This window comes from Lycium ferocissimum, chromosome 6 (assembly GCF_029784015.1).
Source record: "Lycium ferocissimum isolate CSIRO_LF1 chromosome 6, AGI_CSIRO_Lferr_CH_V1, whole genome shotgun sequence".
Taxonomy (NCBI): Eukaryota; Viridiplantae; Streptophyta; class Magnoliopsida; order Solanales; family Solanaceae; genus Lycium; species Lycium ferocissimum.
In genome coordinates this window covers 40413583-40485671 of record NC_081347.1, presented here as the reverse complement: position 1 = coordinate 40485671, position 72089 = coordinate 40413583, and the positions used below count along the sequence as shown (strand labels likewise).

The window sequence follows — 72089 nt, the reverse complement described above, 5'->3', positions numbered from 1 at the left end:
CCACGTCCGGGCCTCCCGCATCCGGGGTAATCATCTCATGTTGCCCACCAATGGTGCTGTCCATGCCATACAGACACGGTGTTACTATCGTTATCCATAGCTGAACACTACGCCCATCGTAGTGGTGCTACCCGGCCGTCTAGGCACGGTGTTATTATCCTTATTCATAGCCGCCCACTATGCCTACCGTAGTGGTGCCGCCCGACCGTATAGGCACGATGTAATCATACATATACATATACATAAAGCATGCATGAGAGTCCAATCAAAAGCTATAACTCTATTGGAGTGACGTAAGGTCTGTAACCTCCGATTGTATTATGGAACATCATGATCGTAATGTCTCATCTTGAAGGAACTACCATTATGAGGTGAGACTATCAATGAAGAATAACATCAAGGGAAAACATAGAATAAGATCATAAATCTCATAAAGCGTTAATTCATACACTTTGGAGCCTTTAGAAATAGGGTCAGCATCAATGAATAAAATGGAGAAAATCAAGAAATAGCTCAACATTCTCATATTCACATTGAACTCATAAGCTTGGGATTCTTAAACATGAAATCATCGTCATCATGATCATCATAGAAATATTCTCATCTTTGACATCATCGTTATCATTGTAAAAACATGTCCATCGTTATTGTCATAAGAGCTTACATAATCATAAATCTCTGGTTTGGAAAATACGGACATTTTGGAAAGCATTTATGGATTATCAAAAAAAAGGAGTCATGCCTAGAGGTGGCAAAATGGGTTAAAAATATGGTTATCCGCCCGATCCAACCCATTTTAAATGGGTTGGATACCCTATCCATTTAATATGGGTCCAATATGAGTCAACCCATATTATCCACTTAAAATATGGGTAAATTAATGGGTAAAATGGATAAAACCCACAACATATAGAGTGTGTTTGGTATGAAGGAAATGTTTCCAATTTTCTCATGTTTGGTTGGTCAAAATGTTTTGAAAAATATTTTCTCTAGAAAACAAATTCCTTAACCACCCCCTCCTACCCCCACCCCCACCACCCCGCACTACCTCCCTCCCCACCCCTATAACCACCCATCCCACCCCTACCCCCAACCCTTACCTCTCACCTCCCTTCCACCACCCCTATCTCTCAACTTTGCAAAACTAGACATTTTGTGAAAGTCGTAATTTTCAAAAATAGCAACTTTGCAAAAGTAATCACATTACAAAAGTAGCCGCTTTTTCAAAATATTACTTGCAAAAAGTAGCTACTTTTCAAAAATAGTCGTTTTGCAAAAGTATTCACTTAAGAAAATAGTCACTTCCGTAAAAGTAGTCACTTTTAGAAAATAGCCACTTTGTGAAAGTAGATACTTTTTAAAAAATAGTCACTTTTTGAAAGTAGTCAATTTTCATGAATATTCATTTTGTGAGAGTAGTTACTTTAAAACTAACTTGTTTTGCAAAAGTAGCCATTTTTTAAAATAGCTTCTTTGTGAAAGTATTAAAATAACCATTTTTGAAATGTGCCATTTCCAAGATAGTGGTAAATTTTGTAAAGTAGCTATTTTTTTAAAGTGACACAAAAATGGCTACTTTTGTAAAGTGGCCATTTTTTGAAAAATGACGAAAAAGTTGCTTATTTTTGCAAATTTGCATTTTTTGAAAAATGACTCATGCCCTTGAATCATGAACTTCTAACTTTTAGAAAAAATGAGGTTATGGAAACATTTATGAAATCGTAACATAGCAATCATGCCTTTGAAAGAAAGGGACGAGCCTTAACACACCTTTCGGTCTCCTTAGTCGTTCAACGTTTATTCTGCCAAGCACACAACTCTACACGTAAACCATCCATATTAACATTAGGCTCAATATCATACACTTGTCTCAAGCATTCAAATGAAATCTTTTTAGAATTTGCCGAAATTCGGGCAGCATCTCTCCTATATTCTTTACCTCCTCCAAATACCAAAACAACTCCCAAACAACAATACAACAACATCAACAACAATATCAATACCAATATATTCCATAAAACATCCCACACGATGTTTCTCCAATTTTCAAACCAATCATAACAACATCCATAATACCATAATCAAAGAATTATATTCAATTTAATCTCAAATTAATCCAAAATTCTCTTTCAAGCTCACCTCATGACCATCAACTTTAATTCAACTCTTTATGATTTTTCTCCCATGATTCTTTCCTTTCTAAGAATTGCTAAACCTTTACATCATCTCAATCCATGTAAATAATAATAGGAAGAACATACCTTATAGTGGAAGAACTTCAATTTATTCACCCCTTTCCAAGATTAAGTTCATCACCACCTTGAAGAGAAACAAGAACAATTGTCTTCCATAGATTTTCCTTGAGGTTTTGATGTCTCCTGATGATATGGAAAGGTTTTGGAAGATTATGAAAGGTTAGGAAGGATTATGGAGGATTATAGAGTGTTATAGAAGATGATGGAATGTTATGGAGAATTATAGAACTCTCAAGAAGTGTTGGGGATGACAAAATGACGAAAAATGGTGAAAATTAATGGGTTAGAGGGGTATTTATAGGGGTGTGTTTGTTACACCTGGGAAATTTCCCCTTAGCGTACAGTGAGTAGACTAACGAAGGACATGACGTATATGATGTTTTGATAAGTAAGAAATAGACTTTAATGGTCTTAATTAAGATTTCCAAAGACATTCGAGTTAAGGAAAGAAAGTTGTTAGGGAAGCGAATTATAAGTTGAGTGTGTCGGGCAAAATTACGAGCATCGAGTTAATGATGTTTTAATAGTGTTTTGGAGAAGACTTATAATGTCCCTTAGATTGCTAATGAAGTGATAAACAAGTGTTAAGAAGGTTCCATAAGGATTGGAGATTAAACGAGACGACGGCAACAACCTCAGTGGAACTGCGAGTTCCACGGACCATGGAATGTTCCACGGACCGTGGAAGGGTCCGTGGAATTGCCAGCAGAGATGATGGCTGGCTGGTCATGAACCACGACCAGTTCCACGACCAACATAAGGTTCCACGGACCGTGGAAGTCCCAACGGGCTGAACTTAGTTCAATTATATAATGATGTTCCCACTTCATTTATCTCATTTCCACACACTTCTTCAACCACTCAAGACCTCTAGAACCTTCCATATATTTCATCCAAAAGAAAACAAAGGAAATCAAAGATCAATAACAAGAATTGAAGTGAATCAAGTGTATGAAACCTCATTAAAGTCATCCAAACCAAGAAATCTCAAGAAAGGTGAAATAGGGTTTTGATGCAAGAAGTGTATTATCATTCAAGGCTTATTCCTCCATCATCTAAGGTGAGTTTCATGACCTTCCCATGTTGTTTGGAGTATTGATAAGATGAAACACTTGAATCGTAGAAGAGTATAGACAATGGGTCATAAATGGGTGAATAGTGTCATTATTGAGTAGTAGTTGGAATGAATCATGAAAATGGATATGTTGAGATTATAAAAACGTTATAAATGACATTTAGAACATGGAATAAGTATTGTATGAGAAAGAACGTGATAATGGACTTTGGTCATGATTATAGAGAATTTGGAGTGAAATTGTGAAATGCGAATAATGTAAATGAATGACGATTGTTGTTATGATATTGTGATTGATATTGTGAATGTTGGGAGTTGATATGGAGTATGGCGGAAGTTGTATAAACAAAGGAAATGCTGCCCAATTTTCTTTAGCTTTAGTAAGTACGTTCTTATGATTGTTTAGCTAATGTCGATACGAATTCCCTTGAAGGTATAACGAGTGCATTAAAGGAGAACGAGCAAGAAATAGAATAGTTAAACGACAAAGGTATGTCAGGCTAGTCCTTTCTTTCTAAGGCATGAATCTTATGACATGATTTCCACCTTTCTCATGAAATTCCTATCTTCAAGAAAGCCAAGAGCCTTGTTCATGAATAGCTATATGAGATAAGAGATACGTTATGAGTATGATAGGTTAAGTCTAAAGAAGCTATAGCCTATGATATGATGTTCTTATAAAGCTAATGATGTTATTATTGAGCTATTGATGTGGATCATTATATACACTCACCTTATGCTTATTCCTTCAAGGTGAGGCAGAATGCTTATGAATGCTCCATAATGAAATCGGGGGTCCACGACCTTATGTCACCCCGATAAAGTATGATTATCTATGAGTCTCTATGCATGCATTATGATGAGTTATGATAAGTATATTATGATGAGCATGTTATTATGGGCATATGATGATACTACACCGCGCGTATATGGCCGGGCAGTCAACGCCAAGGCGGGCAGCTATACACCATGGCCAAATGGCATGGGCAGCACCACTAGTGGGCGGCATGAGATGATACCTCGGACGCGGGAGGCCTGGACGCGGGCTAATGTTATTGATTATCACATCGTACCTATATGGTCGGGTAGCTGATACATTTATGCATACATGACATGATGATAATTATAATAGTAAGCCAGCATGCATTATTTCTTTTATGATTCAGTCAGTCACAGATTGCTCCTCATTTGATGCCTCCTCATTTTATTGATGTTTCATTATTGTTTATGCTTCACATACTCAGTACAATACTCGTACTGACGTACGTTTTCTTTGGACGCTGTGTTCATGCCCACAGGTAGACAGGGAGGTGATCCAGACTCATAGGAGCCATTAGCTGATTGAGAGCACTCCACTTTTCCGGAAGTGCCATTGATTATTCTTTTGGTATATATGTGTATATATTTTTGGGCACGACGGGGTCCTGTCCCGTCCATATGTCTAGTACTCTAGTAGAGGCTCGTAGATACGCAGTGTGGGTAATATGGTCTTACAGTCTTTATGTATATACATGTATAGATTATTTTGATAGCCGGAGGGCTTATGTTTATAAAAGTAAATATGTTTCAAATGTTAATAGTTTCTATGATTATGAGTATACATTATGAATGAGAGTAGACGAGTAACAGAATGAGCGGTGTTCGGTGGTTAGCCCCGGATACCCGTCATGGCCCGTAGCCCGGGTCGTGACAGAAGTGGTATCAGAGCAGTTCAGTCCTAGAAAGTGTCTACGAGCCGTGTCTAGTAGAGTCTTGTTTATGGTGTGTTGCGCGCCACGCTAATAAACAAGAGGCTACAGGGCATTTAGGAAAAATGACCATCTTTCTTCCTATGAGATCGTGCGATAGAGTTGTGCTATAAGCTTTTATCCTCCCTAATAGTGCGTTGTGGTTTCAGAAATGCCACAAAAGGAAAAGCTAAAGCCGCCCAGAAGGGCAAGACTACGATGAAAGGGCGGGCAGAAAGAGAGCCGCCAATGAATGTGGATGAGGGCGAATCACATAATGAGGCTCTATCTAATGCCTCCACTACTTCGCCTATTACGGAAGAGCAAGAAGGGGCTTGACTCCAGCTCCTATGCCTCGTTCTTCACCGGCTACTTCGGGTCAACAAGTGACCGAGGCCATTCATTTATTGACACAGTTGGTTGCCGCCCAAGCACAACGGCAAAATGTGGGCCCAAGTGATCGGTCAACCGATCTACTAGAGCCCGTGACTTCATGAGCTTAAATCCTCCAGAGTTCTTTGGGTCAAAGCCGGATAAAGGCCCGCAAGGCTTTATTGATGAAATGTTGAGAACATTGCGGATCATTCATGCTTCCGAGACCGAATTCGTGGAGTTGGCATCATATAGACTCCGTCATGTGGCGGTTTTATGGTACAATAATTGGATAGCGTCGAGAAAAGAGAATGCGCCTCCGCCCGTTCGGCAAGAATTTGTAGACGCTTTCCTCCGTCATTACTTGCCAACCGAGGTCCGCCGAGCTAGGGCGAATAGATTTCTAAGCTTGAAGCAAGGGAACATGAGTGCCCGGGAGTATAGCCTTCAATTTAATTCTTTGGCTAGATATGCCCCGACCATGGTGGACGATATGGGAGATCGGGTGCATAGATTTGTGAGTGGCTTAGGGCCACACTTGTTTAATGATTGCTTAACGGCTTCATTGCAAGATGGGATGGATATTTCCCGCATTCAAGCCCATGCCCAAAATCTTGAAGGACAACAACCCCGCAAAGGGGTGATCGTGATATTGATAGAGGGCAAAGCAAAAGGGCCAGATGTATGGGCACAGGCAGTGAGTATAGAGGGGGATCAAGGCAGACACATTCCAGGCACTCAGGCCAGTCGATGACGAGTTCACCTCCCCGATTTACAGGCAGGAGATTTGATCGCTCCTATCGTTCAGGACAGGGCCATAGTTCGAGGGCCTCAGGTTCGCAGTTTGGGAGAGATTATAGTCCGAGGAGACCTCCGGTACAGCGATGCAGTCAGTGCGGTAGATTACATTCTGGACAGTGCGGCCAGGGTTCAGATGCTAGTTACGCTTGTGGTCAGGTAGGGCATATGATGAGAGATTGCCCGTCGATGCGCGACAGAGTTGGGGTCCAACCCACAGGATCGGCCGGCGGTTCTTCGGTGCGCCCGGTCGCCCGGGCTCCCCCCCCGGGTTCCGCAGGGCCGAGGTAGAGGCCGAGGGGGAGCATCTACTTCAGGTGCTACTCAACCCCGCCTGTATGCTTTAGCCGGACGACAGGATCTCGAGTCCTCCCCAGATGTGGTTACAGGTACATTGTCTGTGTTTTCTCATGATGTGTATGCATTGGTAGATCCGGGATCTACGTTATCTTATATTACTCCATATGTTGCTAATCGTATTGGGGTAAAACCTGAGCCAATCAAACCTTTTGAGTTATCCACTCCGGTTGGTGATCCCGTGATAGCTAGACAAGTATACAAAGATTGTGTAATTGTGATATGTGATCGCCAAACTAAAGCTGATTTAGTTGAGCTGGAAATGTTAGACTTTGATATGATTATGGGTATGGATTGGTTGGCCTCATGCTATGCTAATATTGATTGCCGATTGAAATTAGTTCGATTTTAATTTCCGGGAGAGCCTGTGCTGGAATGGAAGGGTAACACAGCAACTCCAAGAGGTAGGTTTATTTCCTACCTTAAGGCGAGGAAGATGATAGCTAAGGGCTATATTTATCACGTATTCCGAGTTCATGATACGGAAGCAAGGCCACCAGTTTTCCAATCCGTTCCGGTAGTGAGTGAATTCCCAGATATATTCCCATATGAACTTCCAGGCCTTCCTCCGGAAAGAGAAATTGAGTTCGCTATTGATGTGTTGCCGGATACCAAGCCTATTTCTATTCCTCCTTACCGAATGGCTCGTAATTAAAAGAGTTAAAGGCATAGTTGAAGGATTTGCTTGAGAAGGGGTTTATAAGACCCAGTTCAACCCCGTGGGGAGCGCCAGTTCTATTTGTAAGAAAGAAAGATGGCTCCCTACGAATGTGCATTGATTATAGGCAGTTAAATAAGGTGACCATAAAGAACAGATATCCCCTTCCGAGGATTGATGATTTATTTGATCAGCTACAGGATGCCAAGTGGTTCTCTAAGATAGACTTGAGGTAGGGTTATCATCAAGTGAGAGTTAGAGAAGAAGACATTCCCAAGAGAGCTTTCAGAACGAGATATGGCCATTATGAATTTCGGGTGATGTCATTTGGGCTAACTAATACTCCGGCAGTATTCATGAATTTGATGAATAATGTATTCAGGCCTCTCTTGGATCTGTTCGTAATAGTATTTATTGATGATATTCTGGTATACTCTCACACAGAATCGGAACATGTCGATCATTTACGTATTGTTCTTGGAATTCTTTGAACTCGAGAATTGTATGGGAAATTTTCAAAGTACGAGTTCTGGCTAAATTCTGTGACATTTTTGGGTCATGTTATTTCAGGTGATGGCATTGGAGTTGACACTCGAAAATTGAAGCGCGAAGACTTTGGCCAAGGCCTACGACGCCTACGAAGTTCGTAGTTTTCTGGGATTGGCAGGTTATTATAGAAGATTTGTAGAGGGCTTTTCATTTATTTCAACCCCATTGACAAAGCTAACCCAGAAGTCAGCTAAATTTCAGTGGAATGGTGCTTGTGAGCGTAGCTTCCAAGAGTTGAAGGACAGATTAACCTCAGCTCCAATCTTAACACTCCCAGAAGGGCCAAATGGCTATGTTGTATATTGCGATGCTTCCGGTGTTAGGCTAGGATGTGTATTAATGCAGCATGGAAAAGTCATTGCTTATGCCTCGAGACAGCTACGGAAACATGAAAAGAACTACCCAACTCATGATCTTGAATTAGCTATAGTTATTCATGCATTAAAAATGTGGAGACATTATTTGTATGGTGTGCATGTTGATATCTATATAGATCACAAGAGTCTCCAATACATTTTCAAATAGAAGGAGTTGAATCTGCGGCAAAGGCGGTGGTTAGAATTATTGAAAGATTATGATGTGAATATCTTATACCAACCCGGAAAGGCAAATATAGTAGCTGATGCGCTTAGCCGCCGATCGATGGGTAGCTTATGTGAAGTTCCTTCGGAGAAGAAAGAAATCATTCATGAACTCCACCAATTAGCTAATCTTGGGGTACGCTTAATTGATTCAGGTGGTGCAGGGATTGGTATTCATGACCCTACAATTTCGTCCTTGGACATGGAAGTAAAAGAGAGGCAATATGAAGATCTTCAATTGAGCCATTATAGAGATACATGTCATGCAAAAGAGAAGTCTCCCTTTGAAATTTCCATAGAAGGAGTTCTCAAGTACCGAGGCAGGTTATGTGTTCTGAACGTTGCAGAATTACGCCGCCGAATCTTGGAAGAAGCTCATTACTCTCGGTATTCTATTCATCCAGGAACAACAAAGATGTATCATGATCTCAAGATGATATATTGGTGGGATGGAATGAAAAGAGACATAGCAGAATTTGTCGCACAATGCCCGAATTGCCAGCAAGTGAAGATAGAACATCAAAAGCCAGGGGGATTATTGCAAGCGATAGAAATTCCTACTTGGAAATGGGAAGTGATCACTATGGATTTTATTGTAGGATTTCCCCGTTCCCGAGGCAAGTATGATTCTATATGGGTATTGTGGATAGATTGACGAAGGCAGCTCATTTTCTCCCAATCAGAACCACCTACTTAGCAGAAGATTATGCAAGATTGTATATCAAGGAAATTGGAGACTTCATGGCATTCCGATATCCATTATTACATACAGAGGGGCACAGTTTACAGCCAAATTCTGGAAATCCTTCCAGGAAGGTCTAGGTACTCAAGTAAGGCTCAGCACAGCATTTCATTCGCAAACTGATGGACAAGCCGAGCGTACCATTCAGACTTTGGAGGATATGTTAAGGGCATGTGTGTTAGAACTTTGGTGGTAGTTGGGATGACCACTTGCCCCTAATCGAATTTGCCTATAATAATAGCTATCATTCCAGTATTCAAATGGCTCCGTATGAAGCTTTGTATGGAAGGAAGTAAAGATCTCCAATTGGATGGTTCGAAATCGGAAAAGTGCAATTAATAGGCCCTGAGTTGATTCAACAAGCAGTGAAAAAAGTCAAAGTGATACGAGATCGATTGCTGACAGCCCAAAGTCGCCAAAAGTCTTATGCGGACAACCGCCGGCGAGATCTAGAATTTCAAGTTGGTGATTGAGTGTTCTTGAAAGTATCCCCAATGAAAGGGGTGATGATATTTGGTAAGAAAGAAAAGTTAAGTCCCCGGTACATTGGACCCTATAAGATTATCCGCAAGGTGGGACAAGTGGCTTACGAATTGGACTTGCCTTCAGAGCTCGAATTAGTCCATCCAGTTTTTCATGTCTCAATGCTCCGTAAATGTGTTGGAGATCCCACAAGGATTGTGCCAATAGATGACGTTCAGATCGCAGAAAAGCTAGCCTATGAAGAGGTACCTATTGCCATATTAGACAGGCAAGTGCGAAAACTTCGGAATAAGGAAGTGGCTTCAGTTAAGGTCTTATGGCAAAATAATAACCGAGAAGAGATGGATTGGGAAGCAGAAGAGAAGATGAAATCCACATACCCGCATTTATTTCAGTCCCCGGAAGAGATCTATGATGAAACATCGAGATTATAAGGTATGTATGTTTTTCTTATGCATATGGGTCGTGTGTGGCCAATTTATATTGCTATTGTGTTGTGGCCTGTGAGGCAATGTTATTATGGGTTGTTGTGACAGGATAGTAGTGCCATATTACAGGGGAGACTTTGGCAAAATTTTTATAGAATCCCTCGTATTTAATTAACATTCGAGGATTTTAATGTTCCAAAAGGGGGGGAGAATGTTACACCTGGGAAATTTCCCCTTAGCGTACAGTGAGTAGACTAACGAAGGACATGACGTATATGATGTATTGATAAGTAAGAAATAGTCTTTAATGGTCTTAATTAAGATTTCCAAAGACATTCGAGTTAAAGAAAGAAAGTTATTAGGGAAGCGAGTTATAAGTTGAGTGTGTCAGGCAAAATTACGAGCATCGAGTTAATGATGTTTTAATAGTGTTTTGGAGAAGAGTTATAACGTCCCTTAGATTTCTAATGAAGTGATAAACAAGTAATAAGAAGGTTCCATAAGGATTGGAGATCAAACGAGACGACGGGAACAATCTTGGTGGAACTGCGAGTTCCACGACCATGTTCCACGGACCATGGAATGTTCCACGGACCGTGGAAGGGTCCGTGGAATTACCAGCAGAGATGATGGCTGGCTGTTCATGAACCACGACCAGTTCCACGGCCAACATAAGGTTCCACAGACCGTGGAAGAGTCCGTGGAAGTCCCGACGGGCTGAACTTAGTTCAATTATATAATGATGTTCCCACTTCATTTATCTTATTTCCACACACTTCTTCAACCTCTCAAGACCTCTAGAACCTTCCATATATTTCATCCATAAGAAGACAAAGGAAATCAAAGATCAATAACAAGAATTGAAGTGAATCAAGTGTATGAAACCTCATTAAAGTCATCCAAACCAAGAAATCTCAAGAAAGGTGAAATAGGGTTTTGGTGCAAGAAGTGTATTATCATTCAAGGCTTATTCCTCCATCATCTAAGGTGAGTTTCATGACCTTCCCATGTTGTTTGGAGTATTGATAAGATGAAACACTTGAATTGTAGAAGAGTATAGACAATGGGTCATAAATGGGTGAATAGTGTCATTATTGAATAGTAGTTGGAATGAATCATGAAAATGGATATGTTGAGATTATAAATATGTTATAAATGACATTTAGAACATGGAATAAGTATTGTATGAGAAAGAACGTGATAATGGACTTTGGTCATGATTATGAAGAATTTGGAGTGAAATTGTGAAATGCAAATAATGTAAATGAATGACGATTATTGATATGATATTGTGATTGATATTGTGAATGTTGGGAGTTCATATGGAGTATGGCGGAAGTTGTATAAACAAAGGAAATGCTGCCCAATTTTCTTTAGCTTTAGTAAGTACGTTCTTATGATTGTTTAGCTAATGTCGATACGAATTCCCTTGAAGGTATAACGAGTGCATTAAAGGAGAACGAGCAAGAAATAGAATAGTTAAACGACAAAGGTATGTGAGGCTAGTCCTTTATTTCTAAGGCATGAATCTTATGACATGATTTCCACCTTTCTCATGAAATTCCTATCTTCAAGAAAGCCAAGAGCCTTGTTCATGAATAGCTATATGAGATAAGAGATACGTTATGAGTATGATAGGTTAAGTCTAAAGAAGCTATAGCCCATGACATGATGTTCCTATAAAGCTAATGATGTTATTATTAAGCTATTGATGTGGATCATTATATACACCCACCTTATGCTTGTTCCTTCAAGTGAGGCAGAATGCTTATGAATGCTCCATAATGAAATCGGGGGTCCACGACCTTATGTCACCCCGATAAAGTATGATTATCTATGAGTCTCTATACATGCATTATGATGAGTTATGATAAGTATATTATGATGAGCATGTTATTATGGGCATATGATGATATTACACAGCGCCTATATGGCCGGGCAGTCACCGCCAAGGCGGGCAGCTATACACCATGGCCAAATGGCATGGGCAGTACCACTAGTGGGTGGCACCACTAGTGGGCGGCATGAGATGATACCCCGGACGCGGGCTAATGTTATTGATTATCACACCGTACCTATATGGTCGGGCAGCTTATACATTTTATGCATACATGACATGATGATGATTATAATAGTAAGCTAGCATGCATTATTTCTTTTATGATTCAGTCAGTCACAGATTGCTCCTCATTTGATGCCTCCTCATTTCATTGATGTTTCATTATTGTTTATGCTTCACATACTCAGTACAATATTCGTACTGACGTCCGTTTTCTTTGGATGCTGTGTTCATGCCCATAGGTAGACAGGGAGGTGATCCAGACTCATAGGAGCCATTAGCTGATTGAGAGCACTCCACTTTTCCGGAAGTGCCATTGATTATTCTTTTGGTATATATGTGTGTATATTTTTAGGCACGACGGGATCCTGTCCCGTCCATATGTCTAGTACTCTAGTAGAGGCTCGTAGATACGCAGTGTGGGTAATATGGTCTCACAGTCTTTATGTATATGCATGTATATATTATTTTGATAGCCGGAGGGCTTATGTTTATAAGAGTAAATATGTTTCAAATGTTAATAGTTTCTATGATTATGAGTATACATTATGAATGAGAGTAGACGAGTAACAGAATGAGCAGTGTTCGGTGGGTAGCCCCGGATACCCGTCATGGCCCGTAACCCGGGTCGTGACAGTGTTGGGTCGGGTTACTATAGCACCCGGGTACTGTAGCACCAGGTTACTGTAGCAGCATTTTTCTACTCCGTCCGCCTTACTTGTAACGTTCATAACTTCCTGCTCCGATGTCGCATTGACAAATGGTTTGTTGCGTTAGAAACTAGACTCGAAGAACTTCATTTTAGGCTTTTGAAACACCTTAAAACTCCTCACATACTCGGAGATATACCCCTCCAAAATTGACCCAAAATTCTTTTCAAAATTCTGCCAACTTTTTTTTAAATTTTCGACAAACTTATTTTCTTGGCTTTGCTTGGTCCCGGAATCTTGCGAAACACTCCATACATGATATTTATCATTGATCATACTTGATAATGCTTCGTTTCTCATAATCCAAAGTTTTTTTACCTAGCCATAGCTCGACGTACTTACTTTCAAATTTAATAAGTGCTTCTCCGAAAGTACGGGGTGTAACATTTTAAATGTAGATTTCTCAAACCTTGGCAGTGAACGTTAGATAGTTGAGAAGACAAAGAGGTATGTAAGGCTAACCCTTCTTTCTTAAGGTATGATCCCATCGTTGTATACCTTCATGTGAACTCCATAATGTCTTCCAAGATGACTTCATTCTTAGAATCACTAAGGCTCATGATTCTTGATATTCTCATGATACCATTGGTCTCATCCTATAATAGTTGATCCTCTAAAGAAGGGTATAATAAATTAATGGTGATGATGATGATATTGAGGATACGTATGTACCTATATATATATATATATATATATATATATATATATATATATATATATACAAGTATGATTATTAAGAACACCGAGCTTATATGGCCGGGTATGACACCTATCGCGCGCGCACACAGCTGCCGATTAGGTACGGATAACAACGAGCTTTGGTAGGGCCGAGGTACGTATAACCGAACCTTGTTATGGTCGAGTACGTAAGACACCGAACCTCTATGGTCGGGTATGATACTATTATATGTATAAATGTATGAAATGGAAGTTTTCCATTAGAAAAAGGGTGAGTAAATATGATGAACGCCACTAGAGGTATAAATGGCTCTTTTATCCCATGAATTTTCTATCTTATGTTATTTCTCTCATGCTTCCATTATTGTATTGATTATGCTTTACATACTCAGTACATTATCCGTACTGACGTCCTTTTGTTTGTGGATGTTGCGTCATGCCCGCAGGTGGACAGGGAGATAGACTTGACCCTTAGACTACTTGTTCAGAGACTGCATAGAGGAGCTCCATTGATTCGGAACTGCAGCTGTTGGTACTATTCTTTTGTGTATATACATATGGGTATGGCGGGGCCCTGTCCCGTCCTTATAATGATGTTTCATACTCTTCTTAGAGGCTCGTAGACAGTCATATATAATAGATGTCTTTTGACTTGTCGGCTCATATTTTGGTATATTCTTTTGTTAGCTTCGTTGGCTTATGTATATGTATATGGGAGTAGTTGTTGATGTTGATATAAAAAGTGTTTCAGTCATTGGAAATGGTATTATTGAGGTATAGAGTTGTTGATAAGCCATGTGGCTCGCCTAGATATGAATGTGAATGTCCGATGAGAGGTGCCCAAGTGGGTTAGCTCCGGGTGCCCATCATGGCCTTCCGGTTGGTTCGTGACAAAAGTGGTATCAGAGCAGTTCCGTCTTAGGGTATGTCGAGCGTGTCCGATGAGTCTTGTTTATGGGTGTGTTGCACGCCACGCTTATAAACAGGAGGCTGCGGGCATTTTAGGAATGAATGCTCTTCTTTCTTCATAAGATCGTGCAATAAATCCAAGATATAAGGATTTCTTTTCTTTCGCTGTATGTTATGTATTTCGAAATGCACTGCAAAAAAGAAAAGCTACGGCAGCCCAAAAAGGCAAGAAAGTGGCAGAAAAGCGGGCTGAAAGAGTACCTCCAATGGTTATAGAGGAAGGTGAGTCCCATAATGAGGTTCAATCTCAGTCCTCTCACCCGTTACCTATTTCTGAGGAGCGTGAGGGAGCCTCGGCCCGGCTTGGCACCCGGCCCCTCCACTTTGGAGGTTTTCGGGCCAAAGAGATGAAAGAGGCCATTCAATTGTTGACTCAATTGGTTGCCGCTCAGGCCCAGCGGCAAGGTATGGATCATGGTGATAGGGCGGTTAGTGCAAGAGCCTGCGATTTTATTAGCTTGAACTGTGGCTGATACAAGACCAACTCCATCGAGCTTCATGAGGATGGAGTCTTTGAAGATCATGGGAGGTCCACATAGGACGACCTTCAAGATATGGGAGATAGCTTGGATGGAAGGCTTCAAGAGCGTCACATTCAAGATATGGAAGATAGCTTGGGAGACTATTTGGAGAAGGAGTCTATGCGACGAAAAAAGGGGTTAGTACTTAAAACGCAAGCCTTTTGTTTTCACTTCCATGGAAGACATCCAACAAGGCCCTTACTTCATTAAGTATAATTGTACTAATATAGTGTCTTCTTTATTTCATTAGTATAAATAGCTAGTATTTTATTTGATTAGGGAGATTTTGATGAATTGATAAATTTATGAGTGATTTTGAGAGTTGTCTCTAGAGAGAGAAACTTGTGAGAGAGGCCATGGATGGCTCTTGTTGAATCCTTAATTGCTGAGAGGTTGGTTGCTTGGGAATTCAATTCCCTTGAGGTCAACTTAAGAGTTAGGTGCTAATTAGTTGTGTAATTATGAGGTTTAGACTTTAATATAGTTTTGGTTGCTTAATTCTCTCTAATCTTGTGTCTATCTTTCTATCCCTTTTACTTTCCTTGTTAATTTATTGCTTCCGCGTATCCATTATTGCATCAGTGGCCTAGGGCCCAAGAAATACGTATGCATAAAGCGTGGCCTAGGGCCCCGAAAATACGATACGGGTGTTGACATTAAGCAATTTACAAGCTGGGGATCGAAACTATAGGCTGATAGCATGATAATTGTTTGTGATTATGGAAAGTAAGCCAATAACTGATTATACCTTTGATTGAGACTCATGTGATGTCAATACACAAGTCTATAATGATTACATACTGAGTTCATGCTATTCAAAATGATAACCATGAACGAATTGTGAAACTACAACCCTAGAAGATAGCAGTTCTATAACTATTCAAGAAATTAGCTAAGCGTATTGAGTCAAATACGATAAGCATGTAGAATGAGGCATAGGGAGAATCATGAACATTCCCTAACGTAGATAGTTAGCCTCACACACCTGAATATGCTCCAAAATTTGCAAGAAGGGTCTGAACTTTGAGAAGAACCCCAAAAGCCTAAGTCTTGAACCCTTTAGATGGGTTTTCTTGAAAAACCTAGGTCAAGAACAATAAATTCTTACTTAATGTTCATAGAGATATGTTAGAATCCATTTGGAATTGGTTAGAATTGCTTACCTTAGTGTTCTTGGTGATGGAGGAAGAGAGCAGGTCGTTTTAGGGTTCAAGAACTTGAAAATAAGAAAATAAAGCTGAGTGTGCGTATTTATACTGTTCACTGAAGCGGACGAAGTATGGGCACCAAGTACGTCTTGTACTTTGATGTACGGGCCGCACCTTGTGGCCCGTACCTGGAATGTAAAATTCCAGTGAGTAACAAATTTTCCGAGCGAAGTACGGGACAGAAGTACGTCCCGTCCTTCCAAGTGCGTCCCGCATTTGGATCCCGTACTTTGAAGTATAGCCCGTACTTTGAAGTACAGCCCGCACTTTACCTGAAATTTCTAATTTCGAGCTCTAACACATCTGTCTGATTTTTCTAAGTCTAGAATCATGGTCAAAGCTTAAGTTAAAGGTCTGAGGTGTAACATTATTGATCTTTCTATTTATTTTATTTTGGAAATTGAATAAGTAATTGATTAAGGGGATGGTTCGCCCACCAGGGGGGTTAGTGTGGGTGTCATCACGACGGTATTTGGGTCGTGACACAAGCAATCTAAGTATAGGTTTCTCCCTTCCCTTTAAAATTTGTTTTGGCCCATTGAATGACTCACAAAGATTATTCAAAAGTATATCACACTTTGTTGTTCTAAAATGTGACCTGCTCTAGAATTTAGGTGGTTTGTTGAACCAGTTTCTTGCTTCTTTGTCCTCCTTTTCCAACATATCCATCTCATAGCTATACTTACATGAGTTGTCTTGGCAGCTTTCCGAACCCTTGTCTGCAATGATAAACCTTTATGCACTTTCTTGAAATTATTGTATAAATGTCTTACACAATGCCCGTGCTCAACTTAAGGAAAAATCTCATAAATAGCTCCCTCCAAACCCTACAAAAGAGAGGAATAGTAAGATATAATTAATTTTTGATAATTGAAGGCAATTAAAATTTGATAATTTAAGTGAAGAAGAATCTCGCCTTTTGCTTGTCTGTAATGAGACATAAGTTATCATGATTTCTAATTCGCAAGTCATCCACCAACAAATTCAAAAACCACTTCCAGGTATGCTTGTCTTCAACATCAACTACATCATAGGCTATAGGGAACATACCATTATCAGCATCTATCCCAATTGCTGTCAAAAGTTGACCACTATATGGTCCTTTAAGAAAGAAACCATCTATCCATCTATCCCATATGTAAATTCTTTCAAAAATAGGTTTGTCATCCTACATTGGGTATTGTTTCTAACTATTTTGCGGATTCTTTTCTTGAGCTCAAGATCTTTGCATATGTAATTCGTCTCTTCCTCCGTGAAACATATGAACCCTTTGGACTCTTAAGGCGATATAAAGTAAAATACATAGCAATTTTTTCAAATATCTTTTCGTCATTTCTCAAGGTAAATACGGTTTGAAAACATGAGGGCTCCGTATAATAAGACGCATCAACCGGAGAACTCTTTTAAGGTCGACACCTTAGACCCACGACTGCGTACGCAAAGTCTCTAACTTTGAACAAGCGCATAGTACATGTAATCGACTCGGCACCCTCTAGAGCGAATGGAGATGCCAACTCCGCTGGAACATCGTCTATAATAGCGTCGATCATGCGGGTGTACACTGCGCGGCATGAAACGCGACCCCGAAGAAGAGGGGTCGGTACGAACAATGTGCGAGTATGTAAGGCATGAATAGTATCATAGTAAGAAATATGTACATGAACAATAACCGCGTAGAAACATAGAACATATCATGTCAAGCTGTGACCTGTACATAGGAATCATATAACCGCATAGAAACATAGAACGTATCATAGGATAACAGAGTAACCTGTGCATATGAGTGCCCCTGGGGGCGGATGCCATGCATGCTTACTTGGTCATATCAGGTCATAGTACCGCGCGAGGCGGCTCGCCCACATAGCGCCGAATACTCCGGCGGCTCGCCATAAATCCCCCGTCGGGGCATCCGCGTCCGGAAGGATGATAAGCCAGCTGACCAGGTGGCAATGAAACATAGTACCTTTCCCATTTTGCCCCATGTATACATAGTTCCCGTCCCCCCAACCCATGTTCATATTTAGCATGCAAGAGAGCCCAAGGAAATCATGTACTTATCGGAGTGACGTAAGGTCGGAAACCTCCGATCGCATTATGGAGTAACCATGGTCGCTTTGTCTCACCTTGAAGGAACGATAATCATAAGGCGAGACTATCAACATAGAACATGTCATAGCATATCGGGTCATAGACATAGCATAGCTGACATCATAGAATCATAGTCACCTTAGGATCATAGTCATCATAGAATCATGGCCATCATAGGATCATAGTTATCATAGAACCATAGTCACCATAGAGCCATAGTCATCATAGGAACATAGTCTTCATAGAACCATAGTCATCATAGAAACATAGCCCCCATAGAATCATAGGCATCATAGAATCATAGACATCATAGTCATCATAGGATCATAGTCATTGCTTTAATCATTAAGACTTTCAATATTGTAAAACTTGGTTTTTGAAGAAAAATGAATATTTTGAAAAACATTTGCAAACTTTTAGAAAAGAAAATCATGCATTGGGGTCAAGATTTTAGTTAAAACAATTCTTATTTAGTAGTCGGAATAATATCCACAAGTTTCCTTTAACCGCAATATTGAAACTAACCGAAGGGAGCCATAGGAGGAAATTAGGGAATAGTGGGCCCCCTCGAGTCAAGTGAGGTGGCGTATACAAATTTACGTATAATACATTTCATGACAAGACTTATGAGAGACTTAGGGCGTACGGATCTTATTCGTGCAAGTTCTAGGTGTTTAGACCTTTCTTTCAACTATTCATGAACATTTAATTCAATTTCTTGAATGAATAGTAACTAATTTCAATCTCGGATTTCTAGGAAGGGGATTGTCCCCGAGACACGTATTCAAGCCTATTACATCTAAGACATGCCATAGAAAGAAAGTGAAGCCTTACATACCTTTTTCTGCCTCTTACGCTCCTCCAAATTCACGTTCCAAATCCATCAAAATCTACAAATTGGTCATGTTTACCAAAACTTGATTAGTGCCTTTGGAAGTTGATTCTTTAAAGTAACACTTTGCCTGCCGAAATTTCGGCAGCATCTCCCCTGTAAATATACCGTCCCACCAAGTTCGACTTGGCCAATTTCAACAACAACAAACCCGGGAATACAACCCGGCCAAACTAACAACATTACCAACAATTATACTAACCATTTCAATCAACACTTCAATATTCAATTCAAGTAACCTTCATGCCTTCCAACTAACACCAATGATCATTCGTTTAAATATTATTCCGAGGCCATTCAAACATGATTTAAGAACATTTCAAGCATTCCATATAATATTTCAAACAACCCAAACCATAGACTAATTTTCCCGAAACCCTTCAACTACATTAGAACATCAACGATACACTTCTTTCTTTCAATTTCATAAACTATACCAACAATCTCATATGCTAGCAAGATCATTTCCATAACCTTCAAGAAAACATATTGAAATTACATTAGGTTCCGATTCAGCCCACATAATTTCAACTTCAACATAAATCATCAAACATTCATTTTCATCATATAATTCTCAACAACAATAACCAAGAACATTAAATAAATTTGATTCCTTTTTCCTTCACAAGGCAGCCTCCCCTTCGGCCAACATACTCACACACACAACTTTATGAATTTCATCCATTTCTACACATCATAACGCATACAAACCATCCATAACAACAACTAGAATACCAATTAGATTCAATTCACTCCTTGTACACAATCACTACCACACACGGCCACACACACAAACATGCTATCTTTCATGATTTCCACCCATTTCCATACATAATCACACGTCCAAAACATTTATAAACATGCAAGAAAGAATTGAACCATACCTTTCCATGCCTCTTCCTTATTCTCGGCTAACACAAGCTCCATAAAAACGGGTGGTTTTCTTCCTTCAACAACCACTCCACGTCGACGAGGGTCTTCTAATTAGTGGAGAGACAAGGAGAAAATAATTTCTCCATGATCAACTGCATAGAGCAGTTCGGCCAGCCCTTGTGGCCGTGCCTCTCTCTCTCTCTTGTTCTTTCTTCTTTTCTCTCCAAGTTTCTTGATTTTTCCTTGAATGAAAATGATGACTTAATATCTTACTTAGTCATCATATATAGATATATATATATATATTGTAGCACATGGCCGGTTGGCTTCTTTTTTTTTTTTCCAATTCCTTTCTTCAATTTTTCTTTAATTTTCTAGAAATTTCCAAGTCATGACAAAATACATAAGTCTTGCATGGTAAGCTTTGCACATATATACAATTCTCTCAAATATGTAATATACACATGTGCCATTCCTTGGCATGAAAATATTGACCAACATGTGGGTGGGACCCACTCATAGCCACACGGCCACATTGGCCATTTGGCTATTCCATGAAATTATTTCTTTCCAACTTTTGGCCTCCAATTCTTCCTTATTCCGAATTTATCCTTAACGCTCCATTCCAATACAAAGGATGAATAAACAACTTTACGCATTCTAAAAAAAAAATTTAATCTTGTCCTTAACTTCCCGACATTAACTCGGAATATTCAAATGTACGAAAATGCGAGGTGTAACATCCTTCCCCCCTTTTAGAACATTCGTCCTCGAATGTTCAGCTAGTCTTACAGGGTCGCATAAGCACCTCGGGGGAGCTCCCTTTTCAAAGCCGCTTCCATCCTTCCTATTAGCTCGTAAACTATCCAATACCGTTCTCTTTGTCATACTCTTTCTCTTCATATACGTCCATTTTCTGGCGTCGCACTACTCAAGGTTTGTGCGAACTTCTCATATTACCTTAAACATTATCCGGGCTTCTATCCACTTGGTGTCGGTTCTTCCGACCTTACTAATCCACTTCAGTAAGAGGTCTCCTCAGTAGCTCAAGTGTTCATATCAAACACACCACCGTATCAACTGTCTTTATCTTATCCTTACATTTCTCTCACCTGCTTCCCCCCTTTTGGGGCGCACCTATACCATTATCTATTTATACTGCGTCTCATATCCTCATTCCCAATCTCAATCTACAGTGGAATAATAACAGCTTACTTGGCAACACTCGTACCATTTACTCTTGCTGTCACTCGAGCTTTGGTACCCTTACTCGATTAATGCCTTTTGTACCGTAACTTCGGTTACTGGGACTCACATGTCCACCGATACAATCATATTTGAGATATTCCACACCTTCATATATACATATATACAATTACTATTAACTAGCCCACAAAATACGTCCAAACGCTGTTCAAGCCTATCCTAATTCCCAGGGCTGTAACACACTTTTTGTCTCTTTTCCGAGCTAATCCACCGCGTCTTACGCATCCTCTTAAGGTTTCCAGCCATCCCATATAGTCTAGTTTTCCTTAGGCTACGCTAACTTCCCATTTGTCTCTTATGCCCAAATATGTAGAATTTCTTGTAAACTTCCCAGGGGGGTCACCCATCCTCCCACCTGAGCACGCTTAACCTCGAAATCTTGCTGAAATCCAATGCCTTAATGCTGATGTTTTCACGTCCACTTCCTCACATGGCCTTTACTACTCAATCTGAAGCCAATCAAAACTTTACAACCTTCGAGATATTTTCGTAATACGTCCTTTCTTCTACAATGACCGTTTTGCCCTTTTTAATTCCTGATGTTCACCGTCCGCCCGCATGTATGACTATTCCCTGTCTGGCGCCCAGCTCCACGTAACAGAACAGATATATCCATCCAGTCTCACCTCGTTTGACTTCCATATCATCCTGCGTCTTTTCCCGCCGATACTGGGCGCCTGCGGAAATCAACGATTAGTATAATGAATCTTACTCCCTACGTCTTGGCTCTATCGCACGATCTAATGACAGAAAGAAGGTCAACATTTCCTAGATGCCCCGCAGCCTCCTGTCTATAGATGTGGCCGGCTTCACACCCATAAACAGGACTCTACCGGACACGACTTTGCAGACATCCCTCAGACCGACCTGCTCTGATACCACTTTGTCACACCCCGATCTCATTAGGGTGTGATGGGCACCCGACCCCGTAACTGGAGCCGAGCGAACCCGCTAACTCTTATTACACATATGAACCCTTTGGACTCTTAAGGCGATATAAAGTAAAATACATAGCAATTTTTTTCAAATATCTTTTCGTCATTTCTCAAGGTAAATACAGTTTGAAAACATGAGGGCTCCGTATAATAAGACGCATCAACCAGTAGAACTCTTTTAAGGCTGACACCTTAGACCCACGACTCTGTCTGCAAAGTCTCTAACTTTGAACAACTGCATAGTACATGTAATCTGACTCGGCACCCCTCTAGAGCAAATGGAGATGCCAACTCCGCTGGAACATCGTCTATAATAGCGTCGATCATCCGGGTGTACCTGCGCGGCATGAAACGCAGCCCCCGAAGAAGAGGGGTCAGTACGAACAATGTACTGAGTATGTAAGGCATGAATAGTATCATAGTAAGAAATATGTACATGAACAATAACCGCGTAGAAACATAGAACATATCATGTCAAGCTGTGACCTGTACATAGGAATCATATAACCGCATAGAAACATAGAACGTATCATAGGATAACAGAGTAACCTGTGCATATGAGTGCCCCTGGGGGCGGATGCCATGCATGCTTACTTGGTCATATCAGGTCATAGTACCGCACGAGGCGGCTCGCCCACATAGCGCCGGAATACTCCAGCTCTGCCATAAATCCCCCGTCGGGGCATCCCGCGTCCAGGATGATAAGCCAGCTGACCAGGTGGCAATGAAACATAGTACCTTTCCCATTTTGCCCCATGTATACATAGTTCCCGTCCCCCCAACCCATGTTCATATTTAGCATGCAAGAGAGCCCAAGGAAATCATGTACTTATCGGAGTGACGTAAGGTCGGAAACCTCCGATCGCATTATGGAGTAACCATGGTCGCTTTGTCTCACCTTGAAGGAACGATAATTATAAGGCGAGACTATCAACATAGAACATGTCATAGCATATCGGGTCATAGACATAGCATAGAATCGACATCATAGAATCATAGTCACCTTAGGATCATAGTCATCATAGAATCATGGCCATCATAGGATCATAGTTATCATAGAACCATAGTCACCATAGAGCCATAGTCATCATAGGAACATAGTCTTCATAGAACCATAGTCATCATAGAAACATAGCCCCCATAGAATCATAGGCATCATAGAATCATAGACATCATAGTCATCATAGGATCATTTTGCTTTAATCATTAAGACTTTCAATATTGTAAAACTTGGTTTTTGAAGAAAAATGAATATTTTGAAAAACATTTGCAAACTTTTAGAAAAGAAAATCATGCATTGGGGTCAAGATTTTAGTTAAAACAATTCTTATTTAGTAGTCGGAATAATATCCACAAGTTTCCTTTAACTGCAATATTGAAACTAACCGAAGGGAGCCATAGGAGGAAATTAGGGAATAGTGGGCCCACCTCGAGTCAAGTGAGGTGGCGTATACAGTTTACGTATAATACATTTCATGACAAGACTTATGAGAGACTTAGGGCGTACGAGATCTTATTCGTGCAAGTTCTAGGTGTTTAGACCTTTCTTTCAACTATTCATGAACATTTAATTCAATTTTACTGAATGAATAGTAACTAATTTCAATCTCGGATTTCTAGGAAGGGGATTGTCCCCGAGACACGTATTCAAGCCTATTACATCTAAGACATGCCATAGAAAGAAAGTGAAGCCTTACATACCTTTTTCTGCCTCTTACGCTCCTCCAAATTCACGTTCCAAATCCATCAAAATCTACAAATTGGTCATGTTTACCAAAACTTGATTAGTGCCTTTGGAAGTTGATTCTTTAAAGTAACACTTTGCTCGCCGAAATTTCGGCAAAGATCTCCCCGTAAATATACCGTCCCACCAAGTTCGACTTGGCCAATTTCAACAACAACAAACCCGGAATACAACCCGGCCAAACTAACAACATTACCAACAATTATACTAACCATTTCAATCAACACTTCAATATTCAATTCAAGTAACCTTCATGCCTTCCAACTAACACCAATGATCATTCGTTTAAATATTATTCCGAGGCCATTCAAACATGATTTAAGAACATTTCAAGCATTCCATATAATATTTCAAACAACCCAAACCATAGACTAATTTTCCCGAAACCCTTCAACTACATTAGAACATCAACGATACACTTCTTTCTTTCAATTTCATAAACTATACCAACAATCTCATATGCTAGCAAGATCATTTCCATAACCTTCAAGAAAACATATTGAAATTACATTAGGTTCCGATTCAGCCCACATAATTTCAACTTCAACATAAATCATCAAACATTCATTTTCATCATATAATTCTCAACAACAATAACCAAGAACATTAAATAAATTTGATTCCTTTTTCCTTCACAAGGCAGCCTCCCCTTCGGCCAACATACTCACACACACAACTTTATGAATTTCATCCATTTCTACACATCATAACGCATACAAACCATCCATAACAACAACTAGAATACCAATTAGATTCAATTCACTCCTTGTACACAATCACTACCACACACGGCCACACACACAAACATGCTATCTTTCATGATTTCCACCCATTTCCATACATAATCACACGTCCAAAACATTTATAAACATGCAAGAAAGAATTGAACCATACCTTTCCATGCCTCTTCCTTATTCTCGGCTAACACAAGCTCCATAAAAACGGGTGGTTTTCTTCCTTCAACAACCACTCCACGTCGACGAGGGTCTTCTAATTAGTGGAGAGACAAGGAGAAAATAATTTCTCCATGATCAGCGCATAGAGCAGTTCGGCCGCCCCTTGTGGCCGTGCCTCTCTCTCTCTTGTTCTTTCTTCTTTTCTCTCCAAGTTTCTTGATTTTTCCTTGAATGAAAATGATGACTTAATATCTTACTTAGTCATCATATATAGATATATATATATATTGTAGCACATGGCCGGTTGGCTTCTTTTTTTTTTTTTCCAATTCCTTTCTTCAATTTTTCTTTAATTTTCTAGAAATTTCCAAGTCATGACAAAATACATAAGTCTTGCATGGTAAGCTTTGCACATATATACAATTCTCTCAAATATGTAATATACACATGTGCCATTCCTTGGCATGAAAATATTGACCAACATGTGGGTGGGACCCACTCATAGCCACACGGCCACATTGGCCATTTGGCTATTCCATGAAATTATTTCTTTCCAACTTTTGGCCTCCAATTCTTCCTTATTCCGAATTTATCCTTAACGCTCCATTCCAATACAAAGGATGAATAAACAACTTTACGCATTCTAAAAAAAAATTTAATCTTGTCCTTAACTTCCCGACATTAACTCGGAATATTCAAATGTACGAAAATGCGAGGTTGATGAATGTCATTTCCAATAAAAATTCTGGATTAGCCATCTCTATATCTGCCCTAAATGCAACATTATTAACCTGATCATCATCATCATTAATATTTCTCATGTCATCCGATTCATCGTTTTTAGAAGAGATGTTATCATCCTCATCTTCTGAACTTGAGTCTTCCAATAGTAACCTTGCAAAATTGGTACTCTTAGTTTCTTCCATCAGTTTATCTTTCTTTTTTTTCCTTCCCCTTTCTCCTCTGTGTTGCACTAACTTCACCAGTCCCCGTTAGATTTTTTCTTTCATTCTCCTTTTGTTTAATTCTTTCTTTCCCTTTCAGTTGCACAGTTGCCTTGTCTTTCCAGTGCTATCCCATACTCCAAGCCATTCACTGTCTGAATCCATCTCCATACAATTCAACTCTTCTTCGCTTTCATTCATATGATATCATCACTTCCAAAATGCTTCAATTCTTGGTCAATATCATTATTCTTATCCCCGCTACATTCTGCTCTTTCCAATTCAAAGTCATCTAAGTTAATACTTATCTTTGCAGATCTGGAAATATGATTATCTCCACTAGCTTTAAATGCATCCAAATCTGTTTGCACTCAAGTATCCTCACAAACGTTATCAACATTGGAGCTTACTTGACTCTGTCATTTTAACACATTATTAGCCTGCGTAATGTATACTTCAACAACCCTGTTAGCTGGAAGAGTGTTTACCATTAAATCACAATCAACATTAGTTAAGCATTGAATATAACCAGCACCAGTGTCCGTCATAGGTAGTTTGAAGTGCCAACCAAGAATATTATTGTAGCCTAATTTTGTTCTTCCAATCAAGTTCAAGGTTTGCAATGACCATATATGTGGATCACACTTGTCAATATAAACAACCGAACCTCCCAAATAAATCCTTTTTGGTGCATCTAAAAATTTACCTCCATGTTGAATCTTCAGTGTAAAAAGTCCATTATCAAATAATTTCTAAATAAAATCAAAACAACCAAAAATTAAGAACTACATTTGATACCAGAATATTCCATAAAAAACTACAATAAGGATATAGGTAAGCTTACCCCTCACTCCTTTTTCTATTTTGGATATTAAGCAAATTCTGTTCTTTTTTTCAAAACGATTTGAGTTTTTTTTTCTTGTGTGTATTTCGATGCAGATTGAAGGAGGGAATGAAGAAGACGAGTATTCACAAGGGAGAAGAAGTTTTAAAGTAGAGACAACTCCAAGTGAAGTTGAATACAGGCACCATCCTACAACTTTGCACTCTAAAACAGAGAATAAAAGCAAAGGCTCTAACACAAAGAGGCAAGAGAATAGTGAAGTTACAACATGAGCTACTGACACCAGAGTTTTGTGCAACAAGTGTCAAGCAATAGAGAGAAAACCACTAGGTTGCATTAGACCAAGATTATTATGTTCATCATAAGTTGGGTCCTCATCTTTACGAGAGTGGTATGTTCAAATCAGTCCTCTCTACTTTGGATTAAAAAAAATTCAAGATTATTATCATCATCATAACTTGGGTCCTCTTCTGGTGGAGGGTCAAGAGAGGAACAATGAAAAATTCCGGTGGCTGAGCTTTCACATAAGCTAATTCCAGCCACAAGGAGAAGAGATAACACACTATTTTAGAAGCATCAAGATTGAGTTTTCTACTGTTGAGCTTGAGAAAAAGTAAACAAGCTTGAAATTTACTGTCAGAACTTGAAATTCAAGTATTACATCTCGACTCAATTTAAGGAATTTCATTTGGTATCATTACGTTTACGAAATTCACGTGCAACAGTGACATGTGATCTGTATTCTTCGCAAGGGAAATAAAAAGAAGAACACCAAAAGCAGATAGAAGATGTTACACAAAAACAAAAAAGATAAAGGATAGGATAAGAACATATCAATGAAGCTTGCAATTTAAGCACGTTTTCAACCAAGAAATTTTTGGCAAGTCAATACTTCATTAGCTAATTTAAAAGCATGTAAATGGAATATATTTTATCCTGAAGTTCTTACCTTTCAATTTGTCCTTCTTCAACCGATCTTTCTGTTTCTCCTTGTTTTTATCCATCAATGATTTACCAGTGTTGAAATTTGTTTTTAGCAAAATATTTAACTGCTCCTTTCTTTGATGAATGCTTGGAGGGCTTAACCTAATTTCAACGATGCCAGGGTAAATAGCGAGAAGAGTTTTAGTTCATCTAATCTCCTAATAAAATAAAAAAATTTAAGTAAAAAGAAGATATATTATTTATATTCCTATTTTGCCCTCATGGTACATTAGAGCCATCAAAGACATGTATAGTGGAGCCAAGACCAGGGTAAGGACAGTAGGAAGAGAATCGGAGCACTTCCTAGTTCTGATGGGTTTGCATTAGGGATCAGCTCTTAGCCCGTTTCTATTTGCCTTGGTGATCGATGGATTGACGTGACAAATTCAAGGTGAGGTGCCATGGTGTATTTTGTTCACGGATGACATAGTCTTGATTGCCGAGACTCGTAGCGGAGTTAACGCTAAGCTAGAGGGTTGGAGGCAGACGTTGGAGTCTAAAGGATTCAAGTTGAGTAGGACCAAGACAGAGTGGTGCAGGTTCAGTGGCGTAGCAAATGAGGCTGACGTGGAAGTGAGGCTTGGTACCCAGGTCGTCCAAAAGAAAGGAAGTTTCAAGTATCTTGGGTCTATTATACAAGGAAATGGGGATATCGATGATGATGTCACTCATCGTATTGGTGCGGTGGATGAAATGAAGGCTCGACACGGAGTGCTTTGTGTGACGAAAGTGCCACCGAAACTTAAGGGCAAGTTCTTAAAGTGGTAGTTAGGCAGAGCTTTGTTGTACGGGGCGCGGAATGTTGCCCAGTCATGAACTCTTATGTGCAGAAGATGAAAGTCGCGGAAATGAGAATATTGCGGTGGATGTGTGGGCACACTAGGAGAGATAGGACTAGGAATGGAGATATCCCGGATAAGGTGGGAGTGGTATCGGTGGAGGACAAGATGCGGGAAGCGAGGCTGAGATTGTTTGGGCATGTGAAGAGGAGAGACACAGATTCCCCAGTGCGGAGGTGTGAGAGGTTGGCCATGGACGGTTTCAGGAGAGGTAGAGGTAGGCCAAAGAAGTATTGGGGAGAGGTGATTAGACAGGACATGACGCAGTTTCAGCTTACCGAGGACATGACCTTAGATAGGAGGTTGTGGAGGACTCAGATTAGGATAGAAGACTAGTAAGGCTAGTAGGTAGTCTCACTTATTCTTTCGCAATAGTGGTCGTAGTTTTGCTCTATCGTTTATTGCCCTTTGATTTCTGCTTATATTTGTTGGGTCTTTTCTTTCCAGGTTGTTTTATCATGATTTCTTCTCTCTTGTTATTTCCCATTTTCGCATTACTCTGATATGCTCGTCCTTATCTGACTCTTTGTCTTGTTTTCTCTTGAGCTGAGGGTCTTTCGGAAACAACCTCCCTACTTCTCAAGGTGGGGGTAAGGTTTGCGTACACTTTACCCTCCCCAGACTCCACATTGTGAGATTTCACTGGGTATGTTGTTGTTGTTGGTAAATTTATAAAAAAGGTGTTTTTATTTGTTTTGCAAGGAAATAAAGAGATTGGGGTCTAAATCATAAAAAAATAGGATAGAATGCAAGTTGAAAAAAGAGCACACATTAGGACCCGTTTGGCCATAAGAATTATTCACTTTTTTTTGAACTTTTTTTTACTTTTTTCAAAAATTAGTGTTTGGTTATGAAAATTTCAAATACAACTTGAAGTTGTATTTAGAATTTAAAAAATAAGACCAAATTTTTCACAATCGAAACAAGTATATTTTAATAAAAAAATATAATTTTAAAAATTATGATCAAACACAACTCTAACTTCAAAATTCCCAAAAAAAGGAATTTTTTTTTTAATTTCTATGGCCAAACGGTAATTAAGGGTGCAAAATGCCACGGACTGGAAAATAAGAGAAGGAAAAAAGAAAGAGTTACGTACGGAGAAGAGGAGACGAGTTAGGTAAGGAGAAGAGAAGAGGAGAGGAAAATACAAAATGATTCATCGCTATCGCTGCTGTGGCGATTTGTTAAGTTTTTAGAAATTGATCTCCCTAAACCTGCCCCCCCTCTCTCTCTTCTCAAATCTCAATTGATCCGTTTCTGAGCTGAATTGACAAGAATTTCTAAAACCCCTTCAGGTATGTTTCGTTTTGTTGCTTATATTCATTTGGGTTTTCTCTTTCATTTCATTTTAAAAGCATCTTCCATGCTTTATTATTTCTAATTTTTCTCTTCTTACAAGTTGTAAAACATGGATGTTATAATTTTTGCTATCATTCTTTCCAACACGAGTTGGCTTTATGTTCTTGTATTTGTGTGTGTTTTACCTAAGCATTTACAAAAAATCTAACCTTTTGACTAATTCTATGTATCTGTTCAATCCAGCAATTTCTGTCACCTGTTATTCAGATAAAAAGGTTACATAGATATGAAGAATTCTAAGTTAAATAGAAAAACGCTAACTTGTTGATCAAATTTTGGTAATCAGGTGCAAGTTATTTAATTTACTGGAGTTGGGCTAATCAGAAAAAATGGGAGTACCAGCATTTTATAGGTGGTTGGCCGATCGATACCCGCTATCGATTGTGGATGTGGTAGAGGAAGAGCCTAAAGAGGGCATTGATGGGTTGGATGTTTCAAAGCCAAACCCTAATGGCATGGAGTTTGATAACTTGTACTTGGACATGAATGGCATCATTCATCCTTGTTTTCATCCCGAGGGAAAGGTGAACAAGTCTTTCTTTTTGAATGAATTTATTTGGTATTTGATATACCAAATTCATGCACCATGCACGTGAGAATTTGTTTTCTACAGTTGCTTGGCAAATAGTTTGTTATAGCTTTTCTATGTTAAAAGGATGTTATTCTGTTGTGACTATACACTGGAATATAGTTTATAGGGAAACATGCATGCTTCATGATATGCAGTTGAATAGGTAGTTTGTTTAATAATTATAGCTGCTAGTGAAGCATGCATTAGAGGAGACTGACCTCCTCTGAGTTGGTCCAGCTGGAAAACGGAGGGACCAGTGCTTATATGGCAAGAGACAATGGCTTCTGCACAATTCAATCGGTTGCTTCTTGCTTTAGAAAGATTCTCTTGATGCATGTACCTCCAAAAAAAAGCCCAATCCATTATTACGAGTGAATCCCAAGTGCATCCACAAACTATTATATTACTTGGATAACTACCATACTCATGTCCTATTTATTTGTATATGGTAGTGGTATATTACTTGGACAACTACCATACTCATGTCCTATTTGTATATGGTTGTAGATCCTTGTACAGTCTACTATCCCTGTCGTTACAAGAGTACTCTCCTTGTGCTGTACTTTTCCCAACTAATTAAGATCCTTTAATTGAGTAAACTTTGGACCAGTAAACTGTCATCAAGATTTAATATCTGTTTTTGCTCCTGCCTAATAGGGTTTAGGATAGGAGAAATATAAAAGGACCTTGTTTCCTCTTTCCTTTTAGAGGGATTTCATTTTTATTAGAAGATTATTGGCAAAAGTCCACACTTGTGGGATTACACTGGATATGTTGTTGTTGGCAAAAGTCGCTCAAATTCAAAGGACTGGCTCACTTTAATAATTTTCCTTATAGGTGTGGGCTATCATGATTCAGTACACTTTCATTCTTTAAGGTGGAGATTTTTCTAGTTGAAACTCTTTATATGTACTGTAAAGAGTATGAATTATGTGTTTGGGCCTTCCAGAACCTAACGTGTATTAATAACATTTATTGTGATTCTGTTGGCTTATAAATCATGTTGGGTAGAAAATTTGTCTTTCTATTGATTCTTGTTAGCAGTAATAGTTGAAAATGGTTAATTGGATGAAAGGGGTCAAATGAGCCAAATCGAGTGAAGCGCCTATTAGAGCTTAAGCTCGAATTTAGGGAATGAATGGAGGACTCAAGCTTGGCATGGCTAGATCAACTGTGAGGGAGAGATAGCAAGAAGGCAACTTTATTTGACAAATAAAATCAGTGAAGTAGGGGAAGAACACGAGAAACCAGGGTTCAAATCCCAACAGAAACTAAATTATGCTACGTGCTCTTTTACTATCTACCTAAGCTTGACAGGTAAAGTTACTTTGTTAACTGTGTTGGTGGGAAGCAACAAGTATGTAGTCGAGGTGCGTGCAAGCTGGCGCATATATAAATTGATTTGGCAATTCCATAACGGAAAATAATACGAGTAACTGGAAACAAGTTAAGTCAGAAAGTAATTCCTATTTGTCAAATCGACAATGAAACCCTACCTTTCTTACCCTAAGTCGCTACACAATTATACAAAAACATGCTAGAGGCAAGAAGATGAGTCTTCATGATTTGCTGTCACCATATGTCTACCAACTCCAAAGTTATAGTTATTTTTGCATTTGCCAAAAATAACTGTTGTCGAAGGAGGTTACAAGATGGTCTGGAATGAGAGAGAAAGAAGGGAAGATCAGAGACAAATGAAAATGGAGATAGAGAGAAAATTCATTATGGCGAAATCAAAGGTAACGTACAGATGGAATTATATAGGAACCTGGAAGGGAGAGATACGATGAGAGAAAAGTGAGGCACTGGATTGTGTTGATGGCCAATGCTGAATAGGGAAGGCGGGGAATGAGCAAAAAGCAGCGTTGGGTTGCTCAGGTCATATGTGCAAGTGGCAAACAATAGCATGTTAAAGGAAAAAAAATCATGGATAAGCCGGAACCTACTGATTTGGGCAACTCAGAGATCATGATCGGCTCAGGGAATGCTTGACTCTTGAGAACTTTAGTCATTTACACCTCTAATGTAAAGTGTGTAAAATGAAGCTAATAAAGGCTTATATCTTTTTTTAGAACATCTGATGGGAGGTTCATGCTTTTGCATTTATGTCTGGAAGTTTGGGTTTTGCTAAATTTTTGTGAGAACTTGAGGTATGCTGGCAAGTTCCTAGAAAGAGTGACTGTGGACCCTCAATGAGAAGGGATGTCTTGCAGTTACTTGTTTAGCCGTTTGAGGAGCAAAAACTGATACTACAAATTTCAGTAGGCAAGATCAGATTGGCTGGGTATTTTGCAAATATCTCTTTCTTTATTTCTTATGCAAATATAGTTTGCAATTAATTAAAGGTGTGTTGCAGAAATATTGCAGATAATTAATATAGAAAAAGTTGACAAAGAACGCCAACTTGTTTTATTGGTGGATGACATTTGACCTTTCCCAGGGACGTACAAGAAGGATTTTAGCTTAAGAAAGTTGTGGAATCTATGTCCTGTAAAAAGATGGTTTGAGAATCAGATATAATTCTGGTCAATTGTGCAAATTACTCAGATGGAAGATGAAAGGATTATATATAATATCACATGTTGTATAGATGGATGACTGGGGATGGTGAGGTACTGTCTCCCCTTTTTTTTGGATTAAAAGAATTATTAAGTTATCATCATTAATATGCTCTTGGCTTTAGATGTATTGAATCATTTCCATTTTGGTCAAATAGTTACATAAAACTTTACAACGATTGGTTCTAAGACATGCCTAAATAAAATTGTTACTATTATCATACAAATATTAAGTTTTAACAGTCACATGTGAGATGTGTATTTACATTTCGGACATAATGTAGTTTACAGTTACCTAATAACAACAAGAGCTGATTTTCTTAACGCAAAGGTCTATCGAGCGATTAGTGCCTTATATGACCCAACTATTGAAGCCATAGAGAACTTCAGCACTAGGAGTATTAAGAGATATTTCTTCCATCTTAGACATAAGATGCATCATTTGGAAGTCCCTTGATGCAACTGTGTGATGTCAGGACCTTTAACCGGTACTATGGGAGGCGGTGGTGTTTGATGAACTCAAACAATGAGATAGTAGTGCATTTGGATTCTGTGGAGATACCCAAAAACTGAGGTTAGTAAAATGGTTTAAATATGAAATGAACAATAAAATATAAGAGACTCGAGAGTTTGGTAATACAAGAAGTGATCGGAGCCTCCTTTCGTAGTAGTTAAATACAACAGAAGCAAGCTTCCCAAAATAAGACTCACTTAAGACACCAAGTATGGTAGGAAGGACTTATGAGCTCCTCGCGTAGTTCAGTCTTCTTCAAAGGGGGGGAGTGTGGAGCTCAATCAGTAAGTTATGGAGTGAGTGCAGTCAATTTGTGAAACTGAAATTGGGGAATGATAATAATATTTAATTTTGGTCAGATATATGGCTGGGAAGTGAAAGTCTTAGATCAAAATTTCATTCTTTGTGTAACTGCTCCACAAACAAGAGTGGAAGTGTATCGGAATTCTACTCAAGCACTGGTTGGCAGTTAAGTTTAAGGAGGGGTGTCAATGATTGGGGAGTTGATGATTTTGCTCAATTGATGCAATTGGTGGACACTGTTCATCTGGAAGAAGATAAGAGAGACTCTTTAATCTGGACAGCAAACAATGATGGTATCTTTACAGTTAATAGTTGTTACAAGCTGCTACAAAATCAACAGGGGTGCTATCAATCAGATTGGCCATGGAAAGCGATATGGAAATCAAGAGCACCTATTAGAGTAGCTTGTTTTGGTTGGATTGCAGCAAGGGAAGCTTGTTTAACTCAGGAGAACTTGCAGAAGAAAGGAATCACTCTTTGTAATAGGTGCTACATGTGTGAAGAAGAGGCAGAAATAGTCAATCATCTATTCATTCATTGCAAAGTGGCAAGACAGTGCTGGGAGCTCGTTTTAAATTTACATGGTGTCAAGTGGGCAATGCCTTCCACTGTGAAGAGCCTGTTGGATTCATGGCAACACCAAGGGATGGGTAAAGCTCAAAAGCTAGTTTGGAGAACAATTCCTGTGTATGTTCTGGACAATATGGCTGGAAAGGAACAGGATTTGCTTTCAAGGAAAAAAGCAGTACGTATCCAGGATTAAGAATTGATGCTTAGTAAATTTGTATTTTTGGTGTAAAAGACGAGTTATGGAAAATATGGAGCAATATATGAATTTCCTAGAGAAGATAGGGGGTTTGTAGCTTCCCTGGTATGGCAGGGGCTGTTTTTGTTGTAATTCTGTATCATCTTGGTACCTTTTAATAAAATTTACCTTATCAAAAAAAAAAAAAAAAAAAAAATTTCTTTTTGCATGAAACAGAATAATTCAGCTTCCAAATTCAAGACATTCTCAGAACTTGCTTATTTTTGAATATTAATCAGTTGCGTCAGTGAACTGGACTCAAGGAAATGCTGCACACTGTGTGTACCAGATAAGATATAACCAGTAATGTTTGCAGGGCAAAGTAAATGATTAATGTGAAAGCATACAGTGGGACAAAGAACTTGTTGGAATTGAAATAAGACAAAATGGGATCTTAGATGAGATTCAGCAGCGAAGTTATAGTGAAACTTATCCTGATTTACGTAAAGCCAGAAATAGGATGGAGGAATTTAAGGCATTTACTCGGTCATTTGTCCATGATAACTGTACACCAATAACTTTTTACATATAAGCTACCTATGAGGTACTTAACCTTGGGAAGTTCAGTTTCTGAAAAAGATTTGCTGAGTAGATGTGCAGTTGGTGTCACGCCCCAAACCTGGGGAGGCGTGGTCGGCACCCGGTGCCTCACTAGGCCCGAACGTACCAATCTGTAGCTCGTATAACCTGTGTCAATGAATAGCTTACGCCAATGAAGCCAATCTATAAGCATGGTATCGTAACTTAGGCTAACTTAGGCCGACAAGGCCAAACACTAAAATGTCTGTGAACAACAATCAACTTAACCAAAGCGGATCATCCCGTCATATATAACATAAGTATCGCTATGCGGGCCGACAAGGCCGCCATACTAACACTACTGGACATACATGATACGTCTACAAGCCTCTATAGAGTGACAACTGTACTATGGTCAGGACAGGGCCTCGGCCTACCCATCATCTGTGTATGCACAAAACTCTGGACGTGGTCACTCCGAATGACATGGAGCTTACCACACTAGCTGGTACTCGACAAATTTACTAATGTGGTCCCTCCGGCTGCCTATCTGAACCTGCGGGCATGAACACAGCGTCCCCGGCAAAGGGACGTCAGTACGAAATAATGTACCGAGTATGTAAGGCAATTGAAACTGATACTGAACTAAGGTACAAGATAAACTGAAGAGTCAATAAAGAATCTGGCTATACTTACCTGCTTGTGTCATTTAACAGCTACACAACATAATATCAAACTACTTAGCCTCATGTATGGTATCTAGACATGTGTAAATAGCCCCGAAGGCAAGTGCATAGCCCCGAAGGCAAGTGTATAGCCCCGAAGGCACTCTATATAGCCCCGAAGGCAATCTGTATATGTATAGCCCTGAAGGCAATCTGTATCTGTATAGCCCCAAAGGCAAGAGCGATCTGTATAGGCCCGAAGGCAAGCCCGCATCTGTATAGCCCTGAAGGCAACTGTATAGTCAATAGCCTCGAAGGCAACATGTGAATAGATAGCCCCGTAGGCAAGTGCTATGAACTCTACAATCATCTTTTCTATCTACTAACTATATAAGCAACCATGCTAGTCTGAAGGTAAACTCCCGACAAGGGAAACTACTACGAAGCTATCAAGAACAATATAGAGATGAGATCTTTATGGAGGCACTTCTTTGTGCTCGTATTGAGGACTCGCTCAATTGAGGATTCATGCCAAAACAAAGAAAGGGAATAGCCTTTACATACCTTTAACACCAACCTCTAACTCTTTGCGTGAACAATCTCCTCTATGCCTCAATATACAGGGAACATAACGATACTGGCGTCAAGCAACAAATGACACAAAAATCATACATTGAGCGAACCAAAGGGGGATGGATGATGAATGCCTACTAATGAGGGACTTAAAAAGTTATTAAAGAAAAACAAAGAAAATAAAAATCTTTTTGAAATTTTCGAACTTTTTCTATTTTTTTTTTTTTTGCAACACGAAGACTCAAGCTAATTGAAAAATCCTAAGGCATATACTAGTCATCATCCGCAACCTCAAAATGTTGTTACAAATCCAGGGACGTATTACCCACCCCACACTTAAAATCATGCAATGCCTTCAGTGCATATAGATGGAAAAATTAAAAACAAGTAAGGTATGAAATACTCCCTGGGGCCCACTAGGGCCTAGTCATCCTCATCAAAATCATCAGCCTCGCCATCCTCGGGTTGGGTTGCCATCTCAGCATTGCCATATGCGACTCCACCTCCTCAGCAACGGCGATGTCGGCCTCCATCAAGTCTAACGAGTTAACATCCTCATCAGCCGACAGCTTGGACTCCTCACCCATAAGAGCCCGAGAGTATGGAGTGTGAGGAACCTAAGCAAATGCATCAGAGAAGTCCACATCAAATTTCCCGCCCGCGCAAATTGCCATCTTGTATATTAGGTCCAACAAAGTAGATTGGCCCACTCTTTCTTCGGACGGGGTCAGCTGCTGTTTCTTGCTGAGCTCAGGTGCTTTGACATTCGAAATGTCAAGCACCTCATCCGGTGCTGCTAAGACCCTGTCATGTGTCCTCTGCAAGTTCTCATTAAGGCGAAGTATGTATGACGTGAGGGTATTTTCGAAACTTAGTCTTGGAGGTATACACTCATGAACTTTTTTCATCTCTTGCATCATCAAGTGCCCTATGTTAACGGGCTGTCCCGTCATCAAGAAGAAAACAATGCGCACACTCTTTTTTTGCACTTCAGAATAGTGTTTCAATGGCAAGATGCGGTAGTTCAAGAGACGCAGCCAAACTCTGGCTTCTTGGCAAAAATTGCTCATCCTTAAGAACTTGTGTTGCCAATACTTGCCCCCATAACGGGCCCAGGTAGCTTTTGAATCAGGGCCGTACAATGTCTCTCGGATGGCCTTGTAATCAGGCCGTTTGATGAACTCCTCCAATGGCTCGGTGGGATAACCAGGGACCCCAAGATTTGCACACAATGTGGTTCTTTGAGATCGGCACCCCCTCTCCCCTCAAGTAAACACTCCCCCGCCGTATGCGTCGAGTCTCGGGGAAGCCGGATGTTAGCATAAAATTCAAGTACCAGATCAATGTTGCACGACCTGGTGATTCAAAGACTTTCACCCACCTTATCTCCACCAGCTTATTGTAAACATTTCTGAACTTACGCTCCAGCGTGGATGTGTTTATGGCCCGCTTATGCATGTACCTGAATGCGGGTTTGAATTGTGCATACCAATCCTCTGCTATCGGTATTTATCCAGCGCAGGTCTCCCAGGTGGAGGTCGAGGAATAGGTGCACCCGGATGCTTATCCCCCGAAGTGGACTTTACTGATTTCTTTGCTATCGAGGGCTTAGCTCTAGCCCTTTTCGTGCCCTGAGAGGTGGAGGTGGCAATCGATTTTCCTTTTACCTTTGGTGTTAACCATTTTGCCTGCAAAAGAACACAATACCAAACAATGAATTCAATTTCAATCCCAACGGGGTCGTGAAAATTCTTTTTCATGTTTTCAAGTTTAGATTGTGTGGCCCTTTTTCACATTCCTACTTTTCGGGCCCTATCCATGGTTACTATCGTTAAAGTTCCATTGGGGTTGAACCGACCCCACACTTACTTCAAACTATATTACAAAAGAAAAAAAACAAAGAAGCTATCTAATCCTATACTGACAAGTAAACAAAATCACAAATATCACAAGTTCATGCTTATGCGGGTCTTCACTAGACTTACCCATATACTGGCACGTATTATCTTTTGCACCGTGTCCTTCTTCTTTCGATTTTAAAATTTCCAGTAGTGTCAGGCTTGACGATGGCCTTAGCAATAGTTGCCAGACTAGGAGCATAACTGGACAAAAGAATCCGTTGTTCTTGTGCCCTCGCAGCATCTCTCGCATCCTGTTAATCCCCGTTTCTGTTTCTTTCCCTTCGCTTCGCTTCAAGAAAGCAAGTCTTTCTCTCTCGACCATTTTTCTCTGTCTGTGTAAAGTTCTTTCGATTTCGGGATCAAGATCTACTAACGGTTTTCCTGAACTTCTAGTGCTTGGCATGAACCAGAGAAACACAGTGACACAAGTAGACCAACGAAAATAGTAAAGACTTGAAAAACAAACTCAAATTAGAAACACAGTGACACAAGATCTTTCTGTGGGGCAGATCTTGGGCTTCAATCCACATCCTCTCGGGCTTCAATTTGGGTCTCCTCAGCTTGAAAATTTGGGTCGTCACCATGGTAATTTGGACTGCATCAAGGGTCATGGCTTTCGATAATCCAGTTGATCTTCTGACAATTCTACCTATCTTATTTCCTGGGTTACTAGTTGACGGGTTAATTATAACTTTATGAGTATCTTCCGAGTTGCTCACAAGCCTGTAGATGCTACTATAACACCTATATCCCTATGGTCTTCAGAGGTAACAAAAACGCATTTAACTCTCCGTATTCAACTAAGCAAGGCTAAAAGGTATATTCCTATCCTCATTAGCGAAACGATTATATCGAACAAACCCTATTTATTCTTATTACGCATGCAAATTTCCTATCCCTAGTTCAATTCACACGCCACAGATAGTGTTCAACTATTGGCCAGATAATCAAACAATTAAGATTAAGAATAAATAAGCAACCCAAAATACGGAAATTTAATCGATAGAAATTGTCGTCAAACCAACTATCATGTCTTTTGCCACACCCAGAATTAAGAAGTTTAGCTACTCATGATTCTTGATGAACAACAAGAATTCATGAAGAAACTACGGTTGAAAAGATGAAAATAAAATAAAACTAGAGAGAAAGTTAAGATTACGGCTTACAAGTCTTAGAATAATCCCAGCACGTTATTAATAACAAATAAAACATCTATTTATAGTTTAGGGTTATTAACCAAATAAAAGGATCCTAATCCTAGTTAAAATAGGCTGAAACTGGGCCTTCCCGCGTTGGCCGCGCGTCGCGGGTCCAACACGGGGTCTTCAGTGGTTTTGGTTCCCAATTGTGCTGAGCCCGGGAACCGGGCTTGGTACGAAATCGTCCATATTTTGAAGCTGGTCTTTTCAGTCATGGCCCCGCAATGCGGGCTTGGTACGAAATCGTCCATATTTTGAAGCTGGTCTTTTTCGTCGTGGCCCTGCGACGCGGGGCTAACACGCGAATGGCACCCCGTGACTCGGGGATGGCACATTTGCTGTCTCTCGATGTCTTCATCAGTTCCAAACTTCAGGCCTCTTATCTTGTCACCTCGTGTAAGCTTCATTTGTCCCAAAGTCGACCAAAATTGCCCGGTTTTCCATCGTTTGTCCTCGTTATACCTGAATACACAAAACATACCAACATAAGCGCAAATACAACGATTTCAGCATATAATTAGCTATTAAAGTCTTAAGAACGAGAGGTAAAGTTACACTAAACATGATATTTGTGTCAAATATCATGTATCCTAACCTTTAGAAAACAACTAGATGAAATAAATTTCTTGGAGAGCAAACAATATACTTTATTTTTTTTAACGTTACTGTTTACTGCTACAGTACTTCTTAAAATATTTTTTACTAGGAAATGAATTGAAAAGATCTAACAAGAATTACAAGATAGGGGAAATTCAAGAAAATATTTCCATGAACTTCCAAGAACGCAAGTTCTAAAGATTTGACAAGATCCAATAACCAATTCGTTTTTACTTGGATCATGTCAAATCCGTAGAACTTGCTTGGAATTTCTTGGAACTATTTGCTTGAATTTCCCCCATCTTGTAATTCTTGTTCGGTCTTTTCAATTCATTTCCTAGTCTTGCTTCCGCGTTATTTTAGAGAAAAGACATCATTTCACCCCTAAACTTGGCAGCAAAACTCACTTTAGCAATTAAACTTTACTGATAATTATTTACCTTCCTATTCTTGTCGATAGTGTATTAAATATCCCCCTAAGTAGAGAGAGTGTACTCACCTTCCTGGAAGCAAGTGAGAAGGAAAAAAAATTTAAAAAATTGATAAAATAATACACATGTAATCTTTTTAATGGGCAATACATAATTAATACTCTTAATATTTTTTTCTTGATATATTAGTAGTTTTTTTAATTATATGAATTTTTTATTTTGAGACGTGGATCCCACTTTTCCTTTTAAGTTTTTTATTTCTCTTCTCTGTATTTATGGTCTACTCCATTGCCACTCGCTTTCTTCCTCACCCCCCAGTATGCCTCCCTTTCTTCCTCGCTCCAACCCCTCCCTTTCTTCTTCCAATTTTTCTATACTTATAACAATCTTTCTAGAATTGCAAGATTTTCATTGTTTTAGCTCAAAGAAACAGTCCAATTCTTGAAAACAAATTCCTCTTCGGCTATGATGACCTGAAAAATGTTGTCACCGGAAAAAGCTCCATTCGTCGGAAACAAGAATCTCGACACCGGAAAAGTCAGAATTTTCTCAAGTGATGTTGGTGGGTCTATTAATGGTGTACTCGCCGCAAAAATCTTTGACCCATTTTGAAATATTCTGTACATCTGTAGGATCTGAAGTGACATACTTAAAAAAAACTGCTACATTTTGAAATATTCGAACTGGGTTTTCATGATTTGGTCAGAAAATTTTTGGGTATTGAGAAAGATTGAATTTTTCAACTTGGGTATTGAAAAAGATAGTTTTTCCCACTTGGGTATTGAAAAAGATTGAATTTTTTATGATTGAGATGTGAAAATGACATTAAAAATGATAAAGGGGAAAAAATCAGCCATGAGTGGCAGCTACCATGGATGGAAAGAAAAAGAAAGTAACTAGGGAAGACGGAAGAAGAAGGGGAAAACTAAATAAATAAATAAAAATAAAAATGATTAAAAAATTGGTCAAAATTTTTTTTGGTGAACTTGAAAGTCGAAACAATGGGGATTGGGGAAGAACGAGAGGGATAGGAGTGTGAGGGGTGGGGGGTTTAGAAGGAGGAGAACAGCTGAAAGGGATAGGGGCTATGGGCCCATCTTTTATTTTTTATTTTTTTATTATTGTTTAATAAAATAATAAAATAGGGAAAGAATGAAGAAGAAAGAGAAAAGCTAAATAAATAAAAATAATTAAAAAAAATTTAATGACGTGGACCTATCACCAGGGGAGTGGTGAACAACACCCACCTCTCAACTGGTATGGGCCACGGAAGGTGCAAAATAATTCACGTATAAGTTGTTTAGGGGGGTAAATAATTATCAGTAAAGTTTAGTTGCTAAAGTGAGTTTTGCTGCCAAGTTTAGGGGTGAAATGATGTCTTTTCTCTTTATTTTAATTCATACTCTAGTTTTGGGACTCCCATCCTTTGTGTTATCACATTATCTGGTCCCAATTAGCATTTTGATAATTTGTTGCAATTTCTAAGTATATTTCCCCATTTATTTGCTGTTTTTTCCTTTAGTTGGGCACTACCTGTGTATCAAGTTTTTTCTCCGCCTTGCAGCCTGCACCAGCAACGTATGATGACGTATTCAAATCAATTTTTGACTACATTGACCATCTTTTCTCATTAGTCCGTCCAAGAAAACTCCTCTATATGGCTATTGGTAAGTTGTGACCATTGATGTTGCATATCTTTACAACTTCAATCTTTAAAGTTTTAATTTTATTATGTATTTCTTAGATGGAGTGGCTCCTAGAGCTAAGATGAATCAGCAGAGAACCAGGCGTTTCAGAGCTGCTAAAGATGCTGCTGAATCTGTATAATTTTTCCCTTTCTATGTGGTTTAACATTGTAATTGTATGCGTCTCATTCAATTTTTTTATGACAGGAAGCTGAAGAAAAAAGGCTGAGAGAAGACTTTGAGATGGAGGCTACTAGTTTAGTGCCTCCAGGAAAGCCTGAGACCTCTGATTCAAATGTTATTACTCCTGGTACTCCATTTATGGGAGTACTATCAGTAGCTCTTCAATATTATATACAATCGAGGTTGAATAAAAGTGCTGGCTGGCGGTTTACCAAGGTTGTTCCAGTATAATCTACTTAAATTATCTTGCTTTAGTATAGTCTTTTAGGATCGGAGGACTCCTCCTGTGGAGTAACTTTGTGGTTCTTTTCGAATACAATTCTAATTTTCAGGATACCCTGTCTCTCCTAACTTATTTATTGGGTTGCATTGGGTGATTATTTGAAGGTTATCCTCTCTGATGCTAATGTTCCTGGTGAGGGTGAACACAAAGTTATGTCCTACATCCGCTTGCAACGTAACCTTCCTGGCTTCAACCCGAATACCCGCCACTGTCTATATGGTCTAGTGAGTGAAAGAGTTGTACTATTGATAACATCTTATTATCTTAAATTCTGTTAATCCTTTCTATTTTTTTTTTTCGGTATAAGAAATATGTTTTTGACATATAGCCTGTTTGGCCAAGCTTATTTTTCTCCAAAAGTACTTATTTTTTTCAATAAGTGCTTATTTTAAAAAAAGTGAGGTGTTTGGCCAAGCTTTTGAGAGAAAATAAGTGCTTTTGGGGAGTAGCAGAAACAGTTTTTCAGAAGCTAAAAAAAAATAGCTTCTGCCCAAAAGCACTTTTGAGGGAAATACATTAGAAGCACTTTTTAAAAGCTTGGCCAAACATAAATTACTGCTCAAAAGTGCTTTTTAAATTAATTGGCCAAATACAAACTGCTTTTCGCCAAAAGTACTTTTTTTTATAAGCACTTTTGAAAAAAACACTTTTCAAAATAAGCTGATTTTAGAAGCTTGGCCAAACATGCTAATAATCTCGGTTAATCCTTGCTAGTTTGCTTTCAACCAGTGTTTCCTCATTTTCTTGAGTTTTTCTTGATCATGTCATGTCTTAATTTCTTCATAGTTATCCAATTTACTTTGTTTAGGATGCGGATCTTATTATGCTGTCTCTGGCTACTCATGAAGTCCATTTTTCAATATTGAGGGAGGTCAGTAGCTACTACTACCCAGCGGCCGTGCAATCAAATTAATTTGTTTCTTCAAAAACTGAAAGTCTGATCTTGCGTTTTTACCCTTTACCAATCAAAAAAAAAAAAAAAAAAAAACTGAAAGTCTGATCTTCTGTACAGGTGATTACTCTACCAGGTCAGCAGGAGAAGTGTTTTGCCTGTGGTCAGGTTGGACATCTTGCAGCTGTTTGTCGCGGTACAAATGGAAACCAAGGCGTAGATGGAAAGACTGTGAATGACACACCTATTCACAAGAAGAAATATCAGGTCCAGAAATTGCTGCCTCTTCTTTAATTTCCAATTTGAAGTATCGTTTATTGTCTAATACTTTGGTCCATCTTGTTGATACCTCTTTGTCCCATTCGCAGTTTCTCAACATCTGGGTGCTGCGAGAGTATTTGCAATATGATTTGGAGATTTACAATCCTCCATTTCAGATAGACTTTGAAAGGGTGGTGGATGATTTTGTTTTTTTGTGTTTTTTTGTTGGCAACGATTTTCTTCCTCATATGCCAACACTGGAGATTCGAGAGGTATGCAGTTATCCTGATATAAGCGTTTTCTTCTAGGTTAAATTTCTGGTAATAATGAGCTTTCTTTATATGGGTATTTATGCTCTGATTGTTAAATTTCTGGTGATAATGAGCTTTCTCTCTATGGATATTGTACTCTGATCGTTATAGAATCTCGGGCATGTTAAAGTTCTTTTTCTGTGTAATAACATTGCAACTGCTATTCCTTCCTTCTGTCCAATTGCTATGCAGCTGCTGGTCATTCTACTTACTCTGTTAATGTTTCCTTAATCCTGTATACTTTTCTAGGGTGCCATCAATCTGCTGATGTTCGTCTATAGAAGGGACTTTACAACAATGGGTGGTTATCTTACAGATGCGGGTGAGGTAATTTTTTTTAATTACAATGCAACACTTCAAATTTCTCATGAGGAATCAAGTTATATGTGATGCAGTGCAGCATGCTTGTATAATATTTGATGTTTTTATTGTTCAGTCAGATGAACTTTTATCTTGTTATAACTACTTTCTAGTGCAAGTACTGCTTGATAGTTCAATTATTTCAGATAATTTAGTTCATTTTATTTTCTGAAGGTCATGAAACGACACCCTTTGCATAACCTATATCTGCTTTGTAAAATGTCGGTAGTAAAATGTAGTATATCGGTAGTATGTTAAACATAACCAACCTATATCGGTAGTATGTTATTTCTCTGCTTTGTAAAATGTCCACGGTTAACTGGTTAAAGTAATGCCTGGGGAAAAAGAAATTTGGGTTGGTTTAGGGGCTATTAACACTTCTGAAGATCCATTAGACCTTTTTATTTGCAAGAGCAGGTGGTAATGGTCAAATGTTGGACCTTTGTCTTTCTTGCTCTCGATCTTCTTTCAACTGAGGTGGTAAAGTGGAAAATAGTGTGCTTTTCTATATGATCATATTATCCCCACCGAGTTCATTATGGTACTGGAAGATTGATCTAAGTGTGCTATTGCGTCCGTCAAAGTTGAACTTTAAGATTTGCATCCATAGAAGATATCGTTTGTTCTTAGTAAAAGTCAGTGACCTTTCTAGGTGGCATTATAGTAGTGTCTTGTCTTCTATTCTCATGGTCTACGCCTCTACCTGACTAGCCATTATAAACCACGTACTTTCCTCAAGCTTAATTTTACACACATTTGTTACCTTCTCAAAAAAAAAAAAAAAAAAAAATTTGTGTAATATTTTTTTTTTTTTTGGGATTAAGAATTGAATGTAAAACAACTAAAGACATTACAGGACAGCTCATCAGGTAATATATCTGATAGTTCTTATGTTTCATTTGCTTCTAGATATCACCAGTTTGATTCAAGGAATTTGCTTCATTTTATGAGACATGGTTGCTTGAATTTTAGAAGCTAATATATATATATATATATATATACACACACTAGTTGCGGGAGGCCCGTGCTAAGCCCGGGCCCAACCTCAAAAAAGTAAAATAACAATTTGAAATGTATAATAACAAAATATTTATATAATTTTAGTTTAGTGTCTTTACCCAAATCAACCTAATAATCTTATAAGAATATTATTAAATAATAATTCAAGCACATACATAAAGTAAAAGATTTTTAAATGTGGCTCCAAAGTTGTCTAAATTATATCAACCACAAAAAGTTACTGCTACATTATATCCGTCTCAAATTATATGTCGCGTTATTTTTACACACCCATTAAGAAAATATTAATTGGAGGAGTTTTACGCTTATTTATTTTTAAGATATAATATCTCTTCATTGAATATTTACTCTATTTACGTGTTATATCTCCATAATTGAGGTGTTTTGTAGTCTTCAAGAACAATTACTATTAAGCGTAAAATTAAAAAGAAGTTGTCATAACTTGAAAATGACAAGTAATTTAAAATAACTATTTTACCAATCACGACAAATAATTTGAGACAAAGAGAGTACCAATTACTACGATCAAAAATATTTTAAAGGGATTAAAATCTACGTCATTTTTTTAAATCCGAATTTTTCAATGACTTTGTCTCTCCATTCCCTAAAAAGTTGACTATCTATCAAATTGAAGAGTGCAATTCGCAGTAATGCCCTTATTTTGGGGGTGATTTTTTATTTTTGCCCATCAAATAAAAGTATTTAACTTTTGTCCTTCGCCTAAAATCTCAGGGTTCTGGGTTCGAATCCCTGCTCAGGCGAAAATTAAAAAAAAATTCGCTAAGCAGAGGTTGCCTACAAACTCTGCCCTATCGGGCATAGTTTTCCTGCAAAACTATACCTTCAAAACTCTGCCTTATAGCAAAATTTTACCTTCAGGTAGAAGAAGGCAGAGTTTTGAAGGTGATCGATTTCTAGGTTTCGTCGTAAACCTAATTGGTTATTTCCAACTACGTCAATCAATAGTTCAAACCACGCTCAAAGGTAGGGCATTTCCCATTTTTACAGGAACGTTTGTACCAGAAATAATGGTATCTCCAATTAGAGCCTCTCTGGGATGTAAAATATATCTCTTCTCACCATCCCCATAGTGTATGAGACAAATAGGCAGAGTTTCGCAGGCAAAACTCTATCTTGCGAATCTAAGTTCTACCTAGATTTTTTTTTTTTTTTTTTTTTTTTTAAAGTTACTGAGGGGGGATTCGAACTTGAAATCTAAAAGTTTTAGGCGAAAGGCAAAAATTAAAGACCAATAATTTGAGATTAAAGACCAGTGCATTTGAAGGGCACTCCACACAAAAAACAAATTGAAGACACAATAATCAATGAGCTTTTGGCCAGGTGGGAATGCCGATGAATTTGGGCCTTACAAAACGTCTCAAAATGTGCCTTTATTTACTAAATTAGATTGTGGCAACTGAAGCAATAAAGAACTAAACAAGAGGCAACTTAATAAAAGAGGGATTCAAAGGTGTAAAAGTTGAACAACACGTGTAACTCCTTCAGGGCTAGTAAATGACAAAAATAGCCCTGTGAGGACTACAAAAAACTATCATTCCCTCTTATTATGTAGTCATACAAGACACGACTAGCTTTGAGAGCTTGTTTCCTTTTCGCGATAGCTAGATAAGTTTGGTTTCTCTGGGTTGCCCGTTATATAATTGGACCTGATTATTGACATGCCCTGATGAGAAAGCTCTTAATTTAGTGAAGCTTATTTTGGAAGGTGAGAAAGCCTATGTTTTGGTTTAGTAATATGACCATCCATTCACAGGTTTTTTTGGATAGAGTAGAACATTTTATTCAGGCGGCAGCAGTTTATGAAGATCAAATCTTTCAAAAGAGAGCTCGGATACAGCAGGTGATCTCTTCAATTCCTTTTTGAAAATTGTGGCACAGACAATGACACAGCAAATTCAATGAAGAAGAGAAATTTAAGCCTGTTTCTGATTCCGGAACCATGTTTATAGTGCTATAAGATATTTATTTGTCAGGAATATCAAATATTGTTTTTCCTTTTTTAGTTATGCTCCTTTTTTTAGAAATCCAGATGGGTTTTTAATGTATCTGACTAGTCTATTTTTTTTTTTTTTTGTGAGCTCACGCCTCACAGTGTAACCAGCATTTGAGTTTTATCAATTTGCAGTTGAAATGATGTCTTAGCGATTTTTAGTTATTTATATGCTTTTTCTTTCTTGCTGCCTCTTTCAGAAAATTCATACTTAGGTTTTCCATCAATTTCACCAAACTTTTTGGCACTGAATTGCTTTACTGATTTTTTCCAAGTCACTGCACCTTTGTTATGCTGTATCTTGGAATGTACTTCCAATTGACACTAGTTACTTTACCAAGTTTCTGTGATGCAATAGTCTGTTTGTTTTTTATTGGCTCTAAAAGTTATATCTTTGGTAGCAAAGCATGGTTATTGTTGAACATGATGTACATCTGCTTTACTCAACATGTTCATTGTTATTGTTATCATTATCATTGTTATTGTTCGCATTCTTGTTGTTTCATTATTGTTATTATATATAATTTTATATTTTTCTGATTCTTTTTCTCATTGCAGTCGATAGAAAATAATGAAAGGACAAGAAATGAGGTTAATGCTCAGCTACAGCCTCCGGCGGAGGACAAGGTGCTTTGTTTCTCTTAAATGTTACACTTCTTCACACTAGAGAAGTTTATTGAAGTGATTAAGCGGAAGTCTGAGTCCGCTTGATTTTGGATATCAGTACTTTGTTCCAAAATGAATAACAGAGTCCGGCGATGAGCTCCAAACTGTCTAATTATGGGTTGCACATCAATTAGATTTTTCCAAAAGTGAAGAGTATACATGTTTATAGCTATATTAAACTACTGTAGATTAGATTTCTGAACAATTACCAATATTAATTACTTCTCCTGTCCATACCGTGCTGGCCCACAAAATTATAATTCCCTCATAGCTCCATTTATTCTAAACACCCATGTTCCACTTTTCTCTTAGGCCATAAGTTTTGTTTTGAGAGGGTGACAGTTAGTATATATTAGCAAAACAGTACATGGGTTGTACTGAAACCGTATTTACAAGTGAGCAAAAGGAAAAAGGGGAATATATCAGACCAATCCTCTATCCTAGCAAGAACCTAAAATGTTAAGGATAGAAATGGTATCTACTGTAACAGTCTGGGAGCACCAAAAACATAAAAGTAGCACACAGTTCAGTTTGATCTTCTGCACTGTGTTGCCAGTGTCCTCAAAATGATTAAGAAAAACTAACAGAATATTTTTTTCCAGCACTGGCCACCCACAAACACTTTACTCGAAAACTTCTTTTTTTAAGTCCAGCAAGGCGGTAAACATAAAATAAAAAATCAGAAAGAGAAATGAGACTCTTATTTTGATTGAATTTTCAGAAAAAATTGGAAAACTTAACCACCTTGATTCCCATACTTGAGAGCATTTTTTTTTACACTTGCATTTCCATCTAGTCCCATCAGTATAACTATTTAATCACAACTAATTGGTAATTTGCCTATATGGATCCTCTGTGTCTATTGTGTTTTGTTCTAACTTCTAAGTTAAATATCGAATGGTTTGAGAGATTTCAGGTCTTTAGTATGATTTTAACACCTGCACTTCTACGACATTAATATTGTTGAATGGTGTGTTTACCTTTACCTGATCAAAATAAAAAATATTATTGAATAGTGTGTTTATACTTGAGAAAAAAGGAAGAATAATATTTAAAATCTTAAATTTGATGTGGAACCCCTGAAGCAACAGAGTGTCCTAAAATAGAGGAGAAATAAATGAAGAAAGCAAAAATGTGCTCGGTAGAGTAACCCTATGGAGGTCAGAAATCTTACTGAAAAATACGCCCAATATATACCTTGGCCAATAAAAATTATGCGCAATATGATTTGAGTTTGCGTCCTACTTTTGTTGCTTCTAATGTTCAACTCGTTATGAGAGAGTAAGAGTTGTCTGTTACTGGATTTTGAAAGTAGAACTATATTTCTCAACATCATATCATATTATTGTCAGAAAGAAAGTTTGATTGCATGCATGCCTGCATATGTAGAATAAATGTAATTTCATTTCATAAATGCCATCAAATGTCTATTACCTTTTAGGTGAAGCTAGGAGAGCCTGGATACAAGGAAAGGTATTATTCCGAGAAATTTGGTGTATCAACTGCAGAGGGTATTCATGAAGTCAGACAAGATGTAGTAAGTTCCGTTATAGAATGTTGTTGAACTCTTATTATCCTCCTCTCATAATCTCTTCATATTATATTCAGGTGGATTACTTGTCTTTCTACGTCTGGGTAGTATTCCCTCTGTTTCATTTTATATGCCTGTGTTTGATTGCGCACGGAGTTTAAGAAACAAAGACTTTTGGCATATACCAAAAGTAAAATGTATGGTTTTTAACATGCCATGATATTTCCATGGCTATACCAAAAATATCCTTAAAAGTTAAACATGCGTTAAACATGCCATGATATGTCTATGGCTATATGAGCATATCATTATGGGTAAAGTAGGAAGTTTAAAGTTAAATAGTTTCCAAATATAGGAAGGTTCTATCTTTTCTGCAGGGGTGCCAACTGCCGTATAAAATGGAGCATTGCAAACAAACTAAAAGGGAAAGAGTGCCATGTAAAATGGAATAGAGAGTATGAGAAAAGAATTGCCAACTTTCACTCTGGCATATGATCAGTAGAGTGCTGTTGGCTCTAAACCTAATGCCTGTAATCACATACCATCACCTCTGGTCCTAGCTATAAAGTCAGGCGACAATCAGATGCCATTTCTAAATTCAAGTTGAAACTACTTTGTCAATATTCAGCTTCAGGAAAGTGACGTCTGGTTTAGCTTTCTTTCTGGAATTTTGTATTGCATGTGTATTATGTGCTAGCAGCTTGGTGGTAGACAAGTAAAAGCTATCAAGCTTAGGACAAGGTAAACAGGCTTTGTGATATCATCTTTAGTGTTTAATACTAATTTAGAAGCTGCAGTATATCTTGTGGCTCATTTTGTTCAAATTAGGAAACGTGGTAATAATGGTAATATGCTCTTATCTATACTTTGATAAGTTAGTCATTCTGTTCATTGTTTGTTTTAGTTATTCCTTCTAGAAGTAAAGAACTAGCTGCCTTTAGGTTGGAGTGTCTAGCTGCCTTTAGGTTGGAGTGTGATACAGTTTTACTTTTCCCATCCCAATTACTTTAACTGTGATGGGTTTGTAGTTTAAGACCAAAATGTTTGACAAATTATTAGATTGCATCGGTAGACAAGTGGAAAGAACTAGGTGACTTTTCAGGTTACTCCTTCCATCTCAAATGCTTGACCCAATGTTGAGGGAAAGGCCAATTCCCTTCTCCTGCCTTCCTTTTGCAGTAACATTATTTTGCATCCTGTAGCTAGTAAGATGATTGTGAAATTGAGCTTTGCTGTCAAAACTTTCAGATGATAAATGTCAAAATTTCAGGTTCAGAAGTACGTGGAAGGATTATGTTGGGTTTGCCGGTATTACTACCAAGGTGTTTGCTCGTGGCAATGGTTTGTTGTTTTCCTGGATTTCAATTATAGTATTTTCCACTTCATATTTATGCCTTTCCTGTGTAGTTACCTCTTTATTGAATACGTTGTGGTAGATATATGGAGCTGCTTTCTGCATGCAGCATGCCACATTTATAATGTTGATACTGTTTGACATTTTTACTTATCCTTGTAGGGATGTTCTGTACGGCTCCTTTTGTAGTATACTGGTCGATTTTTATTTTATTAATATATTCATTCTTTTCTATTTTAAATGGGGGATTGAGGGGTTCGTGTCGGAGCCGGGGGACTCTCTTCTTCCTGTCAGTTTTCTGCTGAATGCCTCTCAAATTGAGTCTTTCCATTAAATAGAAAGGATACAGATTTACATCCCTAAAGATCAGCTATTCTATCCCTAAAGATCAGCTACTCTATCCCTCCAAATCTGCTATTCTTAATTGTTATATTATCAATATTTATTCTCTTTGATTACTACATCAAATCTCTATAATTACAACACGATACAGTTACATAAATATATACAATTATTCTCTATTAATTCATGAGTTGTGAGCTGTCCATCATGCTAACACTTCCTACTTTTTTACCCCTCATTAATTTTGTGTCAGAAGTGTTTTTTTTTTTTTTTTTTTGGGGTTGTGATAATGGTAGTGTCCCACCAATGCTTGCATTACGGTAGGCTATCTACGTCACATCCCTTGGGGTATGGGCCTTCCCTGGACCCTGCTAACGCAGGATGCTTTGTGCACCGGGCTGCCCTTTTCTTTAGTAATGGTAGTGTCCTAGTCAAGTTGCGCGTTCTTGGACTAGTCCACCGAGTAGTTGCTACCTCCCACCAGCACAGGTTCCGTATAACTTTGCTCTCCAAGGCTTAGACAGATGAGAAGAAATCTCTTAACTTTTTTGGGATTTCAATCCTGGTCTCCAAGATTTGCATCCACTACATTGACCACTAGGCTACTCCATGCTTGAATCAGAAGTTATCGGCTAATTCCATTTTTTATGACAGCGTTAAATTGGACACAATTTGAAACGCTAATTTCACTTGATGAATTACACTAGTGGTAGTGGAAATAATATTAAATTAATATGTGAAAGTTAGTTTTGGTAGAGAAAACATCACATCAAAGTTCAAAGTTTGAATAATAAAATGAATTTGACTTTTTGAAAGTTGTGAAAGTAGGAAAGCATAATATTATTTGTGTCAAAAACATTTTTGGATGTCCCAAAATGGAAAGAGTTCATATTAGTTGGGACAGAAGGAGAATCTTATTTACTCTAACATCTCTTTGTCCTTTCTAATTTTCTGATGGTTCAAGTGGCAATGTGCACTTATGATTCACTTTTCTTTTTAGGTTTTACCCGTATCATTATGCTCCATTTGCTTCTGATCTCAAAGGTCTAGCAGACTTGGAAATTACGTTTTTCCCAGGGGAACCATTTAAGCCCTTTGATCAGCTAATGGGTGTTCTGCCAGCTGCAAGGTTATCATTAGGTTCTTTATACTACGTATTGAAGGATATGTCAAAGGAAACATCTTTTATACAGTTTTGACGATTTCTTACATGAGTGGTTATTTGAGGTTGTCTCTTCTTCTTCCCCTTTTCACCTTTCCTGCAGTGCAAATGCTCTTCCTGAAAAGTACAGGATGCTAATGATGGATCCATCATCACCAATTTCTGATTTTTACCCAACAGGTGTGATGTCAACATTTTACTGTTGTTCAGTTTACTATATTTCTCTTATGTTCTGAAGTCAATCATTCACCATAAATTCTTTTGTGCGTGCAGATTTTGAACTTGACATGAATGGGAAGCGTTTTGCATGGCAGGTAGTTTTACTGCAATGATTGAATGTCTAGTAGTTCTCGAGATGATTGTAGCTGTTTACTTATTTGAAAGTTTAAAATCTGTGTACTAATTGTTATTTCCCCTGTAAAATAGGCTGTCGTAAAATTGCCGTTCATCGACGAGAAGAAGTTACTTGCCGAAACAAAGAAGCTTGAAGACACGTTAACGGTATGAAAGAAAATATTATTTTTAGACCTTTCAAGGTCTTGGCTCTCGTTGTTAATAGCTATGTTGCTCGGACTCTTCAAATATGCCACCGGGTGCGGCAACATTTTAGGAGAGTCCAAGCAACATAGGTTAATAGTATCTACTGTTAAAATTGTTAAGATGGTGAACTTGATTGCCTTAAAAGGCCAAAAGAGAGCAGTTAAGTACAACTAGTTTTGCCATCTTCATTTAATGTTACCTCAAATTTTGTTTCTCTAATTATTCCATCCTTGCTGTAGGCATCTTTTCATGAAACACATGCAGTTCTAGTAGGTTTGATTGGCGAGTTGTTAAATTGGGACTTAGATTTTATTAGTTAGGAAAGTACGTCCCACCAAAGTAGTTGGCTGCTGAGGTCATAGAAATGCTCGACTTTCCTAGTTTGAGCGTGTCATTGAGTTTTCATAAATAGATGGTTTTTCCTCGAGTGTTTCTACTCTTGGTGGAAAGGCATGAGGAAAATAAATATTATCATTACTCTCTTCTGCTCAATTGTCCAATATTAGTTTAAATCAACTTGACCAATTTCAAGAGAGATCAGGCTAATTAAGCGTCAGTTTACCGTCAAATTGTAGAGGTCTGGTTTTTGCACTATTTAGAATTTTGATACTAAATATCTCAAAAATATAGGAGCAATGTCTAAGTAATCACCTGGGTCGGTGATGTATGACTGGGTTTTAAAGAAGGTAACATCAGCTGGCATAAGACTCCGCTGGAGATCAGGTGAATAACATCGATATCCCTTCTACACCCTCAAGTAACCTAGAAATACACATTTAAAATCATGTGGAGCTAACTTATCTTTTCCTGGAGTAAGGTTATGAACAAAACACGTGCTCCCAATTTGCACGGGTTGAAGAGAGAACAAAGGTGATTGGGGAAGTAAAACAGTGTATGAAACTTGATTATGGATACTTGAGGATGATATACGATTAATAAGATAGCAGGATGCGAGAACTACATCCCTCCAAAAACGCAACTGATACGAATCGATTTGGGAATGAAGCCAAGTCAATTCAAACGCGGAAAAATTAAAGGATACGAAGAAAAGGGGATGAGAAAAGAGGATAAATACTTGACCCGAATGGGGGGAATCCTATAGACAAATCTAGGTATATGAAACCTAAACCCTTCTAATTTGAATTCAACAACCCAAAAGAACCAAAGCAATATGAATTCAAGGCAAGATATTCGGATGAAATCCACAAACGAACAATCTTCATGAAATCATTGGAAATAAACGGTTCAAAGACCAACAATGGAATCCACCATTAAATCTACTAAACTAAGCTAAACCCTAGCTAAACAAACTATGATAATCCTATCATTACTCAAATATTCATCATCAAAATCTCCGTGAAGAAAATGGCTTAAGTCTAGTATTTATACTCCTAGACTAAAGAAGACTAAGTTATTACAAAAATGCCATTAATGAGGCAAGGGCCTTGTTTGGCTAGTTGGATTGGAATCCGAAATGTCTCTCCCTTGCACAAATAGCCATCATCCCATCCTTAAAGCTTGCAATTGCGACCATTTGCATGTATTTTGCGCTTCTAGCGACTTTGAGTGTCGGCCTTCTTTGTTGTAGCCTTATCTTCAAGCCTCGCCCAAGCCACCTCCCACACATCATAGGCCTCATTGTGGGGCTTGTATGGGCCTCCAAAGGCCTTCAACACCATCCTTATCATTCATGCCGTTTGTAGAGCTTGAAGTTCCATATCTTGGCCTTGGATTAAGTCTTGAAATGAGGTGTGCCAAGTAGGGTCATATCATCCTCCCCTTTTTCAAAAGGATTCGTCCTTGAATCCGAACCTAGCAAAATCCAAGGGAAGACATACGAAAACATACTCCTCAAAGATTGAGGGTTAGCACACAAAACCATAATCACATATTTATGCCAAGGATGACAAATTTGTGGTATAACCATCAATGACAATCATGGATAACAATTGCACACATGAGGTATCAAGAAGTTGATCCGTCCAAGGTTCATGATATGAGGATAGAGTAATAAAACCAATCGATTCAAAATACGAAGTATACAACTTTACATTGGTTCTATTTGACATGTAGCACAATGTCCAAACAAGGACACTCTCATTTTTCAAACAAGGACTCTCTCATTTTTCAAACAAGGACTCTCCCAAGATAGTGCTCTCAAATCACACAAGGTGTCACCCGGATCAAATGGATAGATTACCCACCTAGTATGGTCAACGACGCAATCATTTACCCTATAAGTCTCCCTTCACATAAGATGCACCCAAAACATACACATGAGCATCATCCCAAAGTTCATCATAGGCAAATAGGTAATAAAGAAAGGTGTCACACAAAACTACTTCTTCAACTAAAGTGACCTCAAGTATAGACTCATTATGGGGTTCAAGCACAAGTTCAAGCAAGCCACTACCATTTGGAACACTCATGGAAGACGTGACAATTTGCAAACAAGTTTCACTTTCTTTTTCAAACATCCTTCCCTAACTATCATGTTATTTCCATCACAAGGGAAAGGTTTATCTAACCTACGCCAAGCTAGAAATAGCATCTCCCCATCCCTTAGGTTAGGAGATCTAGCATAGTCCTTCGAAGAAGTGTGCTCTTGTTCATGTACTTCTTTAAAGAGCACTCTTCACTTTCGGAAGCCATTCTAAAATTCGACGTTGGTCCATCAAGTGGGTCACAAACCCTCAAAAAGGACTTTTCGTCATCGGGAATGGTGTCAACAACTTCAACCACCCTATGCTTGTCATCAAGATCAAGCCCATCATCATCCCATAGTGGGTTACTAAATACCTTGTAGTCGCCAAAGGACACTACATTTGCAACATTACCAAACTTCCCACTAGGTACATGACTATTCACATGATCAATTACATTAATATCATCACTAAATTGAGGTTCATTAAGCACATCACAAGGTTTCTCAAATAGTGGATTTTCATAGCAAACAAGCAACACAAGTATCCACACTAGTTGGACGCAAATCGATCTTCCAAGAAGAATCAACTCGGTCATCGCTAGGATCAACTAGTGGGTGAGATATCATTTCACATGACAATGTACTAACATGCAAATCATAGGAATCAACACTAAAGGACACAACTTGAACTCAAAAGAAGAGTCAAGATAGTCATCAATAGGATCAACTAGTGTTGGATCACCCATATTAAACACATTGTCAATTGTCACAATAGCCTCAAGCTCATCACAAGGCAAAGACTCATTAAGCTCGATTAAGGACAAGCTATCATTTACACTCACTTCAACAACATGATCAATCATATCATTTTGTGGTGTTAGATTAGCTATTTTACCTTGAAGTTCACATTCATCTCCTTTGCCTTTGGTTTCAACTTTGGAGCTCGTTTGCTCTTGGAAGCTCGAACCACCTCAAGAACCTTCAAAGGTTGAGGGTCATCATTAGGTTTGTAGAGAATACCGCACTATTATTAAGACCAGCAGAAGAAAGAAAGAAAAGTCGCAAGGTTAGATAAAGATTGTGACAACTCCCTCGCATCCTCCTTTTCCTCTCTGTAGTTGTCACTTTTCACTCCTTTACTCCTCTCAATCTTTTTCTCTCACAGTTTGTTGGGCTTTGTGGACTTGTTCTTGCATTTGGAGAAGTAGCTCCGTCATTTCCTTGAGGTTTTCTTTTGTCCCTTTTATATTATCTCCTATGCACTTGAAGTCTTCTCTTATCTCCTTGAACCCACCACTTGTGCTTGTTTCTTCTTTGGGTTCATTCCATGCTTGAGATCTTGCATTCCCTCTACTTCCTTCACCTATCAACATTCCCCTCCTAGCATCCATACCATAACCATAAGAACATGGCACATTGGATAAGAAGCATGGTTCATTGTATTCTTGAAGTAGGAAATGTATACTCTCTTCTCCTCCTCGGACTACTCTGTGGACCAATCCACACTTATACCATTTTGCTTTGAATAGGAAGTATTACAAGGCGATGTATGTGAATATCTACTAGAAGACCTCGTAAGAATTATATGCAATCCCATTATCTTCACAAACATATTCACCATGAAGTGCATAGCCACTAGGCTCATCATTACCACATTCTTCCCATTCTTGCAAATTCCCACCAATTGGTTCATATCGAATTTCTTGGATCTTGGGTCGTTTTTTCTAACCTTGCTGACTTCCTTGGGCCCACTCAACCTAGTAATCTGTTTTAACACCTTTTGCACTTGGACTTGAAAAATTTTAGATCAAACCTTCCTTTTTGGTCTTCTTTCTCAAGATGAATGTTTGAATGTCCTCAAGAACATGAAGAACATTCAAAATTCCAAGTACCTTAATTCCAACTTGTTTTGGATCCAACTTTCAGATCTAAGCTCCTCTTTGCTAGGAGAACAAAGCCCAATGCCTATTGAAGTCAATTTCAATCCAAATCAACAAGACCCAATTGTGTTCTTCAAGCTTTGATGAACCTTCAATGGTGAATTTCTCAAAACACCTTCAAACTTCACCAAACTTCGGATTTAGATGTATTCCACCTCAACAATCTCAAATCCAACTTCGAAAACACTCAAATCAAACCACAATTGCAATTTTCGATTGTTTTTGTGAATTTTCAGATTTTTTTGTTTTTTTTGGAATTTTCAAATTTTGAGCCTAGGATTAGAAATTGTAGGAACAATCTCTTAGCCTATGCTCTGATACCAAATCATACGAATCGATTTGGGAATGAAGCCAAGTCAATTCAAACGCGGAAAAATTAAAGGATACAAAGAAAAGGGGATGAGAAAAGAGGATAAATACTTGACCCGAAGGGGGGGGGGGGAATCCTATAGACAAATCTAGGTATATGAAACCTAAACCCTTCTAATTTGAATTCAACAACTCAAAAGAACCAAAGCAATATGAATTCAAGGCAATATATTATAATGAAATCCACAACGAACAATCTTCATGAAATCATTGGAAATAAACGGTTCAAAGACCAACAATGGAATCCACCATTAAATCTACTAAACTAAGCTAAACCCTAGCTAAACAAACTATGATAATCCTATCATCACTCAAAGTACATAATTACATGAGTAAATCAAACTATACTATATTTACAAGATCCTAAAATACTCTAGAATATCTACGAGATACTAACAAACTGCATACAGTTATATAGCTTTCCCATGTGCCATCAAAATGACTACAGCGGAATATTGTATGTTTCACTGTGGCTCTCTCTGATCGCCTCTGTTTATGTGGCTCTGGAAATCACGATTATAGTATTTATAGTTATTGCACTATTTTACCCTAGCCGAGGGTCTATCGGAAACAACTTCTCTACCTCACAAAGATAGGGGTAAGGTCTGAGTACATCCTACCCTCCCCATGCACCATTTGTGGAATCACACTGTGTTATATTGTTATTGCTAATTTACCCTAAATAGCTGGTTAAAACTGCGATTCATTGTTCCGAAGCAGGGGCGAATCTATGGGTTAATTTTGGGGCACGTGAACCTATGGTCTTTCCACAAAACTAGATATTTTATGTACATATTTTTTAGACTTGATCTAATATTACCTGAGGGCACCCATGCCACAAAAAGGCTTAATGGTGCACTTGGTTAAAAACTTAGTTATTTACCAAGAAGAACGAGGATCAATTCCCATTTGATGCATTTCTTTTTTCTCCTATTTTTAGTAGTGCACCCATATTATAGAAATCCTAGATTCGTCTCTGTTCAGAAGGCTCAAGGTGTTAGTCCTTAAACAAATTTTTTCCTCCCTTTGTATGTCCATAAGCAAACAATGATATCAAACATAAGAGGATTTTTTATGGGAATTTAGAGTGGTCATGAGTATCCATTGAGCCTTTTTTTGTCTCCCTGGAGCTTGACTGCAGTAAAATCCTGGAAGATGGTGTATTACAATCAGACCTCTCTATAACGCCCATTCTTTATGACAACACTTCACTATAACAACCGTGTTTTCTTTGGAACTGATGTTTCATGTTATGTTATATTATATGTTCTCTATAACATCATTTCGTTATAGCAGCCAAAAAATATCGGAACAAATGACGTTATAAAGAGGTTTGATTGTATTATAATGCATATTAGAGTTGTTCTTGTCTCATCCTCATTTCGTAATCTTGCAGGACGAGGAGCAACTACGGAACAGTGTAAAGTTCGATTTGCTCTATGTTCATGATCACCATACTTTGGCCCCATACATTATTTCGTACTATCATCACAATGATAAGGTGCCCTCGGGGGCACAAAGACCATGGGTAATTGATGCAAATCTGAGGTTGGTCATCTGGTCTACTGCCGAAATCTTCAATCTTTTCTTATGCGGATTGTTTGCTGGTTCCTCAAGCGCTCTGCTGTTCCCTTTTTCACAGCGGTGCAATGAATGGATTCATTTGGTTATCTGAGAGGAATGGCCTGAGAGATAGGGTTCCTTCCCCACTTAATGGATTGGAAGATATCTTAAATAATAAGATTTTGTGAGTTCCCTTGCGGCAATTCCAGGCCTCTACTCTTCTTTCAAATTGTGATTATGACATCTTCAATATTTTAATTGCTTGAGAAAGTACCTCTTTTACCTTCATTTTTTGTTTTTGTGGCCAGAAATATTTCCTTTCTGAATCCAGTACCTCATAAGCACATTCCGAGGCCTCCAGAAGGAGTATTTATGCCCAAAAAGGTTTGTACAGGATCCGTCATTTGCTTAGTTGCTGTTGCCTGTTGTACATTTGGGAGCATTCTTAAACAATAATAACCAAATCATAGACAGGGTTGCTCAGGGTAAGCACCCTCCACCTCCAACCCTGAGGTTGTGGGTATGAGTCACCAAGGCGGCAAAAGTGAAAAAGCTACTAGGGAGGGGTAAAAAAAAAAAAAAAAAAAAGGAAAGATAAATAACCAATCGTAAAACTGCTTAACCATTAATTTCATGACAGATATATAATTAACAGGAATATGTAATGTATTTATTTTTTCAATTTCTCTATTTGAATCAGCATGTGTCTAAATAAAGTGGGTTCCAGTTCCAACTTGATCTAGTCAGTGTTGTTATTTAGGTGGTGTTTCCTTCTATTGATTAGAATATGCCCTGCCACTTTTTAACTCAAAAGAGATGCCTGCTCTTCGAGCTTTTCCTGATGTAGGGGAGCTTGCGTTCGGGAAAATTACGCTCTATGTCTACTGGGAGAAAATATTTACACGCTTTAGCCCATATTTTGAGTTTGTTACCCGGTTTAGCCCATATTTGTGTATACACCTTTTACACACTATAATACACTTTTATACAAAGTTGATACATTATGTATATGCTTTCCCCCAGGTATAATGTTATATAACATTGTATAAACTGAAAATATGACTACGTGGCGTAATATTTTATGTTGGGCTGTATATTTTTGAGAATTTCCCTTTATTTAATTCTAATATTTCTTCAATATGAGTTAATCTGCACTTCATTTTTTCTTGTATTTTGCGGCACATCTTTTGCTGTTTAAGGTCCTGTCTGGTTGAATAGGCTGCATTGCTGCTTTTAGGAAAATTGTGAGTGTAGCTTTTTAAATTTGTACTGCAGATATTGAGAGCTGTTGATATAAAACCTTTGCCTGTATTATGGCATGAAGATCATGGCACCCGGCGCCAGCTAGGAAAAGATAGGTAAAATCTGATCTCCTTTGCCGTATCTTGTGGTATTTGGGGTCTTTGCTTTTCACAATGTTAATCTACCCAAGTAACAACAGAAATTTTGTGTTGTGAGTAATGAGCTTGTGAATGTTACAAGTAATCAACTGATGATTTGAGTGGTTTGTCTTGTTTTATATGTAGGGGTCCCGTACCGGGGGCAATAGCAGGGCCTTCACTGGGAGAAGCAGCACATCGGTTGCTTAAGAATACATTGAATATCAAACCTGGTGGAACAAATTTTGGAGTGTTGGAGCAATCATATTCTCGAAATTTCCCGGGCAACCATGTTTTGAATAGGCCAAGGCCAGCTGGACCATCTGGCTATGAAGGTGGATTCTATGATCAAATGAGTCATAGGAATTTGTCTGCCAATCACAGGCCACGATTTCCCGGACCTGCTGGCAGTGCAAGTGGTTTCTTTGAGGACCCTTCTTATTTCTCTAGCAATTTTATGCCTCGTGGTGCATCTGGGAACCCCAGATATGCTCCACCCCCTTATGAGTTGCACAGCACTAGGCAAAATTTCAGGATGCAAGATAGGCATTCATATCAAGATGAGTATCGTAGCATGAGAAATGAAATGTCAGTGTTGACAATCGAAAGTGCTGCAAGAACGAGGTCTTATTCAACTGTGCCAAGAATGCCAAATTCTGGACAACTATCTAGCGTCTGCCCACCCCCATTCACACAAAATGTGGGTCCTCTTCCTTCACCCCCTCTGCAGTGGATTAACAAACCTGCAAGGGGAGCTACAGCAATGTACGTAAAGCATCAAGAAACTTCAAAAGGGCCGGGGTACGACAAGCAAGTCAAGCAGGTTTACCAGATCAAAAACCGGCCGACTCAGAGTTCCCCGGAATACAACAGTGATATTTGAGTTACTTTGAGCTTTGCTTTTCCTGCTGATAGTCAATCTCATAGACAGTGAGAGGATATCTGGATCCTCCCATGAAGGATTTGTCTCGTCTCTTTTAACATTATAGATGGACGGGAAGCTCCAGTATTTTATATTTGGTAGCAGCAAATATGGTGGAGTCTGTTCACGCTCCCCATGTATGATAGTCCACTTTGAGGTCTGGCAAGCATATTGTACCAAATGACTGGAAAAGGTCAAGTAATAGATTTCGTTGCCTTGTTCTTGTTGATTAAATTGGCAAAACAAGTCCTGCTAGGTTTATGCTGCAAAGAATCAACAAGGTATGAATGACATTTGTAAGACGTGTATTTTGTCTTCCTCTCCCTTCACCCCCATAATCCCCAAACCCACAATGGTCTACTGGGTAAGTTTTGCGGGCTGTAACACCGTTCTGTCAATTTGTTTTCCTTTCATATTTCAGCATCCAAAACAAGAAATACCATGGCATGTGGTAAATTTGTGGATTCTTTTGTGTTTCTTTGGGGTTTTTGAAGGATGTGATTATTATACTAAGCTTCTGGTTGAATTTTGATCATGCAAGATGATTGTTAAGATATTGTTATGAAAACTAGTATTTGTGCTTGCACAGTAGATCATATTCATTTAAAAAAAATTTGATTGTCTTTTTATTCAATTTAATAAACCCAGTAAAAAAAACTTCATAAAATCAAAGGAAAATATCATATAGATACAGTACAATCATCGAATAACATTTCAATATTAGGACAAAAAAATAATATTTCAATGAAATTCAACAGCAACAACTACATACCCAATGTAATCTCATAGGTGGGGTTCTATTAAATTCAAAATAATTTTAGTGATATTTCAAGTTAAAGTGCAAAAAATAATTTTATTTATTCTTTATTTATATATTAAAAAATATTTCCTTACTCGTTTCTTCCCTTCAATATTTTTCTTCTATATAAATAATATCATCCCGTTGACTCAAGAGACACAATTCTAAATCTAAGAAAATCCACATAACTTGATTGTACTCTTATACTTTCCATCCTTACCATATTCTCAGTTAATTTTCAATTGTCCAAGTCGTTTTCCATATGATTTTATTTTTAAAACATTGTAATTTAATATCAAAAAATGAAAATTAATATGTTATTCCATATAGTGATAATGTATAATTAAATTAGACAAAAAGGGTTTTTGTCATTTATTCATGAAAATAGATAGTCTGGAGTTTTCTTCAAAATTTAGGTACTTTCAAAAGTAAAATCATAACTTATACTAAGCAACCAACCTATTTACTTGGAAAGTTTTAGTGATTAACTTTCACCTTTATTTAAAGGAAATTATTAGACAAAAAAGGGTTTTGTCATTTATTCATGAAAATAGATAGTCTGGAGTTTTCTTCAAAATTTAGATACTTTCAAAAGTAAAATCATACCTTATACTAAGCAACCAACCTATTTACTTGGAAAGTTTTAGTGATCAACTTTCACCTTTATTTAAAGGATTTAATTTCCCACTTTGTAATTCGCTCTCCCATTTTTTCTTCTAATTTAACCTACTTATTTGGGAGCCTTAATTTGCCACTTTCTAGGATAGGTAGGATCTTCGTCGTCCTAATTCACTTTTGGAAACTTTGTGACCAAAATCTCCCACTTAAGCAATCAATTAATGATTTCTAGATTATAGGATCATATTACCTGCAAGGGTGGCTCAGTTGGTTGAGCATGGGGCTTTCATAATAGAGGTCTCAGGTTCGAAACCCCTGCCTACGACAACAGGGATTTGCCTTTTGGGTCGAGCTCATCGCACGGGGCTTGCCTAGTGCGGGTTACCTCTCCTGTGTGGTTTGCGAGCTATTACACAGAGCCGGGTTTAACCCCCGCGCGCACCCGAAGGGTAGCGAGCCGCGGTTCCCATGTCATAAAAAAAAAAAAAAAAAAGATTATAGGATCATATGTACATGTTTCATAATTTTAAAGAAAAAATTTAAGAATTAAAAGAATCTCATAAAGAAAAAGTCATGAAGAATTATTGCTAATACTTACTCAAATTATCCTAGGGTCATTGCAACAAAGTCTTTGTTTCAGGATGACAATAATGATATGCTCTCTGGGGGACATGAGCATCTCTCCAAATGTTATGAGGACTGCCAAGAATCTCATATTAGTAAATTAGTAAATGACATGAAATTAGAAACTTTTGAAGGCACCCCACGCACATCGTTATTGGCCGGCTTTATCAGTGCCTTAGCGCCGTAACCCCGCACGGCCCGAGCGGGCCAAACGAGTGCCGGCGCGCCACAGCCAAACACAGGGGCACCCAAGCGCGAGTGCGATTGCACTCGCCGCACAGCGTTGCCGGCCAGCACGAGCCGCACAGACAGTGCCGGCCACGCGTTGTCGGCCGCACGCAAAGGTGTCACCCGCGCGGGCGACGCGCATCAACACGGGTGCCGACGGACGGGAGTCCACAATCATCATAGATATGTTCCATTGCATATCCTAAGAGAGTGCGGAAGTTCGCAAGGATCCGAGATGAGCCCACGGGTCGTCGACGCGCGACCCGTGCGAGCCTCGAGTGTCGATCTCCCGAGCGTTTTCGAGCTATGGATGGAATCTTGGGATTTCGGGTGAACACACCCTTCCTAGTATGTTATTGAATGTGCTTACCAAGTTTGGCGTCACTTGAACATCATTTACCTCGTGGCTTGGACTTAGCCAAGGATGTCGTGTCGAAAATTTAAGGCCATATCTCGTTCCACGAGCACGGGGAGAGATGAAACTTCATGAGGAGTGAAGGAAGTCAAGAGAAAGATTTAGGAAAAGACGGCGCCCTATTTGGAGTTCGAATCATTGAGAAAGGCCAATCGTGATTCTCGGGCGTAATCATGTCATACTAAAACTTGGGCTTTTCTTTTTAAAGCATATATAAGGGGGGCAGCCGGTGTGTCTCGGCTCGGCCGGCCTCCCCCGCGCGTGCCACCATCAAGCCGCACCAAGTGAGCAACCTCGGGGGCCAACCTCAAGGGCCTCGCCAGGCATCCCCAAAGGGTCCTAGGCACCCATACGCAGTTACGCAACCCCTACGGGCGGCGCTCGGCCGCCGGTGCCGCTCGGGCGCCCAAAGAGGGCCGAGGCTTGACGTATGGACCGACCATGCCCCCGCGGGCTATCCTTGAGAATAAGAAAACCCTCCGTGCCGATTGAACACTCGAGGTGCCTCTCCCGAGAGCCTCGTGTGTTGACTCTGTGAGCTTGGCCCTGTGTTCGGCCCTAGCGAGCAAGGGTCCGTTGGCCAGACGTGCGGCCGCAGGCGACACCGCACCATGCAAGATGGGAGTATGCCTCGAGGGCCATATTTAGCGAAGCCTCATCATAGGCATACTACAAAGGACGCACATGACACAGGCCAAGGATTCAGCAGTTTCCCTACTCGGGGGCCGCACAACTGTGTGCACCGCACCAAGCAGCCGTTGTCAAGCTTCGAGGATCGGACCGTGCGCGCACCGGCCGACGCGCACTGTGTGCGAGGGACCGCCATGTCCATAGCCGACCCTGTGTGTGTGCAGCAAAGACCCAACATAAGAAACATGCCCCAGGGGCATACAAGCAAGGCAAGCCAAGGCCTTGACATTGACCTAGCGGCACTGCTGACGCTAAGCCTCCAATGCCATGGGCACAAGGTCGTGCCATGAGTCCTGGGACTATCATTAGGCTGGCTCGTAGTCCGCCTGGACTACGGGCGCCGCACGGGCCATTAGTGTACCGCTGACACTATAAAGGAGGCGGCCCGTGACTCATGTTTTAATGTGCAAAAATCAATCTAGGAATATCAATCAAGAAGCTACAGAGATGCAGCAAAATATACTTACTTAAACCATGTAGGAACAGGAATATAAATCTGTGAATCAGGACAAAATTAAAGCACTTTTGGAAGTCTGCAAAAATTCTGCAAGCGCCCGTCCAAGATAATGCTTGAATTGCAGCAATGCATTTACTATCTTTTATCAAGTCTGAGTTCTTCCGGTAGGCTAACTTCAGCGAGTTCGCAATCATGTTGACACTACCTCCCATAGGAAGATATTCCGTGATAATAGTTGCTTATACAAAAAAAAAAACTCCTGCAATTACGATAAAGTGGGGATCAAGTTGTAACCATCTCAAAAACCGTAAGTTGTAACTACAATTTTTAATTTTTATTTTAATCTCGTTTTTTCTGGATTGACAGTTTTTTTTAAAATTTTTTTTTTTTTAAATTTTTGTTTTTTTAAATTTTCTATTTTAAATTTGGAATTTTGCGGTGATGATACTTGGCAACACCATATTGTTTTGCCTCTCCTGTTCTATATAAGATAGATTTATTTTTTCTGAAGCAAGATATTAACAGGATTATTATTTTCCTAGTATTTTTCTTTCTAACTTTTCCCTTAATGCAAACAAACAGAATTTTGATAATCCAGCCCAAGCATGCACTTTCTGATTTGCATTTCTGTTTTGGGTCGCGTTAAAACAATGTCTCACTTTTCTGAAGTAAAATATACCCAGTAGCCAGTGTTAGGACTGTTGTTGAAATACAATTAGCGTTTCAAATGTTATTGAAAATAGCTAGTTTTTAGTTACAAAGATCTTTTTGCCCTTCATTGGAAAGCGGCAGAGATTAACTTCTTTATTTTCTCTGCTTTTTTCGAACTTCGGGACAATATTTGGATTTTTACTTGTATTTTTGACTGTCCTGGAGTTCAAACCTGTACAAGTAAAACACTCTAAAACTTTTTCTTTCAATACCTCAGAAAAAATCATTTCCTTCTAATACTTCATCTACCGGCAAACGATTCTAATATTTCATTCCAGGCTAACATTGTGATTATATGACACTCCGACGCATGAAATTTGCATGCCATAACTAGAAAAATCTCCCTCTTGCTTTGAATTCAACATTAAACTACTATATATGGTGTATTGTGTTTCTTGTGTGACAAATGGACCAGTTGCACTGGCTTGAAGTATCAATGGTCTTGGGGTTCTTGCCCTTTTCTCGCCAAGCTATTTCCCCTTTTCCTGTTCAATATGCTTCACCCCAGTATAATGTTGTCAAAACTAGAGGGATAAACTGACATCCGATGCTTTAACTTTAATCGAGGGAACCGTATATAGCAACAATGTTATCCAATGTTGTGAATCATAATTTAAAAAAAAAAAAATCAAATATGTTGAAAATTATCCATCTTGGCCTCGACATAGTATGTCAAATAGTACATTTTCTATTTTGTAAAAATTACATCATGTGAATGCCCATGTCAAAATAAGACCAATCATGTGAATGCCCATGTCAATATAAAACCAACTGTTACAAGTGTGGAGTCTTTAAAGGTAGCCCGATGCACGAAGCTTCCGTACATGAGCAGGGTCCTGAAAAGGGCCGGACCACAATGATCTATGAGTACACGGCCTTACCCTGCATTTATGCAAGAAATGACTTTAGCCTTCATGCAACATTAGGCAAGGCATACCAAAATGGAAGAGAGGTGATGGAAAATCCTAGCTCGCATGTCCTTCAGTGCCAACACTTGTATTGTATTAGTGACATTAAAAACACAAGAAAAGAAAATATGAGTACCATCAATGGGTACTCATGGGTACTCAGTATGTGTTATAACCTGAACACGAAATGGCGTGGGACAAGATATATAGAAACATACGAATACATGTCATGATATCATTTTCAAGTGAAAAGCGAGTACACAAGTTCACAATTTATTTATCAAATGAAAATCACTTTATCATTATACGGGGCAGAGGCGGATCTATTTGGAGGCTAGGGTATTCACGAACACCCTCGGCAAAAAATTACAGTGTATATATAGGGTAAATTTTCTGTGTTTATGTGCATATATTAACTTTTGAACACCCTCGTGAAAAAATTACAGTGTATATTTAGTTTTTTTTTTTTTTTTTCGAACACCCTGAATGAAAATCCTGTATCCGCCATTGATACGGGGAGTCACACTAGCTCTTACAATACATACGAGCTGCACCATACAATCGAGTGCGGCGGCTAACCAACTACGAAAAAATGCACCAACTAAAGAATGAATAGGCATAACAGGCTATACTATTTTAAACAAGATTAGTAGAGGCACAATGAGCTAAATTATCCCCGATCAAGGTAGGTAAATTATAAGTGAACATACCCAATTTGGCCAAATGGTTTCAAGATAGAAGGGTCATGCATAAGACCATCTATCTCAGTTGCCATATTGCCTCAAATATACATTTACTAATACCTCTTGTCTCATTTCTTAATCTTTCAAGTACGACACTTATATAGCCCTTAATAATCAAAAATATTATTAGCATTTAAATTATCATTTGAAACACATAATGCACATATGAATGAAGTTACAAAGCATGCAATGGACGCAAAATGTGTGAGTAAAAATATCGAAATGCACATGTTCCAATACTTAGCCCATTCCTCAACAAGGAAATCTTTTATCTCATAATAACATTTCCATATCAAATCATGGAGTTACTCATACCTGCTCATCTCCACGAATGTGATACACGTCGTTTTTTTACATTAGGATGTGTTGTAAGTAAACCAATACGAACCAAGAGGGATGAAGGTCTTTTATAAAGATAGTTATGGTTTAAAAGAAGTGTCGTAAGGATTAGAGGTTAAACGAGTCGAAGAGAATAAGTTTCATCGAATTCAGCATCTTGGGATGAATTAGGGTGCAAGTACGGATCGCACAACAATTTTACGGGCCGTATAAATTGAGTAGCTCCACCGTATTTAGAAACAAAATATTGGAATTTTTTTGATGAATCACGCCTCACTTCTACGGACTGTATAAACATTATACGATAGTATTTCCACCGTGAAACAATGGCGGTGGAAATTTCTATAAATTTAATCCAAGCGGTGCTCTCATTCCTCATTTCATTTTCAAGCCTCAACTTATCCAAAAAGCTCCCAAACACGCTCTAATGGTTTCCTTATCATCTAGGCTAAGTTCAACAAGTTTTTAACGTGAATTTCCCTTCGAAAAGTCCATGGTATTAGCTTAACTCGTGTATTTCCCATGGTTGCTAGATTTGAGAGTCACACCCTACTTTCGGCAGGGCATGATGGGCACCCGACCCTTACTTAGGGCCGAGCGAACCCGCTGACTCTCGTCATACTGACTCTCGTCATACTCATAATCATAATGGGCCCTTAAACCATGAAATGAGTGCACAATGTAAACTTTTCAAAAAACATGCCTTTCGTCTTTCTCAAATCGAGGAAAATTTGTAAACGTATGAAACTGTAATATAACGCATAATGATACATCGGCTTACAGAGCTGCTTACAAGACTGACTTGTTACATACATGACTCTATCTGCAAAATCTCTAACATGAATCAAGATACCATAATATAAATACTCTGACTCGGCAGCACTCCGGGAGGAAATGGAGCTCGCCAATCCTGCTGGAACATCTTCTAGCAAAACCCTCTACTCATCTGTATACACCTACGTGGCATGAAACGCAGCCCCCGAAGAAAGGGGGTCGACTTTACGGAATATGCACCAAGCATGTAAAGCATGAAATACAATAAGCAGGATCATACTGAAATAAAGAGTATAGAAAATCATGAGGCTTGCCTCTGAAACATAGATCATGCGTACCATATCATGTACATATGTATATACAACGTGTCCCGGCCCTTCAGTGAGGGACTCAGTAGATAAGATCATATAATCATCATGTCATCATATCATCATGTCATCATATCGTCATGTCATCATATATACATATATATACCGTACCCGGCCCTCTAGTGAGGGACTCGGTGAAGTAATCATATATATACCGTACCCGGTTCTCTAGTGAGGGACTCGGTGGAGGAGATCCTATCTCCATCATGTGTATATCATACTCGGCCCATCCTGTGGGCTGGCGCCATCATCACATCATCATATATATACCGTACCCGGCCCTCTAATGAGGGACTCGGTGAACAATGCGTTGAATCGTGCACGAATACATACCGGCCCGGACTCGGTGAAAGACATATTGAGGCTTGCACGAGCAGAGTAGTGAGAAACCACATGCACACAAATCATCAATCCAGACTCAATAGGTAAGTAGACAATTCAACGCTCGAGTATCCGAATGATAGTCATATCAAATCCGTTCTAAATATCAGTAGGGCTGCATTAAAAGGAATGTGAGGGATCGTAGACATGTATCAAGACAATCCGAGCCTGCCCATGAAAGTTACGGGCATTATACATTATAGAATCATTTGCGAACATATCAAAGCAATCCGGTTCCGTCTATGAAAGTTACGGTCATTATTAGACATAGAATCTTTTACGAACAAAAATTCTTTATGCAACATTTGAAATCCAATCATACATAAGACTTAAGGACCATAATTCGACCATATTTTAAGAGTGCCAACATCAAGAGGTGAATAAGAATCGTAGACATGCTCGGATCGTAAGAATAGAGTTACCCCGAGGCTCGTATCATAGCCTACTTACAACTAAGACATGCCAAAGAAAGAAAGGTTAGGCTTTACATACCTCGTCCGCTTCCTAAGCTAATCCGAACTTAAGTCTCGGCTTTTCAAGATCTACAATAACGTCATTAGGCACCAAACGTTAGCCATAGGCACTTAGGATTCAATTTAGGTCGGCACTTTATTTACGTAAATTAAAAGATTTCCCCTATAAATTCAACAACCCCGAGAATTCAACTCGGCCAAATCATCAACAACAATACCAACAACCATACTAACAACATCAACAATTAATTCAAAACAACCCAACCATTATGCAACACTACCCGAACCCTTCCAATTTCAATGGAAACAACAACAATACATTTCTTTCTTCCAAATTCATAAACTATACCAACAACCACATATTACAATATCATTCATGTAAATGCAAGAAACTATATTACCAATAATATACTAACTTCTACAATAGCCCACAAACGGCTTCAACTCCACTTGAACCATCCAAACTCGGCAAAAGCAACACAACACACAAACGATTGCAGCCTTAACTTGAGTCATTAAATCTTCATTTTTCATCATGGAATCCATAACAACAACAACCAAAATACCACATAAAATTAGTTCATTCCTTGCCATACAAAGTAGTCCATATTCGGCCACCACCCAACACACACAACTTCATGAATTCCATCCATTTCTACACACTACAACATGTACAAATCATCCATAACACATGAAAAAGGACATTAAATCTCACCTTTACCTCTTAGCTTTCCACTTGGCTAGGGTTGGTGAATTGCAAAGATGAATGGATTGCTTGTTCCAATAACCACTCCACGTTGTAGAGGACCTCCCAATTGGTAGAAAAGCTAGAAGAAAATTATTTTTCTTGCTCAATGTTTAGGGACCATATTCGGCCAGCCCCTTGGCCGAATGCTCCTCCATTTTTTTCTCCAAGCTTCTTGAATTTTCTAAGGTTGAAATGATGAATAATTCTTGCTTGGTCATCCACCATCTATGTGTATATATATATGTAACCTCTACAAATACTAGGTGGACACATGCCCCCCTTTATGGCTTAAAACAATTGGCTAGCCATGTGTGGGACCCACATGACCCCACGGCCACATGGCCATTTGTGGCTATTTCATGAAATAATTTTTTTCCAACTTTTGGCCCTTAGTTTTCCTCAATATTTCCATCCAATAAAATCATAAACAACTTGTGCCTTAAAACAAAGTCGGAAAATAGCCTTGTCCTTAACTTTCCGCAATTAGCTCGGAATATCCCAGTGTACAAAATACGGGATATAACATTGAGCTCCCTTCAATTTGTAGTAAGGTGGAGATAAGAATTGTTGTTGACGTTTAAGGTAAGGTTCCTCTTCTTGTGTATAAGCTTATTCAAGCTTTGGATGTGTTGTTTTAGTAAGAATGTACGAGATGGTGATTGCAAGTTGTAAGTGAATTGTTGGTGTTGTACTTTTGGGGATGTTCTTGTTCTAGTTATTCGTATGGCGAGCTTGCCGCTCGTCGTGTCGTTGTTATGCTTTCTTATAGTTAATACTAGTGCTATTATTGTTTCTTGTAGATTAATGTGTAGAAGAGGCTAGTTTCGACATCATTAGTAGAGATTCAGCACTATAGGCATGTTAAGGCTATCCCTTTATTCTTTTGGCATGAATCTGCTGGTACGCTACCCTTCATTGGAAACTTAAACGAAACGTCCTACCATAACTACTCTATTCATGCTGTCTGGAAGTTCAAATGTTCTTCATTCGAAGTGGTTCGGTTGGTTGAATTGTATCATGTCTTAGTTCTTGGTTTTATTTTGAGAAGTATTTGACGAGAGTAGCATCCATAATTGTCCCGACCTAAACCAATGAGTCGTGACGAGCGTCTGATCTCTAGCGACCAAACACCCCTATACTC

General features: G+C 38.7%; 1 protein-coding gene across 1 annotated transcript; it reads left to right on the top strand.

Annotated features, from left to right (window-relative positions):
• The first annotated feature begins 29534 nt into the window (after nt 1-29534).
• On the top strand, nt 29535-62212 carry LOC132059665 (5'-3' exoribonuclease 4). The gene is made up of 23 exons (XM_059452362.1): nt 29535-29773; nt 30124-30361; nt 42038-42140; nt 42218-42294; nt 42366-42557; nt 42729-42848; nt 43433-43495; nt 43637-43783; nt 43885-44049; nt 44338-44415; nt 47243-47329; nt 48038-48106; nt 49587-49682; nt 50947-51017; nt 52373-52501; nt 52638-52714; nt 52808-52848; nt 52961-53035; nt 59205-59356; nt 59451-59555; nt 59680-59755; nt 60647-60729; nt 60898-62212. The coding sequence occupies exons 2-23, from the start codon at nt 30167-30169 to the stop codon at nt 61631-61633; spliced, it is 2937 nt and encodes a 978-aa protein (XP_059308345.1). The 5' UTR covers nt 29535-29773; nt 30124-30166; the 3' UTR covers nt 61634-62212.
• The last annotated feature ends 9877 nt before the right edge of the window (nt 62213-72089 follow it).

Excerpts from the sequence above, each read along its gene's own strand:
- LOC132059665 (XM_059452362.1), top strand. The coding sequence starts at position 30,167 with ATGGGAGTACCAGCATTTTATAGGTGGTTGGCCGATCGATACCCGCTA. Across the intron at positions 43,496-43,636 it reads ATTTTTCAATATTGAGGGAG|GTGATTACTCTACCAGGTCA; the intron begins GTCAGTAGCTAC and ends TCTTCTGTACAG. Across the intron at positions 52,715-52,807 it reads TTCTGATTTTTACCCAACAG|ATTTTGAACTTGACATGAAT; the intron begins GTGTGATGTCAA and ends TTGTGCGTGCAG.